Raw genomic sequence first — 57,817 nt, forward strand, 5'->3', positions numbered from 1 at the left:
TTGGTTCCATGAAGCCCCTAATGCATAACAATGGAATCTTGGTCCCATGAGGTTCTGTACTGTCACAATGGTCTCCTTGGTTCTGGACTGTAACAATGGACCCTTGGTTCCACGAGGTTCCATGATGTCACAATGGTCTCCTTGGTTCCACAAGGTTCCATGATGTCACAATGGTCTCCTTGGTTCCACGAGGTTCCATGATGTCACAATGGTCTCCTTGGTTCCACAAGGTTTCATGAGGTTACAATGGTCTCCTTGGTTCCATGAGACCTTGCTTTGTCACAATGGACCCATGTCTCCATGAGCTTCCATGGTGTCACCATGGTCTCCTTGGTTCCACATTGTCACAATGGACAATCGGCTCCATGGGCCCTGCTGTGTCACAATAAACCCTCAGTGCCATGAGGTTCTGTGGTGTCACAATGGTCTGTCTGGTTCAACGAGGCCCTGGAGTGTCACAATGGCTGCTTGGTTCCGTGAGCTTCCATAGCATCAACAATGGTCTCCTTGTTTCTGCAGTGCCATAATGGACCCCGGTTCCATGAGGTCCCTAAATGTCACTGGTCTCCTGGGTTCCATGTGGCCCTGCTGTGTCACCACGGCCCCTTGGTTCCATGAGTTTCTGTACTGTCAGCAATGGTTCCTTTGTTCCAATGAGGCCCTGCTGTGTCCCAATGGACCCTGGGTTCCATGAAGTTCTTCAGTGTCACAATGGCCCCTTGGCTCCATGAGGTCCCACAGTGTCACCATGGTGTCCTTGGATCCACACTGCCATAATGGACCATTGTTGCAGCTGGAATAGCTGCTAATAAAGCCCAGGGTAGGAAAGCACAAAGGGCCTTTTCATGGGATCCACAGATGTTTAATTCAGCCGTGGAGTGAGATGTTCAGGGTCACAAGGCAGGACTCCTGGGGGGAGTCCAGGTTTCTGTATCTCCAGAGGAAGGGGCTGATCAGTGCCATGGGGGCAGTACAAAGATGGGGGCCAATGGGGGAATAGGGAGGGAGTGGCTGAGGGACACAGAACAAGGGGAAGGAGCCAATGGGGTTGAAAAGCTTTTGAGAGAAGATTCTTGTGTCTCCCTAACCCAGGGAAGCCTCTCAGGGTCTCCACAGCTGCAGAGTGTCAAAATGGCCCCTTGGTTCTTTTGGGCTCCTCAGGATCCCAGTGGTCCCTTAGCTGCATGAGGCCCAGCTGTGTCACACTGGCCCCTTGCTTCCATTGGGCCCCACAGTGTCACAATTGTCCCCCCTTAGTTCCATGAGGCCCCGCAATGTCACAATGGACCTTTGGTTCCATGTGTCCCACATTTTTCCATGAATCCTTAGTTCCATGGGGCCCTGTATTGTCACAATGGTCCCTTGGTTCCATGGGGACACAAAGTGCCACAATGGCCCTTTGGTTTCATCAGGCCTCAAAGTGTGAAAATGGCCTCCATGGTTCCATGAGACCCTCCTGTGTCAAAATGGATTTTGGTTCCATGATGCCCCAGTGTCACAGTGGTCTCCTTGGTCCTGCACTTTAAGAATCCCCCCTTGGTCCCATGGAGCCCCACAGTGTCACTACTGTGCCCTTGGTTCCATGAGGCCTTGCTGTGTCACAATGGCCTCCATGGTTCCATGATGTCCCATAGCAGAGCAATGGTCTCCTTGGTTCCACAGTGTCAGAATGGCCCCTTTGTCCCATGGAGACCCACAGTGTCACTGTGGTCCCCTTGATTCCACGAGGCCCTGCAGTGTCACAATGGTTCCTTGGTTCCAATGGGTTCTGAAGGGCCATAATGTTCTCCATGGTTCCATGAGGCCCTGCAATCTCCCAATGGACCCTTGGTTCCAAGGGCCCCGCAGTGTCACAAGGCTGCCTTAGTTCCACAAGGCCCTGCAGTGTCATGGTGGCCCCTTGGCTCCATGAGGCAAAGCAGAATCAGAATGGCTCCTTGGTTCCATGGAGCACCACAGTGTCACCATGGTCCCATTGGTTCCACAGTGTAACAATGGACCTTTGGTTCCATGAGGTTCCTCAGGGTCTCAGTGGCCCCTTGGCTCCGTGTGGCCCCGCTGTGTCACAGTGCCAGGTGGTTCCATGAGGCCCCACAGTGTCCAAATGGTCTCCTTGGTTCTGGGAAGCCCCAGAGAGTCACAAGGGACCCTTGGTTCCACGAGGCCTTGCTGTGTCACAATGGACTTTGGTTCCAGGAGCTTTCGCACTGTCAACAATGCTCTGAGCACTGCAGTGTCACCATGGATCCTTTGTTCCATGAGGTTCCAGATCATAACATGATCCCCATGATTCCAGAAGGTTCTGCAGTGTCCCAATGGACCATTGGTTCCATGGAGCCCCACACTGTCACAATGACCCCATGGCTCCAGGAGCTTTCACACTGTCAGCAATGGTCTCCTTGGTTCCCTGAGGCCTTGCTCTGATACAATGGACTTTTGGTTCCATGGGGTTCCACTGCATCACAATGGACCCTTTGTTCCATGGGGTTCCACAGTGTCACAGCTGACTCCTTGGCTGTCAGCCTCTGCTGTCACCAAATTTTTGAAATATCAGAATAAGGCTCCATAACACTAATTTGGTGTTTGAGAAGGTATCATTTATTCAGGACTGAGGTCCAACAGGGGATAACTCCTAACATTAGGAAATGTAATTCTACCAGTGTGTTGCTTATACACAGTCACTAAATGCCAATTAGAATTTCCCCATTTCCATAAAACCCACGCCAAGTTCCCAGATTCAGTCCTTGTTTTCTCTATCCCTGCACCCTTGAGCCAGATGTCTTCTTCTCTTCCAACCATTTTGCTGGGAAAGCAGCCCCTGCATGCCTTGTTCCTGTGCTGAAAGTTCCCAGGCAGGGTGTGGTAGGTAAGGGACAGGCGTTCGGAAGATTTCGGGCTGTGACGGAAAATTACAGGAATCCTTCTGCCCCTCTCTCCAGAGGTAAGGATCACCCTTGGAATGTAGCCAAACAGGTAGCCCCCCCCCAACCTATAGATGCCAGTAACTTTCCACTCCATACTAACCCTAGAAAGTATAGCCAAACCCCTTTCTGACGTAGAGAAACCCCTTAGTCCATAAATGCCCCTGAGACCCCTCAATAAATGCCATTTGCTGTCCACCACATTGGTGTATGTAGCATTGGACGGAGTGACCCTGGGCCTTGGCTCACCGTGCCGGACCTCCCGAACCAGGTCGCCACACCGTAACGGCAACATCTGGTGCCGAAACCCCGGGAAAATCACAGCGCCCGGAGTTCGGGATTTCGCCTGGACAGGGGACCGGCGGCTGCACAGCAGGCCTAGTGCAGCGGGGGGGACGCCCCCGGACCAGCGTGGACCATGGAGGCCATAGCGAAGGTCGTAACTCAGATGCATGCTCAATGGGGGACTGATTGTAAGCTAAAAGATTTATGTCTTGCTATACTGAGACTTATTAAGCTGGGGGCGATAGACAGCCCGGTGGATATTCTCCATTCGGAGATATGGGATACTTGTACAAAGGTTTTAGCTGAGGAAACTATGTCCTCAGGCTCAGGGAAAGCTCTAAAGTCATGGGGCAGAGTCGTGCAGGCTCTGCAGAAAGCTAGAGAAGAGCAGGAGATCTGGAAAGCTGCGCAGGCTTGGTTATTAGCCACGCCGCAGTTGGGGGTGGGCGCGGCAACGCAGACCGCAGAGGGCTTCGATCAGATCGGCGCCGCGGAACCGCGAGCGCCGGATTCCCCCGAGCAGACTGCTTCACCATCGGGGGGGGGGGACACGTGCGGGCGTTTTGGCGGGGGTTAACGGAGGAAGCGCGGGAGGCGGCGAAATTGCCGGACCCCGAAGGGGTGGATAAAAGCGCACCCCCTCCGTATGCGTGTAAAATGGCACCGAACCGCGTGTTCAGGGCGGAAAGGGAAACACGGGGGGCAGAAATGCAGTCAGCCTGCTTAACAACGCATGCACGGGCGAGTGGGAGGACCCCAGGGGGAGGGAACGGCCCGACCCCCGCAAGAAGGGGCGGGGTCGGAGCCCGAGAAAAAGGCAGAGCAGCCCGGAAACGTCCGGGCAGTCGACTTCCGGCTCGGACTCGGACTCGAGCTCCGAGCTCGAGAGGGGATCGGGGAGTTCTGACTCGGATTCAGGTTTTAACAGAAGGAGAGCAGCGGCATACAAGGTCACTAGCCACAGCGCTCCTGCATGGGTGAAGGGGATATCGGAGAAAGATCGAACTCCGCTTACAGACTGGCGGAAAATAAAAATAGCGTGTGCTGAATGGACTCCGTCGGCGAAACTGGTGTTCCCCGTTCAGGTGGGGGGAGCCAGCGGGAATCAAAGGACCTATTCCCCGGTAACCCCGAAAGACGTGCAGGCAATTATTAAAGCAATTGCAGATAGGGCAATTAATTCTGCCATGGTTTCCACACTCATTGACAGCCTTTTTGGAGGGGATGACATGTTACCTTTTGATATTAAGCAGACTTGCAGAATGATTTTTGATGGGGCAGGGATGATCGTTTTTAAGCAGGAATGGGAGGATAACTGTATTAAGCAGCTGGCCCTGGTAACAGGGGCAGACCATCCACTGCACGGCTCCAGCATACAGAGGCTAATGGGCACAGACCCTACAATGATCACCCCTCAGGCACAGGCTGAGGGCTTGCGGGTACATGAGGTTATGACAACAACCCGTGCTGCCCGAGAAGCCATCCGTGTTGCTTCCAAAGTAATAGCCAAACTGTCGCCTTGGTCCACAATAAAGCAGAGTGAGAGTGAAAGCTTCACTCAGTTTGTGGATCGTTTACAGGCTGCCTTGGACTCCTCAACATTACCCTCAGAGGCAAAGGGTCCTTTGCTGGCAGAGTGCCTACGCCAGCAATGCAACTCAGCCACCAAAGACATTTTAAGATCACTGCCGCAAGGGTCTAATCTAGCTGCCATGATCAGACACGTTGCAAAGGAAGAACACCTAGCTCCCATTCAAGCAGCAGTTCACACTGCAATAACGAGTGTCATGGCATGCTTTAAGTGTGGCCAAGCTGGGGACGTGGCAACAAACTGCCCCCAGTCAGGGTGCCCACCAGCAGCTGCTCCACCACACCAGGGGAGACGTAGCGGACCATGCTGGGCATGTGGAAAGAAAGGGCATTTAGCTAAGGAATGCAGATCCAGGCATCAGGGAAACGGGAGAGGGAGGGGGCAGCCGGGCCGTATCCAGCCTCCTCCCACCTGGAACATGCAGCGGCCCAGCTACAGCAACCCCCAATGGGGCACAGGGCTTTCATGCCCACCACCTCCACCCCCTCAGGGAATGACCAGCTTTGTCGCCCAGCCAATGGCTCAATTGAACCCATCTGCACCTCAGGAATACCAAGAACCGCTCCCTGGGGCCGAGGCCCCTGGGTGGCTTTGGCCATGAAAGCATGGGAACGGGACCCATGGGTGGCCTTCGCTGCGAAGGTGGGGAAACACCCACTGATCGTGTGGGCAGTGTGTCGTCTCCACAACAGCTCCGACGACTCGGCCATCTGCCTTCCCTTTTGGGTGGACACAGGGTCAGATGTCACCGTCATCCCAGACATACATTGGCCTTGACCATGGAAGCTAGAAGTAGCCCCCATGGTGGGCGGAGTTGGAGGGCTGTCCCGAGCCTACAAGAGCACCCAACCAGTGGCAATAACCCTCTGCACCAAGAGAGGACTGGGAAGAACTATCACCCTCACTGTATATGTGATGTCGGACTGCCCACCCTTGCTAGGGAGGGATGCCCTAGCCCTGCTGGATGTTAGGGTGACAAATTTATTCTAAGGGCCACTGTCGCGTACCCGCCATTGCCCATCAAGCTGACTTGGAAATCAGCCGACCCAGTGTGGGTCGAATAGTGGCCCTTGTCAGCGCCTCGAATGACTGCTCTCATGGAGTTATTTAGCCGTGAATTACACAAGAATCATATAGAACCCTCCACGAGTCCATGGAACACTCCGATCTTTGTAATACCTAAGCGGTCTGGTGAAGGCTTTCGACTCCTGCACGACTTGTGAGAAGTGAACAAGAGAATCCAGCCTATGGGCCCAGTGCAAACTTCACTGCCCATGAACTCTGTGATACCGAAAGGACAACCCTGTGCAGTGCTCGACATCAAAGACTGCTTCTTTTCTATTCCCCTGCATGAAGACAACAAGGAGCGTTTCGCCTTCTCCATCGTCTTCCCAAACAGCCAGCGGCCCAACCTACGCTTCCAATGGAGGATGCTTCCAAAAGGAATGCTCAACTCCCCGACTATCTGCCAGATCACCGTGGACCGAGTGCTAGCACCAGTCTGGCATAGCAATCCGACTGTAACCATCGTGCAGTACATGGACGACATCCTGATCGCCGCACCATCCACGAGACAAGTGGACCAGCTGGTGTCTACCATCTCCGAGACCTTAAGGACAAATGGCTTTGAGGTAGTGAGTGCAAAAATAAAAAAGGGACCGTGTGTGACCTTCCTAGGAGTGGGAATCACAAGCTCCTACATAACTCCTCCCCAGATGAAAATCCGCCGAGACATCAAGACGCTCCACGACATGCAACAGCTGGTAGGGTCCTTACAGTGGCTCCGCAACATCGTCCTGATTCCTCCCGAGGTCATGGACCCTCTGAATGACCTCTTGAAAGGGAAGAACCCATGGGAGCAAAAAACCCTGACACCAGAAGCGGTATGTTCGCTCAACTTCATTGAACGTCAGATGTCAGAGAGCATGCTCACCAGATGGGACTCAAGTGCTTCAGTCGATCTGTATGTTCACTTTACAAAAAAGGGGGGAGTGGGAGCCTTAGCCCAAGGACCCCCCAACAAGGCCCAACCAATACTATGGGTGGTCTTGGGGAAACCGTTGCGTGCCTTTTCCCCGGGAGTCGAGTGCCTCTGCAGCCTCATCATGAAAGGCAGGAAACTCACCCTAAGACATCTGGGCATCGAACCTTCCAGGATAAGCTTGCCTCTCCGCAAACAGCTCTCTGCGCAGTCAACAACAATATCGGAATATCTAGCCATGGCCCTTACAGGCTTTGGAGGAGAGATTCGCTACGTGGAAAAACCCCCTTGGACTCGGCTGCTCACGGTCATCGATATTGACCTCCCACCAAAAGTACTTGACCGACCATGGGCGGGACCAACCATCTTCACGGACACATCATCGCAGACCTCCACCGCGGTGGCAGTATGGCAGTCAGGAGAACAGTGGCAATGTGTCAAGGCAACCGACCCCACGCTTTCGGTCCAACAGCTTGAAGCAGCAGCTGTAGTGCTAGCGTGCGGACTGTTCCCAGAAGAACACCTTAACATTGTGACTGATTCCATATTTGTGGCCAAGCTCTGCCTAGCCATGTTCGGACCAGGTGTGTCAGTGTCCACAGTGGCAACGATGCTGGAGGAAGCACTCTATTCACGGAAAGGCACCATATCAGTCATCCATGTCAACAGCCATGACCTGGTCAAAGGATTCTACCAAATAGGCAATGACATGGCTGATGCCGCCACAAAGGGCGTATGGACACTGAAAGAAGCTCGTCAGTTGCACGAATCCCTTCACATCAGAGCTAAAGTGCTTGCGAAAAGGTGTGGGATTTCTACCGTGGATGCAAAGCACGTCGTCGCTACGTGCCCCCACTGCCAGAAGTCGCCACTGTGGTCGAGTGGTGTCAACCCCAGAGGCCTCAAAGACTCAGAAATATGGCAAACAGACTTTACACAATGCCAGCTGTTGAAACCCCGAGCGTGGCTCGCGGTTACCGTAGATACGTACAGCGGCATGATCGTGGCCACACAGCATCTCAAGACCGATTCCAAAGCAACCATCCAACATTGGCTAACTGCCATGGCATGGCTTGGAGTTCCAAAACAGATCAAAACAGATAACGGCCCAAACTTCATCTCAAAGGTAGTCCAAGCATTCGCCTCGAAATGGAACATCGCCTTGGTGCATGGCATCCCATAAAACAGCACCGGGCAAGCCATCGTCGAAAGAACAAACCAGACTCTGAAAACTAAGCTGGAAGTGCTAGCAAAGGCAGAAGGCTTCACCAATGCCATTGCCCCGGGTGACCAGGCACGCATACTAGCAACCGCTCTGCTAGCACTGAATCAATTTCCTAGGGGGGATGAAACAAACAGCCCCGTCCAAAAACACTGGGCCACCAGAGCGCTAGAGGAAGGCCCGCAGGTTGTAATTAGAAATGAGCTAGGCGAATGGGAACAGGGCTGGAGGTTGATGCTCACGGGGCGAGGGCACGCAGCTGTCAAAAAGGACGGCAAAATTAGGTGGTGTCCACTTAGGTCAATCAAGCCCGACCTTCACAGTGGGCGGGACGGGGCTGATGAGAATTGTGAGTTTCTATTTACAGGACATGCTTATGGGTCGTCCCCGGGATGCGTACATTCCCCTTCCAGAGGAAAGTGACAGTCCACCAAACCGCCGGACAGCGCCCGAGAGACCCGCACGGGTGAGACCCAAGCAACAACAGTGTTTCTGCGTGATTATGCTGTTGGGGCTTGTCGCCAGAGGGCAAGCCAGCCCAGACTACTACCCTCATCAGCCCTTCAGGTGGGTCATGCAACATCTTGCTGGAGACAAGATGCTCAGAGACATCACCATGCCAAACGCCCCGTCCTTCGTGCTTCGCGTCACCAACCTGTTTCTGGGACAACCAAAAGTAGACCCTTATTCTTCACACGCCACACACATGTACCTATCCTACTGGTGCCCAGCCTCAAACCCAGGAAAAAGTTATTGCAATCGCCCAGGGTGGGGATACTGTGGGCACTGGGGCTGTGAAACAATAGTTACAGACGCCAGGCCGTCAGGACCTGGGTGGGACCCACAAGAGCCCGACAGATTCCTACAGTTCACGTGGGCACCCGCAGGCTGCAAAACACCCGTCTTCCTTCAGGGAAGTTTCTACCGAAACCAACATAAAGTCCCCAAATTCCGGAAATGCACTCACTATAACATGACAGTTTTGCAGCCGAATCATCCCAGATGGGCAGCTGGGCCGTGGGCAAAGCATGGACATTAGTCCTTCAAGGGTCAGAAAAGTGGGTGAATGTGCGAATTACCAGACTCCAACCGTCAGCACCCAGAGCAGTTGGGCCCAACAAAGTGATCAAAAGCACACAGAAAGGGAGAAACATGACCTACCCCAAAGCCCTGCCCACAAGGGTCACCGACGTCCCGACTGGCGATGAGGAAGCCTTCCAGATAGGCCAATCGGCCAGGTCAGGCTCGAACCCAATCCTTCGCATGTTAGAAGCTACCTTTCTATCCCTGAATGAATCTAACCCTAACCTAACCGATTCCTGCTGGCTTTGCTATGATGTTAAACCTCCCTTTTACGAAGGAGTCGCTTTAGATACCCCCTTCAGCTATTCCACAGCCGATGCCCCTCGCCAGTGCAGATGGGACACACCCCGCAAAGGAATTACCCTGAGTCAAGTCACAGGTCAGGGCAGATGCTTTGGCAATGCAACCCTAGCTAAGCGGAAAGGCGACGTCTGCACCGAAGTAGTTGAGCCCGACAGGAAGAATAATAAGTGGGTAGTCCCATCCACATCTGGGATGTGGGTTTGCCAGAGATCTGGAGTGAGTCCCTGCGTGTTCCTTGCCAAATTCGATAACTCTAACGACTTTTGTGTTCAAGTTCTGATCGTCCCTAGGGTCCTGTACCACTCAGATGAAGAGGTGTACCACCTCTTCGAAGATAACAGCCGGCTCCACAAGAGAGAAATATTAACAGGTATAACTATCGCAATGCTGCTCGGCCTAGGGGCGGCTGGAACGGCAACAGGTGTCTCAGCCCTAGCAACTCAACACCAAGGACTGTCCCAGCTGCAGATGACCATCGATGAGGACCTGCAGAGGATCGAGAAATCCATTTCCTTTCTAGAAAAGTCAGTCTCCTCACTCTCAGAAGTGGTCCTGCAGAACAGGCGAGGACTGGATCTCCTGTTCATGCAGCAAGGGGGCCTGTGTGCCGCCTTGAAAGAAGAATGCTGTTTCTACGCTGACCACACAGGAGTCGTTAGAGACTCCATGGCAGAACTCCGAAACAGACTGGCTCAGAGACAGAAAGACAGGGAAGCCCAACAGGGCTGGTTCGAATCCTGGTTCAATCAATCACCATGGCTAACCACCCTAATTTCTACCCTAATAGGTCCATTGGCAATGCTGCTTTTAGCTATTACCTTCGGGCCATGCCTGCTGAACAAGCTAGTCTCATTCGTTCAGGCCCGCCTAGAACGGGCTAGCATCCTGTTCGTGGGACAGCAACAATTACTGTGAATTCAACAGGGAACACTGCCAGTCACAAGAGACTTGCCTGGCAGAAACTTACTCAGGTTTCCCAAGACCCTTTTCCCTAGTCAGATCTCAACCTCCTACCTCATTTCAGTGCCTATGTATAGGACCACCTCGTTCATTTGTGAAAGAGGGGGGGGAAGTGTGGTAGGCCAGGGACAGGCGTTCGGAAGATTTCGGGCTGTGACGGAAAATTACAGGAATCCTTCTGCCCCTCTCTCCAGAGGTAAGGATCACCCTTGGAATGTAGCCAAACAGGTAGCCCCCCCCCAACCTATAGATGCCAGTAACTTTCCACTCCATACTAACCCTAGAAAGTATAGCCAAACCCCTTTCTGACGTAGAGAAACCCCTTAGTCCATAAATACCCCTGAGACCCCTCAATAAATGCCATTTGCTGTCCACCACATTGGTGTATGTAGCATTGGACGGAGTGACCCTGGGCCTTGGCTCACCGTGCCGGACCTCCCGAACCAGGTCGCCACGCCGTAACGGCAACACATAGCTCACAAACACAGCTGTGGGAAGGCTGTGAAAAAATGGGAGGGACTTCACAATTGCAGTCCTGGGCAGCTGCTGTTTGTGGAAATTAAAAGCAATGAGAGAACTGTTTTCTTGTGGAGAAGTCTCCATAAAATGACAAGAGAGACTCCTCTCCCTAAGTGAACTGAAGAAAGACTATTCTAGAGGTGACAAACTGAATTGTTTCTGTACATTCTTAGTGGGAAAGAAAAGGTTGTAGGAGCTAGAAGAAATGTTTTAAATGTTTTATTCAAATTCTAATTTTTTACATTTAGTTACTATTAATAAAGTTTCCCTTATACCCTTTTAAAGTCTTAAACCTGCTTTGCTTTCCATCTAATCCTATCTCACAGTAGAAAATTAGTAAGTATATTCTAGTGGGGGCACTGGCATTTAGCCAGCACTGAACCCACCACGCCTTGGTTCCACCAGTCCCTGCAGTGTTACAATGGCCCCTTGGTTCCATTGGGCCCCAGGCTCTCACAAGGGTCTCCTTGGTTCCATAGTGTCTCAATGGCCCCTCGGTTCAATAAGGCCCTGCAGAGTCACAGTGGCCTCCATGGTTCCACGAGGACCCAGAGTATCCCTCTGGACTCCTTGCTTCCATTCAGCCCCACAGTGTCACAATGAGGTCTTGGTTCTGTGGTGCCTTCAGTACCCAGTGTCACTGTGATCCTCTTAGTTCCATGAGGCTCTGCAGTGTCACAATGGCCCCTTGCTTCCCCAGGGCCCTGCAGTGTCACAATCATCACAGAATCACAGAATTTACCAGGTTGGAAAAGACCTTGGAGATCAGCAACTCCAACCTGTGACCCAACACCACCTTGTCACCCAGACCATGGCAGTGAGTGCCACATCCAGTCTTTGCTTAAACATCTCCAGGGACGGTGATTCCACCACCTCCCTGGGCAGCTTCCTCCAATGCCCAATCACCCTTCTGTGAAGAATATTTCCTCATGTCCAGCCTAAATCTCCCCTGGTGCAGCTTAAGGCTGTTTCCTTTTGTCCTGTTGTGGTTCCCTGGGAGAAGAGCCCGACCCCCCTGCTGCACCCTCCTGTCAGGGAGTTGCAGAGAGTGATGAGGTCTCCCCTGAGCTTCCTCTTCTCCAGGATAAACAACCCCAGCTCCCTCAGCTGCTCCTCACTGGACTTGTGTTCCAGACCCCTCACCAGCCTTGTTGCCTCTCTCTGGACACGCTCCAGCCCCTCTAGGCCCTCCCTTAACTGGGGGCACTCAGAAGTGAACACAGCACTCGCGGTGTGGCCTCACCAGTGCCAAGGGCAGGGGAAGAATCCCTGCCCTGCTCCTGCTGGCCACACCATTCCTAATCCAGGCCAGGAGCCATTGGCCTTCTTGCCCACCTGGGCACACTGCTGCCTCATGTCCAGCCTGCTGTCCATCAGTGCCCCCAGGTCCCTTTCTGCCTGGCCGCTCTCCAGCCACTCTGTCCCCAGCCTGTAGCGCTGCAGGGGTTGTTGTGGCCAAAGTGCAGGAGCCAGCACTTGGTCTTGTTCAACCTCACCTTGTTGGATTTGGGCCCTGGATCCAGCCTGTCCAGGTCCCTCTGCAGAGCCCTCCTACCCTCCAGCAGATCCACACTCACACCCAGCTTGGTGTCATCTGCAAATTTGCTGATGCTGGACTCAGTCCCCTCATGCAGATCATCAGTGCAGATATTGAAATCCACGCTGGCTGGCTCTGATCCCTGGGCCATCCTGTGGGTGCCCTGTGATGGCACTCAAGGTGATCTGTTCCATAACCTTGCCGGGCACCCAGGTCAGGCTGACAGGCCTGGAGTTCCCCAGCTCCTCCTTCCAGCCCTTCTTGGGGATGGGCTCACATTGGCACCTCCAGTGCTCTGGGACCTCCCTGCTGAGCCAGCACTGATGGTAAATGATGGAGAGCAGCTTGGGGAGCTCATCCACAGCTCCCTCATCCCCCTGGGATGGATCCCATCTGCTCCCAGAGACACCTGTGAGCATCTGAGTGGCTCAGCAGGTCCCCAGCTGCTTCCTCCTGGATCACAGGGGGGCTGTTCTGCTCCCTGTGCCCATCTACAGCTCAGGAGAACACTTGTCCTGAGGATAACCTGTCTTATTGTTGAAAATTGAGATACACAAGCTGTTAAGCAGCTCAGCCTTTTCCTTATCTTTAGTTACTCTATTCCCACTGCATCCATTATCGAGTAGAGGTTCTCCTTATTCCTCCTTTTGCTATTAGTTTATTTATAAAAACTTTTCTTTATTACTTTTTACAGAAGTGGCCAGGTGAAGCTCTAATTGAGCTTTCATCTCTCTACTTTTCTTTCTGCGTGACCCAACAACATCCTTAAACACTTCCTGAGCTGCCTGACCTATTTTTTCTGAGTTCCCACAAAAAGCTCATGCCCAGCCAGGACAGTCATTTTCCTCTCTGGTTAAAGTTTGGCACAGAGGCACAGGCTGCTCCTTCCCCTTTAAGATTCCTTTCTTGAGGTGTGTCCATCCTTCATGGACACCTTTGTTTTTAAAGGCTGTTTCCCTTTAAAAAATCAGTACCTGATTCAGTACTCTCCAAATCTGCATCCTGAATAGGCCAAGGTCTGCCCTTCCTGATTCCAGGGTAGACGTTTTGTTGATGCTCTTCCTTCATTCACAGGATATTGAAAACTCGATTATTTCATGGTGGCTCTGCCCCAGGCAGCCTCCAACCACCACATCTCCCACCAGCCCTTCTCTGTTTGTGAACAGCAGCAGACAGAGCTTTCCTTGGGAGTGGGATTGTTACCAAAAATGCAGTAAAATAAAAACTCCTTAACACCAATGTAGCATTAAGAAGCAGCATTCTTTATTTGGCCAGATGCACAGGGGGATAGCTCCTCCCAAAGCTGTGCATGCTGAGTACAGGAAAGTTTCTGTTTACATTCTGTATTTTGCATACATATTCATTGATTGTCCTGGACTAAACATACATATGTGTGGAGTTGGCCCAGCTGCGACTCAGAGTCAGCTGGTATTGGAATGAAATACCAATATAGCTGGATGGAACGTGCCTTGGCTCGTCTGACCCTTGCTGCTTGACCAAGGGCGGCAGCTGTGGTGGTTTCACCTCAGAGACACCTTTGGCTGGCTGGATATTGCAGCTGGGTGCTTGGGACAAGTCCAGGCAAGCAGGAACTCAGGTTTACCTCTGGTGGCAAGGCTTTAGGCGATGGTGAAGGAAAAGGAGACGAGTCCTGCTGGAGGGTTTCGATCCAGAGCTTTATTCCTGGCACACAGGCTTCTGAATGCAGCAACAGCTCCAACAGAACAAAGAACCGTGTGGCTGCAGTGCTTTTTAACCCTGGGGAGAGGGGGAGGGAAGGGGTAGGGGTCCCACCAACCAGGTAAGGGAGGGGAAGTCTCAAGGGACAAATGACACCTGAATAGCCCAATGTCCCCAGGGCTGAGAGGCATCTTTTGAAGTTTGCCAATCACTCAACGCCCTTGCTGGCATACCGAGATTGACGGACAGCTCTCAGCAGGAGGCAAGGGGAGGGGAAGGGAGAGGGTTATTGGGACACCTGGGTAAAGAACCAGGATACTGAGACAGGCTAATATATCGCACTGCAACAAGCTGGATTTTACCCCAAAAGAACCGAGCATGAGCTTCAAGCCCTGAGAATCATTTGTTTAACTTGGGGTGAGCTTGAGAGTTCCCCCAGAAGCCTTTGGTGTTGTTATGCTAAGTTGTCCGAGTTCTGCTCCCCTATTGGTTACCTGTTTGCCCTAGATGGTTGTTGTTCTAGAGTGTTCCACCCCCAAGTGTATATATTGTTGTTTCCCCTTTGTCTCAGGTCTTTGGATCCTGTCCCTCCTACTGTGGTCATCTTCTCCACATTTGTTGTTTTACACCCTCTTATAAAAGTTCTTTTTGGACACCTCCATCCGCTCCTTTTCATTTTCGCCACCCTCGCCCTGAAGTCAGGGAACCAGAGAGGTTTGTCATGGCTGCACTCACCACGATGCATATGATAACAATTTCCCTGAAATCATTAACTCATTTCCCCTCCCCTTTACCCATGCGTTCGTCTGTCCTGGGGGTCTCTGGTGGTCCCTGGTGCTTGTGGACCCCAATGTTCCAGTGGGTCTGGCTGAGCTGGCAGGACACTGAGGCTGGTGAATTTCAGTTCCCCTTCTCACACAATGGGCATTGTGTGGTTTCCATAGGCCTGGGGTTTTGGAGAACAAGCTTCAGGTGTCAGCTCACCTGGTGTAGGCAATTTATCATCTGGTAACATGAGGTCACAGAGTGGGCTATGACACCACAGAGTGGGTTATGTGAGGTCACTGAGCAGCTATGACATCAAAGGCTGTCTCTGTGACATCACAGAGCCAGGTGTGACATCACAGGGCAGAGGTCTGACATCACAGAGCAGACTATGACATCACAGAGTTGGCTGTGGCATCAGAGACCAGCTGTGTGACATTAGATAATGGGTTGTGACATCACAGAGCAGGCTGTGACATCACGGTGGGGGGGTGGCTGTGTGACATCACAGGAGGGCTGTGTGACTTCACAGAGTGGGTTGTGGCATCAAAGACCAGCATAGCGATATCAGAGAATAAGCTATGACATCACAGAGCAGGCTGTGACATCACAGGAGGGCTGTGTGAGGTCACTGGGTTGGTCACTCCGCCCCTGACCCCCCTCACAGATTTCCCCCGAGAAGTCCAAAGCTGTTCATGCCCAGCAGGGTCCCTGTCCCCTGGTATCCCCCTGGTCCACCTGGAGCTGCAGCCTCCCCCAAGGATGTTCCACAGGATCCACCCCAAAACCTGACTCAGGGACAAGGGGCTGGGCTGTGTGACCAGGACAGCAAGAACGGGGATTATCCAGGTCACTGTGGCCTGGGTTGGGTTCCCCAGGGCAGGAAAGATGTCTGGCAGCTGGAGCAGGGTCTGGGAAGGGCCTCCAAGGTGGGGCTGGAGCCCTTGGGCTGTGAGCAGAGGCTGAGGGAGCTGGGCTTGCCCAGCCCAGAGCAGGGAAGGCTGAGGGGCTCCTCATCCCAGCCTGGCAGTGCCAGCGAGGAGGGGATGGAGAACTCAGAGCCAGGCTCTTCACTGGGGGGCCTGGGGGGAGACAAAAAACAATGGGTGGAAAGGGAAAAAGAGGGGAGATCAGCCAGGACAGGAGGAGATGAAATGAGTCAGGCTGGTTTCAGCATTTCCTCAACACCAAAAGCAGCCTGACCCCCTTCTCTGTCCACCACTAACAGCTTAAAAAAATGGGAATTGTTCAGGCTGTTTTATCCCCACTCGAGGATGGGCATCCTGATACAAGAGTTTAAGTGTGTTTATATCTATCACAGAACCATATTTTTCTAAAATTAATTTTAGTATGGAAATCACTTGTGGATGGTGGACATGTCAGAGGCTGCTGGGACATTGCACATGGCTCAGGGAAGAGCGTGATTGTTACTGAATTGTTTCCTGTTCAACCATGGTCTGTTGGCCATGAAGAGAAACTTCCTGTGCCTCTGAGTCCCACCAGTTCCTGACCCCCAAAGGACACAAACCTGGTGAGTTCTGGTTTCCACTCCAGTGGTGGCACCTGCACCTCCCTCCGTACCCAGAGCAGAGCTCCCTTGTCCCAGAGAGTCCCTGGCAGTGCAGGGATGAAGGAAACAGGGCAGGCTGTGGGGATCAGGGGCAGGGTACAGCCAGGGATTTGGGGTGGTTGTGAGCCCAGGGCAGGACGTGGCCCCTGGCCTTGGTGAACCTCATCCCATTGTCCTGGGCCCATGGCTCCAGCCTGGCCAGATCCCTCTGCAGAGCTTCCCGCCCTCCAGCACAGCCACACTGCCACCCAGCTTGGGCTCACCTGGGAACTGACTGAGGGTGCCCTCCATGGCCTCGTCCAGATCAGCAATAAAGAGATTTCACTGACCTGGCCCCAGTCCTGAGCCCTGGGGGCACCCCTGGATGTGACTCCATTCCTCAGCTGCTCTGAGTGCCAGGGGTTGGATGAGGGAAATGGTGGGGAGGGGGTAGGAACAAAGTGGGATTGATTGGCAGCCATGAAGGGTCTTGATTTTCATATCTGTTCAGACTGAATTAGGAGGTGCTGGGGATCAATATCAACTGGAGATTGTTGATATCAATCTATAAACAGGGAAAGAAAATTAAACAGGACAAAGCAATTCTCTCTTCATTCTTTTCAATTTAGTAGATTCAGTTTGAATACACTTCTGAAATATCTCTACTTAACCACAAAAGAATTCAAGACTTGAATTATTCCCATGGGCTTGTCTTGTTGGGGTGTTTTGAATAAATGTTTATGAGCCTTTGTCACTGAATTCCTGAACTGAAGAGCTCAAGAAAGAAGAGGCCTCTGGAAAAGTAAAATTCATCACCAACCTCTAAGGTGCTGAGGATCCATCCTGATCAGAGCAGCAATGAACAGAAATGGGCACAGCTTTGTGGCTGGCCCAGCTTTGGGATGGGCCCTGGGCCTGGAGCAGGAGCAGCTCTTGAGGGCCCCAAGGCCGGGGCTCTGGTGCTGCCCTGGGCAGATGGGATGGCAGCAGGGGCTGCAGAGCTCTCAGCATCTCCTGCAGAGGAGAGCAGGGCAGCCAGGGAGCCTCCTTTCCCTTGGCCAGGCACCTTCCCCCATGGTGGGGCTGAGTCCTGTGGCAGCTGCAGCTGCTGCTGTGCCCTTGCCAGGGGCTGAGGCCGTGGGGCAGTGCCCAGAGCAGCCTGGCCTGAGCAGAGCTGTGGGGCCAGAGCCGGCTGGGCTGGGCTGGGCTCAGAGAGGCCCTTGGTGCTGCCCAGAGCTCAGGGCAGCTGGCAGAGCTTGCATGGAGCTGGGCTGGGCTCAGAGAGCCTGGCCCAGAAACCATCAGTGTCCATCTCAGCCTGGCTGAGCGTGCAGGGGCCAAGAAGAGCAGCCCAGGGTCTGCAAGTTCTCTGGGTGGGAGCTGAGCTTGTGAGCCCCTGAGCCCTGCCCAGTGCTGGGGCTGCACCTCCAGCTCCAGAGGAGATGGGACAGACGGGAGCAGAGACAAATCATTCCTGCTGCGTTCTTTCTTGTGTTTGCTTGTACAGGTGACCTGGATCCATATGTAGAGGAGGTGCTTGGTGACTGATAACACTGGTAGAATGAGAAGAACAATATTGTCTGGCAGAAAATATTATTTCATGCATAAAACACAATGAGAAAAAAAAGACAAATACATGATCAGAAGAGCATCTGAGTTTTTCAGAGGAGGAGAGACTCATTGATGTTCCAGTGGTCAAAGCTGTTCAAATACTTTCCTCAGGGCTTCCTTGAGATGAGAGGTGACCACCAGAAGCCAAGGCCAGCCAGAGCTCTCTGTCCTGGCAGCTTTTGTCTGGGAGAATCTTGCATACAGGGAATTTTTCAGTGGGAGTATCAATTTTGGCTGTGGGAACCTGGAAAGGTGGATGGTTCTTTTCCATAGTGCTGCTTCACACTGGCCCCTTGGAACCATGCAGCCCAACAGTGCCACAATGATTGCCTTGATTCCATGGGGTCCCCACAGTGTCACAATGCCCCCTTGGTTCCTTGATACCCTGATTTTTTTTTGTTACCACGATCTCCACATGAAGGAAAGCACAGAGCCCCAGTGTTTCAGGGGCTGATGAACAGCAGCCACCAGAGGCCAAGGCCAGCCTGAGCTGTCTGTTCTGGCAGATTTAATCTAGGAGCAACCAAATAAATATCTTGGATTCTGTATCTCAGATTTACGGAATTTTGGGAACAGAATCCTGATTTTAGACATGAGCACCTGGAGGAGAAGGCCAGTTCATTCCCACAGGAAGGAAAGCCCAGAGCCCCAGTGTTTCAGGGGCACACGGGAACAGACCCTCAACATGCCAAGGGCAGTTCAGCCAGTCAGGCCAAGCCAACCAGACATGTTCCCTGTTCCCTTGGATCCACAGAGCCCCACAGTTTCAAAATGCTGGTGTCACATTAGATCCTTGGCTACATGAGGCTCTGCTGTGTCACACTGGCCTCTTGCTTCCATTGGGCTCTGCAGCATCACACTGGCCCCTTGCTTCCCATGGGGCCTTGCAGTGTCAAAATGGTTTCCTTGGTTCCATGGAGCTGCACAATGGCACAATGGCCTCCTTGGTTTCATGAGGCTGCAGAGTGTCACAATGGCCTCTTGGTTCTTTTGGGTTCCTCAGGATCCCAGTGGCCCCTTGGCTGCATGAGGCCCAGCTGTGTTACACTGGCCCCTTGCTTCCATTGGGCCCTGTAGCATCACAATTGTCCCCCCTTAGTTCCATGAGGCCCAGCAGCGTCACAGTGCTCCCCTTGGTACCGCTGTATCACAATAGAGCCTTGTTCAATGAAGCCCTGCCATGTCAAAATGGTGTCCTGTATTTCATGGGTTGTTACAACCTCACAATGGACCATTGGTTCCATGAGTCCCACATTGTTCCATGAATCCTTAGTTCCATGTGGCCCTGTAGGGTCACAATGGTCCCTTGGTTCCATGGTGCCACACAGTGCCACAATTGCCCTTTGGCCCAACAGGGCCTCATAGTGTCACAATGGACGCCTTGATTCCATGGAGACACAAAGTGCCACAGTGGCCCTTTGGTTTCACCAGGCCTCAAAGTGTGAAAATGGCCTCCATGGTTTCACGCAGTCATGCTGTGTCAAAATGGACCTGTGGTTCCATGATGCCCCATAGTGTCACAATGGTCTCCTTGGTTCCACAGTGTCAGAATGCCCCCTTTGTCCCATGGAGCCCCACAGTGTCACTGTGGTCCCCTTGATTTCATGACACCCTCTAGAGTCACAATGGTTCCTCGGGTCCAATGGGTTCTGAAGGTCAGAATGTTCTCCATGGTTCCATGAGGCCCTGCAATCTCCCAATGGACCCTTGGTTCCAAGGGCCCCGCTGTGTCACAAGGCTGCCTTAGTTCCACAAGGCCCTGCAGTGTCATGGTGGCCCCTTGGCTCCATGAGGCAAAGCAGAATCAGAATGGCCCCTTGGTTCCATGGAGCACCAGGGTGTCACCATGGTCCCACTGGTTCCACAGGGCCCCTCAGTGTAACAATGGACCTTTGGTTCCATGAGGTTCCTCAGTGTCTCAGTGGCCCCTTGGCTCCATGTGGCCCCGCTGTGTCACAGTGCCAGGTGGTTCCATGAGGCCCCACAGTGTCCAAATGGTCTCCTTGGTTCTGGGAAGCCCCAGAGAGCCACAAGGGACCCTTGGTTCCAGGAGGCCTTGCTGTTTCACAGTGGACTTTTGGTTCCAGGAGCTTTCACACTGTCAACAATGGTCTGAGCACTGCAGTGTCACCATGGATCCTTTGTTCCATGAGGTTCCAGAGCATAACATGATTCCCTTGATTCCAGAAGGTTCTGCAGTGTCCCAATGGACCATTGGTTCCATGCAGCCCCACACTGTCGCAATGACCCCATGGCTCCAGGAGCTTCCACACTGTCAGCAATGCTCTCCTTGGTTCCATGAGGCCTTGCTCTGATACAATGGACTTTTGGTTCCATGGGGTTCCACTGCATCACCAGGGACCCTTTGTTCCATGGGGTTCCACAGCGTCACAGCTGACTCCTTGCTTCTGCCAGCCTCTGCTGTCACCAAATGTCCAAAATATCAGAATAAGGCTCCATAACACTTATTTGGTGTTTGAGAAGGTATCATTTATTAAGACGTGAGTTCCAACATGGGATAACTCCTAACCTTATTAGGACATGTAATTCTACCAGTGTGTTGCTAATACACAGTCACTAAATGCAAATTACAATTTATCCGTTTCCATACAACCCACGCCAAGTTCCCAGATTCACTCCTTGTTTTCTCTATCCCTGCACCCTTGAGCCAGATGTCTTCTTCTTCTCTTCCAACCATCCTTGCTGGGAAAGCAGCCCCTGCATGCCTTGTTCCTGTGGTGAAAGTTGCCAGGCAGGGTAAAAATGGAATGAACCCTTTTGGTATCAGCCCCAGGCTCTGTGTGGGCAGGCAGAGGCAGGCAGGAGGCAGAGCTGTCAGCAAAGGAAGGGCCCAGCCAGGTGGGGCAGGCGGGGGATGCCGACAGCCTGCAGGGACAGAGGCGCAGGGCAGGGACACCGTAGGACAGCCTGGGCTGCACAGGGCACAGGCATGGGCAGCAGCTGCAAGACAGCCCTGCCAGAGCCAACTTGGGCAGCACTTTGGCCATGGCTGCTGGGCCTGGGCCTGAGCCGTGAGGAGGGGACAAGTGACCCTTGCAGGCCTGGGGCCTCATGGCCTCCTTGTCCCTGCTCAGCAGCCTGGCAGGGGCCGCCCCATGCTCCTGCCCTTGGCATTGCACATCCCCACATGCCAGTGCCCATCCCGGCAAGAGCCCTGAGCAAGGAGGGAGGGACAGCATCTGCCTGGCCAGGCCCTGGGGCTCAGGCCTTGGCCCTTTGCATTCCTCAAACACATCCAGCTTTGCTCAGCACCAGAGACACCTTGGCCTTGTTTGTCCCCAGCTGTCATCACTGCCTCCAGTGCTCTGCTCTACCTGGAACCTGGGGACTCTTTCTCAGTCATGTCCCTCAGTGGGACCCATTAAAACTTCAAGGAACTTTGGAGTCTAAATTTATCTTTGAGTTCTTGAGATGTTTTTTAAACAGGATCTCAGGGACTGAGTCTGATGTAAACAACACCAAAGCCCTGAGAGGGTCATTAGAGTTTTCCTAGTCCAGTGATGGAAAAAGATTTCAAAGAACTTTTCAGAAACTGACATTCCTATTTTAAATGATGTATTTTTATTTTATTTCTTTTTAGACCAGAAGTAGTTTCAGCATTCTGTGATTGATATTGACCCAGGGTCTCTCCTCAGCAGCTCTGGCCTGCTCACAGAAGCTGTGCCTGGAGCTCTGACCCAATGTGGACAACCTTGCTCCACAGTGCCCAGCCCCATCCTGTCTGTCCTCACTCCCCTGGGACCTGCTGTGCTTGGAGAGCTGGCTGCACCCAGCCTAAGAGGGGTTTTCACTTTTTGTATTTTTTGAAGCAATCTGAAACTCCTGAGTTTCTGCACTGAAAACAGACACACTGCTCAGGTGTGTGCCAGCCCAAGGGGCCACCAAAGCCACTGCAGAGCTGCCCTGGGCCAGCTGTGAGGGTGGATCATCAGCCCAAGCTGCACTGGGCCACTGCAAGGGGCTGTGGCCATGGGCACTGCACTGACCTCACTGCTGGGTTTGGCTGCCATGGCCACCGTGAGAAATTAAACTGTCCTTGGAAACACTGGGGAGGATTGGGACATACTGGGGAACACTGGGAACACTGTGGGAGACACTGGGACATACTGGGAGTGATACTGGGCACTACTGGTGCAAAGTGGGGAGACTGGGCACATTGTGGGGAAGACTTGGAGACACTGGGGCATCCTGTAGATGACATTGGGGAGGAACTGGGAGGGACTGGGAATGGACTCAGGTGTATTGGGAGGGACTGGGCTGTACTGGGAGGGATTGGAGGGACACTGGGGTTGTACTGGGTTCTACTTGGGATGAACGGGGTTGTACTGGGGATGAACTGGTCTGTACTGGGAGGGACTGGAGAGGTTGAATGGGCTCTTCCCGTATCCATTTTTGAGTCTCCCGCCTGTCACTGCCCGCAGCCAATCAGCACCGGGATGGGTGTCTCGGGGGCGGTGCCTGGTGGGGCCGCCATTTTTCTTTTTGCCTACAACTCCCATCATGCCCCGCGGCCCAATCGATCCCCATTGGAGCCGGGACTGCAACGCCCGTCATGCCCCGCGCTCCACAGAACCCCGGGATCCGCCCCCATCTCTCCCATAAGTGTCCCCCAGACCCTGAAGGATCCCTCAGCGCCCCCTCAGCGCCCATTCGGGACGAACCAAAAGCGTCCCCGTACCCCCTGAGTGCTCCCAACCGCACAGATGCCCGGTACAGCCACTTCTGGAAATTCATCTCCTCTTATTCCCCGCGGCCCCAGAGCCCCTCAGAACACAGTCCCGCGCCTAAAACTCCTGCCGTTCCCGTGCCCTAAAGAGCCCGGTTAGAACTCTCCGAACTCCCCCCAAGGGCTCCCGAACCGTTTACGTTCCCCCGAGGACCTCAAGTCGCGGCTCGGACGCAAAAGTGTCCCCCAAGAGCCTTCCCGGACCCCCAAACATCGCGTTCCAACCACTTCCGGGACTACAGCTCCCATCATGCTCCGCGGCGCACGTCCAGCGCCATTCCAGCCGGTACTTCATCTCCCGTCATGCCCCGCGCCCCTCCGAGAGCCATTGCAGCTGCGCCAAGAACTCCCGTGATGCTCCGCGGCACTGTTAAACCGTATGATACCCGCGCCTACAACTCCCATCACCCCCCGCGGCCCAGAGAGCCCCGTTCGAGCCCCCCAAGGGCCCGCCCGGACCCCAAAGGGCCCCAAATTCCCCTCCCTGACCTCCAAGGGCCCCCCTGGACTCCGAACTGTCCCTCAGAATCCCTCAGTGCCCCGTCCAAGTGCCCACCCGGCTCCCCCAAGTGTCCTCTAGACCCTCAAGTTCTCTCTGAATTCCCTCCCCAGACCCAAAACTGCCCCAAATGAGCCCCAGAAATGTCTCCATGGACCCCAAAGTTCCCCCTCTTGACTATATCGAAGAAAAATATGATAAAAAAGATGACAAAGAGACTACAAATATAACTAGTTAGCATAAAGAGGAAGAAATAAATAGCCTATAGATATTAATTAATTAATGAAGGGAATTGTGAAAAGTGCCTATTATATGGCTCTACACAGATATTTACCATCTGTATTTTGATGTATTGATTAGTAGTGATGAATATATATTTTGATGTATTGATTAGTATTGGCATTTTAATAATAAATGTAGTTTTGCAATTAGAAGGTATCTTTGGCATTTAAAATAAGAACTATGTTAGTGGTTTTATTTAAGAAAGGAATGAGGCACTCACACCAGACAGCAGCCACAGGACACCTAAATCTTTCAAGGAAAAGAATTTATTGCCTTCTTATCAGAAGAAATGAACTTCCCACCTTGAAGGCGCTGTTGGGATTAGAAGGAAGAAGTTGACAATGACCAGACAGAATCCTGTATTTGAATGGAATTTATGCATCATGTATGAAGTGTATGAATATGCAACGGGCTATTGTTCTTAAGGGTTAATCCTTTGTTAACTTTATTACCTTTTCTGGTTTCTTCAGGTTAATTTCTTCAGAGATCCCTAGGTTGGTCTGCATGGCAGATATTACCATTTTTAATTAAGCAGGGAAGTAAGCATGATAAAAAGAGCAAACCAGCAAGTGTACACACAGTGAAGAAAGCTACCTTTTTCCACCAATCTCCTTTGAAAGTCCATAGGTTGTCCCACCAAGTGGAATCAAGTGTAGGAGTCTGTTCTTGGTTACTTACATATGCTAGTTTTTTTATTTCATTTGAGATGTTTCTAATGATTGCACTCTTCATCTCTGATACTGCCTGGAGCCTGATGATTCTGTTTTACATAGATATCAGGTTCCAATAAGCCCAGGACTCATCTTGAGCCCAGGTGGCTGGGCCATAAGTCTTGATAATTTTTCTTGGGGTCCGAACCTGGCTCTTACAATCTTGGATTCCCCCAATTTCTATTGCACTTTGCCTCCTCCTTTTGGTTTTTCTTAAATCATCATATATATGAACTCCTAAACTTGATCCAGATTCTTTGGGTAATAAAAAGAAAGCTGGTTTTATCATTCCAATGGTGCAACTGCCAGACCAGTCTCCTGGCAATTTAGTGTATGCTGTAGTACCACAGATCCAAAACAGGTGTTTAGGGGCCCCCCCAAAATGTATGCTTAGGTTCTGTTGGACATTTCCAATATTTAGAAATGGCTTTCATTCCCCAAAAGGGGTTTATCCCTTCTTCAGTATACTCATAAAATTCATATGCTTCATGGTAGATATACACTTGTTCTTTTCTTTTCTTTCAACAGACCAAAATCTATTTGGATCTCTTGGGATCCACCGGGTAGCAGAGTTCTTTACTGCTAAATGCCTTTTACAGACCATTCTTTTTACTGGTGTACTGTACCCCTTAATACTAAATTAATACTAAATTCTGAGTTATTCTGTATCCAGTTACAGATTTCTAATAGCCTTAGATTAATCTTCTCCCATGGCCAAATTTCGGTCATCTGGGTACAAACTCGACAATCAATTAAATTTAGTTTGTGGCTAACTTTTTTCCCTGAATCTATGAATAGGTTCTTACCTCGGGGTATCTCTAAATGGTCTTGTTCTCTTATTGCTTTTACTGTCTCTTTCTCTTTGTCCTGATGTACCAGGCTTGCTTCAGTAGCATCACATTCAAGCACAACCAGGTTTCTCCTACAGGGCACTCTCCCAGGAGTTGCTGCCTAAAAGTGGTGGCATTCTGGAATATCCAATACATTGGGGGAGGTTAACACAATTCGGGTTAGAATTGGTGTGGACTCTAGACAAGGATCTCACTTCTTCCTCCTCATAGAGGGGTTGGTAGCACTCACTGCATGGCTCTCTTGGGCTCCCCAGAGCACCACCAGCAATTAGAGCCATCATTACTGCTCTTCCCAAGAATCTGGTGTGGGTCATCTGGCACAACCGGCCCACCCGGCCTTGCCTCTTGGGGAACTTTACCAAGAAGAAGCTTCCAAGCTCTTTAGAGTCCCTTCTACCCACTTCTCTGGTTAAACTTCTCTTGGTCCGTTCCTTACTCATTTTGGTTTCTCTTAGGGGAGTGGTCTGTAGAGGATTAACCTGGAGTCTTTGGAAGTAAACTGGGGGAACTTAACCAGAATTACTTATTAACAGTCTTTAACTTTTTACAAACTTATTTTAAACACAGAACTGTCTTATAACACTTTAAGATAAGGTATGGTTTTGATACCAAACTCTTTTCTTATTCAGTTCATCAGTCTTTTGGGCTCTTCCTTTTGAGAGTCAACTTTAAGTCTTTTGGTCCTTTTGATAATGGTATACTCAGGTGAATTAACTCGTGATGTGGTTGACTCCTGTCCTGAGTTAGGGGGTGAGTCATGTGGAATCCAGTCCAATGCTAGGGGGTGAAACTGACATTGAATCCAACCCAATGCCAGAGGGAGAGTGGTGTGGAGTCTGGTCCAATCCCAGAGGGAGAGTGGTGTGGAGTCTGGTCCAATCCCAGAGGGAGAGTGGTGTGGAGTCTGGTCCAATGCCAGGGCATGAAACTGATGTTGAATCTTGGTCCAATGCCAGGGGGTGAGAGTGGTGTGGAATCTGATGATGTGGGTCCAACGTTTTCCTCTGGTCCGCACAGTCGAATTAGCAATGAGGAGTACCTGAAAGGGGCTTTCAAATATAGGCATTAATGGTCTACTATGATTTTATCAAAACCCAATTTCTTGGGTTAATGTTATGTATAATTTGTTAATTTCCCTTTTTCCATAGCTTGCATGTTTCTCTCATCAATTTCTGCCTACTCTGTATTTTGCAAGAAGTTGTATTTCTGTTAGCTAACTTAACTCCCAAAGGGCTGTCTTGGGGGTATCTTTTCTAGCATGCTTTTATTCTCCCATTTTTCTCGGCATCTAACTTACTGGTTTTCTGTTCAATTTTCAAGATCTTGTCTATTCATCCCCTGCCTCTGTTTTTCACTTTCACTAACAGCTTAAATACCACTTTTCTTTCAACCCCTTGCATCTAAAACAAACTTTTTCCCCACACTGCTTTTCAACACAATACACCTCCCTCCAAGGAGATGTGGTAAAACTTACAATGCACAATCCACATTACCTATACTTTCATTCGTCTACATTCACTCACTTTTATTTCTCATTCACCTTCACACATTCCTTCACACCCTCAAGACACAAAGTGGATCTTTATTGCCAGAAAATCACGGGTCCCTGTGGCCCCACCTGGCCTTGGGGTTGGCCTCCAGCTCTCAGTATCTCCGGGCCTTCTGGAAGGGCCCTGGCTCTGCTGCCTCCGGTGCCCGTTCACCTGTGAGGCTGCCTGCGTGTCACTCACGCTCTTACAGCTACGGCCCCCTCACACACCGGGGAACACTGGTCTGGTTTGCAGGTCACACACACTCTTTCTACTGCCCCCCTTCCTACCTGCCCGGGAAGTTGAGGCTGACTTTGTTTGTGACTCACTCTCACACACACAAGACAACAATAAGGTACCTTTTACTTTCACATCACTTATTACAAGCTTAGTGCTACTGTCCAGTCCTAGTGCTATTGGATATCCTTCTACCTAGCTGTTTTTGTCTAACCTCAGATGTTTTTGGGTATTTTACTATACTTTTTGGTACTTTGTTGAGAACAGGATTTATCTGCTCCTGTATCCAACCAAAAATCCAAATCCTTTAGGGGTCCCATCTCAGTGTTTACCAAGGGCTTTTCTAGATGTTGCATTGGGTCCCCTAAAGTGTAAAGCCCCTGACACCTTTAATCATCACCTCTAAGAACCCTCTCCAAGGCTTCTTGTTCCCTGGCTATTGCCTCATCGAGACTGAGCTTTCTACAAAACTTCCTGACGTCTCCTGCCTCTCCACAATAATAGCAGTGTCATTCACTCAAAGGGACTTGAGGTCTCTCTATCTCTCTTGTACCTGACAATCCTGGCCTATCTTTGCCTCCTCCTGGTGGTGGACCCACCCACCCCAGACTTTCTTTAGCTACGGCAACCATGATCTTGGCCTTGGCCTTTGCTTTTTCTTCGTCTCTCCTTAAATACACTTTCAATGCTTCTCTTAACAACTTCTTTCTGTCCTTCTCTTGCAGATCTTTGATTTTTTCTAGTTTTCTCCATATATCTGGCCAAGATTTGGTAACAAATTGGACTTTTAGTAGCACTTGACCTTCTGTGGTGTCTGGGTCTATTCTAGAGTACAATTGGAAGTTCTGCTTTGGGCGATTAAGCAAAGCAGCAGGAGCTTCATCCTTCTCTTGTGCCCCCTCAAATGCCAATTTGGTATTAGTTCCTTTGGGAATTGACTCTTTGATCCCTGAATTATCAAAGACCTATATTCCATCATGGCCTTCCTCCCTTCCTCCTGGTTAGGGTTCCAGCTGGGATCTGTCAGTGGCAATTTCTGTTCACCTGATGGCACTTGGGGTCCTGGACAGTTCTCTTTCTGCCAAATTCTTATGCCAGCTGCCCTAATCATCTGGACCTCTTCTGGGGAAAAGAATATATTTAGAATGGAATTCATCTCCCCCCAAGTGTAGATATTTGGGCGTAAGAATTGATCCACTTGGTTGGCTATGCCCACTGGGTCCTCAACTAAATGCCCTAACTCTTTCTTGAATCCTCTCACCTCAGAAGCTGTTAGAGGAGCATCCACAAAGCCAACACCTCCCACTACTCCTCCTATAGGAACTTCTCTAAGGGGAAAAAGTCTCTCTGCCTTGGAGGTCTTGGATCTGGTACTGCAGCACGGCCCATCTTCAGGCACCATGCTACCAGTTTGAGGGAAATCAGGGTTACCCTGAACTTTCTGCAGATCAGCAGGTGTATTTGGTGATAGCTGTTTACTGGGCAAGGAGACATTTGTGTCCCAGCTAGGAGGAGGTAAAGGGACAGCAATAGGAGGGGGAGAAGAGCTTGGGTATGTATTAAGTGGAGCTGGAGAAGGGGTGGAGAATGCAGCAGGTGGGGTAGGCAGGCACTTGTGGTGGTGCAGAAGGAACTGGAGGAGCCAAAGGGGGTGGTGAGGGAGTGGTTACTAGGGGAGATACTGGGTCTACCATAGGGGAAGCCTAAGAGGTAGAGGGAGGAATTTGAGCAGGCGGTAATGAGATGGCAGCCGGGGGAAGAACCGGACCTGCCATTTGAGGTGCCCGAGGAAGAGGATTATAAGGTGGAGGGGCAGAAGGAGGCAAATAATCCAGGGGGTCCCATCTTTTACCAATTCCAGCATCCTCTCCTTCATTCCCCTCTTTCTTCTTCTGTACCTTACAAATTCGCACCCCTTCATCCCCAATAGCGTTCTTTAACCAGGAAGCTACATACAATAATTGCTCAGGATCAGTATCTCCTCGAGCTGTCAGACAATGACTCAGTTGTTGGCTCATCCACTTGTCCCTTGTCCCACACCAAGGCCATCCTCCTTGCACCTCTAATTCTGGCCAGACTTCTACACAATAGTGGATCATCTTCACCTTATCTAATCCCTCTGTGGCCTCTATAGAATGCCATTTCTCTAACAGTTCCCCCAAGGGGCTATTGGGAGGTATATTCCTCAGTCTCTTGCCTGTCTTTTTACTATTACACCCTCCCATTTTTCGGGTCTCAACAGAAAAAAATCCCAAAGGTGCCTCTACTGAGAGGTAATCTCAAGAAAAATTAATTTGCCTGATGCTCAGGACTTTACACTGAAACAACCGCCTGATCTCTTGATTGCCTAACTTTACTAATGTCAGGCCTCACTGTATCAGGACTTAAAAACAAACCCCAGCTTCCTTCGCTGGGATTTGTGCCTGACCCCTTTGTCAGGACTGAATTTGCCTGCAGGGCTTGTGAGCTTGCCCGAACCCTCCTTGGGACTTGCAATCTGCCTGACTTCCCTCTGTCAGGCCTTTTGGGGGTGCGTGGCACTCATACAACTATTTCCTCCGCACGCCCGGAGGGGGGGCCCTCTCTCCCCCTTAGGAGACGACTCACTCACGCTGATTCCATGCGCTTCCCCTGTTCCCGGCCGGGCCCTTCGCAGGAGTCCGGAAACGCGGCACTGAGGGGTCCACTCTCGCTCCGAGGGTCCGGCCCTCGTCTCACTCACACACACACTCGCTCCTCTCCTACTCCCGCCACCGGATTTCTCACCAGTCCGGAGCTCCTCAGCGTCACTGGTCCCAAGCCGATCTCTCTGGTCCTGATGGCCAGCTGTCCTCGAGGTCCAAGATGGCAACTCCCGGTGTCCTCTTCTGGCGTGGCTATCCCGGACAAACCCCCAGCTGAAATAAACAGGGCAGGAGACTTTTTCTGCTTTTAATGCCTTTATTAAAAGTGATCAGCTCAAGATTGGGAAGCTCAACAGGTCTGCAGTCTCCATTATCTCTCCCAGGGTGACTCAGAGGAGGAGGATCTGCGCAGCTTTGTCCATTAGGGGCAGAGCTGGGGGTCCAGCCCCTGTGGGAGCCTTTTGGGCATGACCCAGATGTTGAACTCTACAGCATTTTTCTCTCTCTCTGGGTCCTGGTTTCAGAGGATTTTCTGCTCAGGGTGAGGGGCAATGAAGGTTTTCAGCATCTCTGCAGGCCCAGCACTCTGTTCCTCACGTCCAGACATCACTCCAATTTCCCAACTTTATATTGGCTCGTTGTTTTGGGGTTTTTTTCAGTAAGTTTGGAGTAGTAGCTTCTCATGGCATGCTGGTCCTGAGGTTGTTTTGCATGGCCCCTTCCTACCTCTCGTCCCTTCTCCTCACTGTCTGGGGAGGTCCTCTCCCTTCACTGTCTCGGGAGTAGCCCTAGCCAGGGCCTTTACTGATACAGAAAAAAGAACCATTAATGACAATGACTCATAATTATCATAACAAACAGGTAGCACTTTAGCAGCAACACTGCTCTGACTAGTTTTTGTAACTTTTTTCTCACAAAAAAATTGGCAGATTTTTTGCTTATAAACACTCCTGAGCCTCTTCTCCAGTATGAACAAACCCAGCTCCCTCAGCTACTCCTCATGGGCCATGTTTTCTAGAGCCTTTGTGAGCCTTGCTGCCCTTCTCTGGCCACACTCAGCCCCTCAATGTCCTTTTTCCCGAGGGGCCCCGAGCTGGACACAGCACTCGAGGTGTGGCCTCAGCAGTGCCCAGCACAGAGGGGCAGGCGCTGCCTGCTCCTGCTGCCCACACTGCTGCTGATCCAGGCCAGGTGCCATTGGCCTCTTGCCCCCTTGGGCACACTTTGGCTCACCCTGAGGCGGCTGGTGACCTGCAGGATGTGCCACTTGGCCTTGTGGAACCTCACGCCCCTGTCCTTGGCCCATTGATCGAGTCTGTCCAAGTCTCACTGCAGAGCCTTCCCGTCCTCCAGCAGATCCACACTCCCACCCAACTGGGCATCTGCAAATTTACTGAGGGTGCTCTCAATGCCCTCCTCCAGATCAATAAAGATGTTAACCAGGACCAGCCCCAAAACGGAGCCCTGGAGAACACATTTCAATGCAGCTCAGGTTGCACAGTCTGCAGCTGGAGGCTGCAATGCCCCCACAACAGAAAGAGCTGCCATCCCTTGGCATTGGCCACACACACAGGTGCAGGAAAAAAAACTTTTACCAGGTGAATATGGCTGACAGAACTGAGCTCTCAGGCACACCCTCCCTTTCCCTACTGACCCTGAACTCAAGAAAAGGGATTTCACCTTCCAGCTCTTGGCACCATTGGATCCTCACACCATCAGAGCTGCACCAGCCTCTCTCATCCTTTTGCACCTTCTCCCCACTCAAGCTGATGAGCAGCTTTGATAAGAAAAAATGCAGTTCTGCTGCCAACAAGGTGAGCCAATTTGCAAATGCAACTTACCCTGCCAAAAACAGCTACTGCCTTTTTCTTTCAGAGGTGAGTCATCAGAAGGAATGAAAATGTGTTGCATTTTAAACCAAAAGGAAAAGAAACGAAAGCACTCAGAGAGGATTTGGCAAAGCCAAGAGATGCCAGTGTGGCTTATCCTGTTGGCTGCTCAGTTATTGCAGCCCTTTGCTACTTTACCATTTGTCTTGTTTGGAGATTGTGCTCAGACCATTCAGTTATGGGTGCAGGAGAAATTTAAAAAATCATAGCTGATTGCTGCAGCAGTGTGACTCAGTTGTCAGCGTCCGGCTAGCTCCAGCACTGCTAGCAGCACGAGGGGGCACTTCTCCTGAGAGCTGGCTTCGGGATAGCGCCTAAGGCAGTGCCCAGCTTCCGGCTGTAGGCACACCTTGTGCAGGACGGAGTCTAGTAAAGGCTGCAACCAGCGGAAAGAAGACGGCGGACACCAACTGTGGCTTAATCCAGGCTTTAATGAATCCTGGAGGGACCGACAGGAGAAGACGGGGGGAAGGGGTGACAGCAAGTTTTAACGCGTAGGGAGGTGCCAGGCATTGGGCCAATGGGGGTGTAGTGGGGAGTGGGGTCCAAGGGATTGACACGTGGGCAACACCAACGGGAAACATTCGGGGGAGGGGCCCCGGTTCCTCAGCCAACCATCGAACTCCCCTGCTGGAACATTCTAGCAGTAAGGGCGGGCAGTGAGAGTGATTGGCAGGGTACTGGGGAGGGATCAGAAGAAAAGATCCAAGGGTTTCCAGGGAAACCAGGGCGGAGTTTAGGGGATACATTGTTGGCTGGGGTGGAACCAGGAAGACAGACAGCTCCAAAGGCGGGAAGGGAGAACTGGGGCAGAACCATTTTCAGACAGAAGGGCATTGGAACAAACCAACCTAATAACTTAACAAAACACACTGCAACAGATTGCAAAATAATACAACCTAGGAAAATTTAAATAGATTGTGAAGTATTTACATCAGGGTGATGGCAGTTACCACATAGAGACCAAAATAAGCCCTTTTAACAAAACTTCATTTCTATCCTTGTTCCTCAAGCCCTACTATCCATTTCTTCGGCTGATGTAGTATAATGTCAAAATACTCTTCAATATCTTGTATTGTTTATACTTTGCAACACTTCTGTTGTGTTTTCTAAAAGTTCCGAGTATTTTTTAGTTTGAAAAAAAAGATCTATTATTTTGGTAGCAACATTGCAGTTCTGTGTTTCCTTTTGGTACTCAGCTGAAGAAATAAAGAAAAAAAAAGAGCAGAAAAAATTGCAGAAGTGGATAGTAGATCACCAGGAGCAAAGTTACAGGAGATGAGTACATTACTGCTGCCACTGCTTAAGAGCATCTCTCACAAAAAGCAGACTGGCTACACTGTCCCAACTCCATCATTTCAATTCTCCATGACTTGTTTCTTGCTTTGCAAAGCTGAGCTGATCCATTTTTACCTAATATGAATAACAACTAGTAATCCTCACTTACAGTTCTCTTGTATTACTGCAACAGCACTAGGTCCCCTTCGAATTTTTTAGGGCAATTGTAATGCCATCCCTGAATTTAAACAGGTTCAAGATATTATTTGTAGCTTACTCTTGAAGGTAATTTGTAGCAAAAGTCAAAAAATTATTGCAGATGGTCAGTAACTGGACTGTTATGTGTCTGGGATGCACACGATGATTTAAGTACTGCTTCATTCTGTGTGACTCCAGGCTTTGAGAAAGAGTAATCCCACTTGGCATTTGGACTCCCTTTGGTCTCAGGAATTATGGATCCAGAGTAACTTGTTAGAAGCTTGTGAAAAAATGTCTCTGAAGTTTACAGCAGAGCTGAAGTGTACAGAAGGATGAGAATTCAATGAATAATTCAATGAATACTAAGTTTGAAAAGCATATCCAGTTATCCTACTGGCTATGTTCAGTTACTATCCACTGTTACAGTACAGTGCACAATATCACCAGGAAAATTGTGAATGTCATCTTCAGACCGATCTATTAACACATTTTATTTTTGATCCAAGTTACTTTCTACAAATTACCAAGCTGTTTTGCCTTTTTGAGGCTCTTGCTTTTTTTGTGTTAAGTATTTACATGTATAACACAGGTGGCTCCTCTGTCTTGGTTTGGAAAGACAGGTGTTTGCTAAGGAAGGCAGGAGCCTTTCTTGAAATGGAAAAATGTAAATCCATTCCTTCTGAATTGTCATGAATTTTAAATTAAGGGGGGCTCTCAGGTAAAAATCAAAAAAACCAGTTCTTTATTACGGAAGAAAATAAAAAGATAAAATAAAGAATGCAGTAAACCAAAACAGCACTGACAGAGTCAGAATACAACCTGACACCCTGTGGGTCAGGGTGTTGGTAGCAGTCCAATTGGAATTGTGGCTGCAGCCCTCCTGGAGTGTCAGGTGTGGTTCTCTTGGAGCGGGGATCCTGTAGAAAGGTGTAGTCTTCCTCTGAAGATCCAGTGGAAGAGGCAGCTGCTGTTCTTCTGGGAAATCCAGTGGAGAAGCTGTGCTGGTGTTCCAGAATTTCAAGATGATATCCAGGTAGGAATGCTTGGCTCCTCCCTCTGGGCAGAGCATCTCCCAATGGGATGCTGTAGTTCTTATCAGCCATGCAGTGACATTCAATAGCCCATTATCAGCAGATGTCTCCCCTGGAGGGAGGATTGGCTATGGAAGAGAGAAGGAAAACTGCCCAATTAACAGAAGACAACTGGCATACAGGTGGCAAATAGAATCCATACTGCTTGGCAATCTAGTATATCCTGAACCTGATCAAGGAACCGAAAAGGAGCTTTTAGATTTTCTAAGCTGAGGTCTGTTTTGCCTGTTTCTGAAGCTGCAGTCCAAGAGCAGTGACAGAAAGGTTGCTGATCTGGGAGCATGCTTCTAGCTTGAATTTAGGCCTGAAGGCATTGTACCAATTTACAGCTCTTACAAGAGTTCTGTCACTGCACAGAATTTCCATAGGCATTACAACACAAAGAACTCCCTTTCCCCCCACAAGCTCTTGGTGCAGCTTTCTGTATCACCCTGGTTATGTCCTCGGTGAGGGGCCTTTCTGCAAAAGGAGAAGGAGACTCTTTAGCATAATTGTGTTTTCTGTGGAGTGTTTTATCATAGTCTATTAATATTCCCTTTCCCTCAGTTCCATAGCTGCTTACTGCTTTCTAACTCATTGATTTTAATAAACCAACTAAGCATGCTGCTGTATTCTATTCTACTCTCCCTGTATTCTTTTCTACTCTCCCTATGGAGGAAAAAAAATTGCCCATAAAACCTATATGCAACAACTGCCTCAATCCAATGAAATGCAAGAGGAAACAAATGCCCAAAGAGCAGAAATCCCCAAACGGGTCACATCCAGTCACGGAGAAGCTGATGGGACAGAGCCATGTGGCTGGAGTATGTGTATTGCACTCTGTATTGTTAATTGACTGATGCTGAGTATTTCAGCAGGTAACTTCCAGGGCTTCCAGGACTGTCCTGGTGGCTGTGATCCCAAATTACTCATCAGTAGCAAGTGAACAAGAACAGCCTCTAGGAACAAGGGCATTGCTGAGGCTCTTGCTTGCTGTGGCGGCAGGGTGGCCGTGGTAAGGGTGCCACAACCTTCCTGAAGAGCCTCCTAAGAAGGACAGCTCAGGGGCACAGGCACATCCTCCTCCCAGACCAGCGTGTGATGTTCAGCTTCCTTCTTCAGGTGACACGGAGAAAAAAGGCTGGAGCTCTGCATGGCATTCCACAGAGAAGAAGCCTTTATTAAGAGCAGGGCACTCTGCATAGGGAGCCAGGGACAGAAACTCTCAGAACCAGGGAAAAACGGGATTCTATAGGGAAGGCAAGGGGCGGGACAAAACTGGTAACCAATGGGATAAGGGCTCAGGGGCAGAACACAAAGGGAAGGACCAATGAGTACTGGGGGATCAACATAAAGTTGCAAAGGCAGCTGGGGGTCATATTTGCTCGCCCTGACTAAAAAGTCAGTGGGTCAGGAGTTGGCCCTCCAGGGGAGCACAGCAAACTCTTCTCTGGCTGGATCTCTGGCCCCCACAACTCCCCCTTCTTTATTTAATAAAAAATCTTCTCCTAGAGACCTTGCAAGTAACTTCTTAGAACAGCTGAACATATATAAGAAAATAACAACATTTAAAAGGACCCAAAAAATATTTCTTAGGGGATCTTCGGATCTCTAGCTGGTCAGAGTGACCCTGATATACGTTAGAAAGTCTCTTTTCCCAGCCCAGCGCTCAAAGAAGGAGTCAGAGCTCTTCCATTCTTGGTCTCAAGGTTGTTTCTTGTATCTTATCTATAAAATTCTTTCTCCTGTCCTGACGATGTCCGCTCAGCAAGACAGTCAGAGGCATTCTGCCTGCCCCGAGGCGGTGTTATCTTTTTATACTAAAAACTACATGTACGATATTTACAATTATTTTCCAATACCTATCACCTATGTTAGACAGTGAGCTTCTACTCTAGACCAATCTAAAAGTGCCAACATCACAGCAGAAGATGGAGGCCAAGAAGAAGAAGGAGAAAGGCTGGACACGCCCCGATTGCTCCATCTTGCCCCCTGAATCCCCATTCTAGAAACCCCAAAAATCTATTTTTCATCCCCTGATAAATTCACTATCATTCTACTTAAACTTTCATGGCTCGCAATTCTTCATATAAGGTTGGTAATCGTTTTATCCAAGGGCTAAATCAAAGGCACAGGGGTCTTGGGCTCTGTGCCAAGGACTCTGAGCCCCCTGGACAGGGGCTCGAGTCCTGCAGGGCAGCCAGAGGAATTTCCTGGGTTCTGACAAGTAGCCCTGTTGCAGTCCCTGCATACAAGAGTTTACTTGATCACTTTGATGCCAGGGAGCACCAAGAACTTGAACCTTCCTGGAGTGCAGCCCTGCCTGCCTATCACGGAGCAGAGGGAAAAGATGAAGAACCTGGGTGGTGGTTGAGCCAAATTGGCATTTTGCCATTTCTGATTTCCTCCCAGCTTTTGCAGCAGGGTGACAACCCCACGGCTGCAAAGCACTTCCTTTTGCAAGGCACATGCAGACCTCACTGGAAGGGGCTCTTGAAGGAGCTGCTGCAGTTGGCAACAGGAGCTGTTGATGAATTTTTCACGTTGCTTAACCCCCCCTGCCAAATGCCATCAAGAGGCTGAGGAAGGACACAAAAAGATTACCCTGGAGAAAGGGAGGCCAAAAGCTTGGAAAAGGAGGAAAGAAACGCTCTGATGATGACGATGACAAAAAAAACCCAAACAAATTTATTTTGACAGCAAATGAACACCGGCTGCCCTCCAGCCCTCCCAGGCTGGCAGGCCGAGCGGTGCCGTTCCCATGGCATGAGGTGCTGGCAGCCTGCGGAGAGAAACCAGAGAGCCACGGTCAGTGGCAGCAGGCTCCTGTCCCCCTGTCCCGCCATGGCCTGTGCCCGGGCCAGGCTGCTGCCTCTGCTCAGAGCCCAAACCTCCCGACCCATTCTCTGTTTTTAGAGAAGGGCAGCGGGGCAGGCCACGTTCCACCTCCTCTGCTTAATCATGGCACAGCAACCTCCTCAGCAGCTGCAAGAGCGGGATGCCCGTGTGCCCACTGCCGTCTGCCCGGAGCTCTTCTGCCAGCCGAGCTGTGGAGCCGGGTGCCCACCTCTGGGGAGCTGCTGCCAGGAGAGGAGCCGATCCCAAACCAGGTCCTCGTCCTTCTGGAAGGGGCTGTCCCTGCAGACCGTGGCCCCTGGGACAGCGCTGGCACTGGACGCGCTCCACGGACGCTGCAGGTGCTTCCCTGTCCCGTCTGGACACCAGGTGTAATCCTCCTGGGAAAACAAAAGAACAATTGCATGAAAGTCAATTCAAAACAAGACCTGGAAACAAGAAAAAGCACAAAGCCTGTCACCGTTTCACAGGCCTGAGGAGGGTCTGACCACTCCATGTGAGAATTAAACCTGTCCAGGGGTGGGGAAAATCCCCACCTTTCCTGCCCGTAAACGCACCCCTTCCTCAAGGGCCTACAGAGCAGACCAGCTGGGGCATGGCTTCAGAACCCGTCCCCCCTTCTGCCACCCCCATCCACATGGATGGATGCTTTTGTCAGGCTGGCTGCCCCCGCCTCAGCCTGTGCCAGGCTGGCTGGCAGAAGCTGTCAGCAAGGCCAGGAGCCGGGTCCCCTTCCAGAATATCCATCCCCTGTCCCGCCAAAAAGCAGCTCAGTGGCCGGCAGAAAAATTAATATTCCCCAGCGCCGCCGAGCAGGGAACCTCCGGCACGTGGCCAGGCCGAGCCCTGCCATGCCTGGAAGCACCAGCATCCCCCCGCCCCTGTGCGGGCTGGGGACTCATCTTGATTTCATCGGAGTGCAGAGCGTGTCCTTCAGGCAGGGGCCGCAGCCAAAACCAATTGGCTCTGCCCCACCAGCGGCCAGGTCCAGTATGGTGTTCCAAGCTCCACGTCGTGCTCCAGAAGAACACGCCAGCTGTGCCTCGGCTTGCGGGGACATCACGATGCCATTGAGCTGCAGGGGGATGTTTCCTCTGTCCCAATCCGTGTCACCTTCACTGCACTGCCACCACTTCTCCAATAGGACGGGCAGCACGGAGCCGCTCCCTCCACAGCTCGTGGGGACCAGCGGAAGCAGCATCTCCTCGGCTGCGCTCTCTCCTCCGCGCTGCGGCCGCAGGGAAACGCTCCGGGGTTTTCTTCCAGTGCCACGAGACGCGTGCCGCTGCTGCTTGCTGGGCTCCTGGATCCTACTGTGCTCAGGGATGCATCTCTGCTGTCGCCTGGGCCAGGCAGGGCTCCTGCAGCCAAGAATGCTCAAAAAGGTCCTCCAAGCATGGCCTGTGTGTGGGGTCCATGGATAAACACCACCTGATGAGGTGCTGGCACTCTGCAGAGAGAAACCAGAAGGCTCCTGTCCATGCTCTCCCACATTCCACAGTGCCCAGGCAACACCAGCAGTGCTCAGAGCTGCACCCAAAAGCTTCCTATTGATCCTCTCTTGCGGAGGACACCAGCACAGAGGCACTGGTGCCACCTCCTCCAGCTAAGCCCAGGAGATCCACCTCCTCACCAGCTGCAAGAGCAGGATGCTTATGTGCCAGCTGCCCCTCCCAACCCCATTCTTCCCCTCGTGCCTTGAAGGCGCATCCCCACCTTGAGACACCCAGGGTGGGAAGACGAGCTGGCCCCGGACGATGTCCTTGTTGGTGTGGAAAGGAAGGTGCCCGCAGACCAGCTCATAGAGCAGGATGCCCAGGGACCAGATAGTGGCTGGCTGGCCATGGTAGCAGCCAAAGAGGATCCACTCCGGTGGGCTGTACTCCGGCGTTCCTATGGGACACGGGCACAGCTCATCAGGCCCATGCTGCTCCCTCCCGCCCTCCTTCCCTCCCTCCCAGCCAGCTCCCGTTCCACAGCAGCCAGCCCCTGCCCTGCCAAAAAGCAACTTGGCTGCAGCTGGCTGAAGAAGGATTCCCCCTCCTTCCTTCCCCCCTCTTCCCCCTCTGCCAGCAAAGCGGGGAACTCAGCTGCCCGGCTGGGCCTCGGCTTGGGCTCACCTGACATCCGGGTGTAGATCGTGTCCTGGAGGATCGCGCCGCAGCCGAAGTCGATGAGCTTCGCCTCGCCCGTGGCCAGGTCGACGAGGACGTTCTCGGCCTTGATGTCGCGGTGCAGGACGCCGCGGCTGCTGCAGTGCCGCACGGCCTCCAGCACCTGGCGGAACAGCCCCCGCGCCACGGGCTCCGTCAGGAACCGCCGCTGGTGCAGGAAGTACCAGAGGTCCTGACAGCGCTGCGGACGCTCCATGACCAGCGCGAAGCCCTCGGGCACCTCGAACCAGTCCAGGAGCTGCACGACGCCGCGGAAGCCAGGCCGCGACACCATCCACAGCAGCGCCAGCTCCAGGGGCACAAGGGCGCCGTTGCGCTGCGGGGGGACCGCGATGCCGTCAGCGGGGCCGATGCTGCGCCGCGCCTCGGGCAGCCCCTGCCCGGCCCCGCCGCGGCTCGCCATGGCCCGGCCCGGGGCGCTGCGTGGCCCCCGCTCAGTCCACACTCGCTGCCCTCGCAGCGTTCCGGCTGCCGCCCTGCCGGGCCTCGCCTCAGCCCCGCCTGGCCCGCCCCGCCGGCTCCTCCCGCTGGCCCCGCTCACTCACCAGCCGCGCCCACTCCGAGATGCGCTCCCGGGACACTCGCTTGATGGCCACCTGCGAACCAAGGCGAGCGGCGGGCTGAGCTCGTCGCCCGCCGCCCGCCGCCCGCCGCCGCCCTCCGAGCCGGCCCCGTCTCTTACCGGGGCGCCGTCGGCGAGCCGGGTCCCGGAGTAAACGCTGCCGCAGCCGCCGCTGCCCAGCAGCGGGCCCTGCCGGTAGAGCTGCTCCAGGGGAGGCTTCTCCGCCCGTGCGGGCGGCACCGCGCTGCCGCTCTTCTGCCCGGGGCACCCGCCCGCCCGGCGCGCTGCTGCTTGCCGAGCCGCCCCGGGCTGCGGCGGCTCCGGACCGGCGGCCGAGCTGGCGAGCGGCGGAGCTCGGAGCGGGGAAGCTGCCGGCCACGCTCTCGGCCACGCGGCGGGCGCCGGGCGGCAGCGGAGCGGCTGCGGGCGGAACCGCGGCAGGGGCTTCGTTCGGGGCCGGGGCCTCGGCCGGGGCTGGGCCAGAGCCCGCGCCAGGCCGAGCCAAAAGACCGCGATGCTCCGCCAGCACCAGAGCAAGCGGCTCTTCCAGCGGCGCCACAGCCGGTACGCAGAGAGCCCGGCCGAGGCGGAACCACGGCGGGCCGGGCAGGGGCGGGCACGGGGCGGCCCCGCCGAGGGGCGCCTTGCGGGACGCGGCATCAGCCGGGCTGGGAGAGGCGGAACACGGACGGCACGGCCCGGCACGGAATGGGACGGGAATACAGTGAGTGGGAGGGAAAAGGCGATGCGGAGCGAGGGAAAAGTCGATCGGAAAATCGATTGAGAAAAGCGCTGCTGCTGCTGCTGCTGCTGCTGCTGCTGCTGCTGCTGCTGCTGCTGCTGCTGCTGCTGCTGTGGAGCCGCCGGAGCTCGCGGCCGTTCCTCCGTTGCCCCGCGAACCCAACGGAGGAGCCGCCGCGCGCCCCAAGGAACGAAAGAGAGAAACAAACAAATCACACCCCAAAGTCATTCCTATTAGAGAAGTAACCGAAGAAAACAGTGTAGCAATAAAGAAGAGTGTTGGCTTGTGGCTTCTTTCTTCTTTGCGTGAGACGCAACATTTCATGGGTGTGATAAACGAGTTCACTGGATTTAAGGATCATACAATTTTTATTTTTATTATTATTATTATGCAAGCAAGAATAAGCAAAGTTCAGCGCTGGGCGGCCGGGAGTCTCCGCTCCTCTAGGCTCGCACCGTTCCTATCCCCAAGGTTCACCTTTTATTGCCTTCTTCTCCCGGGTTCAGGGATGACGTGGTCTGTCTTTTGCTCTTGCTCGTTCAGTTGCTAGGGGGTCTTTTTCTGCCTTCTGGTGGTCGTGGGATGAAGGCTCCAAGTCTTCCTCTTTAAGCGCTGAGTGAACTTTCCCTTATAAGGCATATCTATACAGTGGAATTTTCAGAACACTATACGATTCCTGCAAGCCTAAGCAATTCTTGTGAGTTTAAGGATTGTTGTTACAGCCTTCCTCTGTGACCTCTGGGTGAACTTTTCCTTATAAGGTATATCTTTACCATGGAATTCCCAAAGCACTATACGATTCCTGCAAGCCAAGCAACCATATGTGGCTGCGCATTTAAGAATCAAGCGGTTTTAGCTATTTAGTTATTGCTTTGATATTGTATAATTATTTAGCTATTGATTTCATTAATGAACAAACGTATTGCTACTTATTACAATCCCCCATTTTTTTTTTACCAATTTTGATCATTAAATCTTTTTAGTTCCTTCCTAGTGTGAAAAATGCATGTATTTTATGATTGCCTTTTCTCAAATATTAAAATGAATATTCTAAGTGTTGTGTTAGAAAGTAATGCTGTATTAGTTTTCTTAAGTACTGTGTTAAATATAGTTTTAGGTTATAAAAATTGTTCAAATAGAAACGATGCTATGTAGGATACTTTTTTAAAAAGAAAGGACTCGCAGCGAGATAGCAGCCACAGGACACCTAAAGCTTTCAGAGAAGAAGAATTTATGGCCCTCTTATCAGAAGAAACCAACTTCTTCCTGCCTCGAAGGCGCTGTTAGGACTTGGAGGAAGAAGTTGACGATGACCAGACAGAATCCTGTATTTGAATGGAATTGATGCATCATGTATGAAGTGTATGAATATGCAACAGGGGATTGTTTTTAAGGGTTAATCCTTTGTTAACAGGGGTCCTTTTTCGGGCTCGTGCTGCCCAGAAAAAGGTACCCGGATGTCCGTAACTCTTTGTCTTTATTGTCTCATATTGTCCTAATTCAGTTTGTCCAAATTATTATTACTCTAATTGCATTACTATTTTTATAACCATTTTATTATTATTAAACTTTTAAAATTTTAGAAACAAGTGATTGGCGTTTTTAACACTAGCAAGCGTTAACTGAGTTTCCTCATCAGTTAAGCTATGTGCACTAATTATAGATGCCAATTTCCTTAGCTTTTTCATCAGATTCCAATTCAGAACGAATAGAACTGCTGACAAAATAAAACCAAGCACAATCAGAATCAAAAGAACAGCAATGGGATGGCATATACTGTTTAGGACACTGTGGTAGTAGGAGCCCACCCGAACAGGGTATCCCACCACCTGTGCTCGCCATCTTGCTTTACCCTCTCTATAACCCGGTGTATTTTTCCTACCTCATGGTGAACAGTCACCAGGGTTTTCTGTCCGCTTTCCTTGATTTTCTCGAGGATTTGGATCAGGTCTTGATGGAGCATCTGTTGTCTCATTAGAGTGAAATTCATCCCAATCAGGGTGGGCATTAGCTTGTGAAGCAGTGTGTAGTTGGATTGTAATAGGTGGTGAGAGGTGACTTTAGCTTCATGAGTGATATCACACCCTGTAATCTTAGTGAAGTTACAAGCACAGAAGTTTGAGTGATTCTTTGTATCCACCACAATATCATCTACAAGCACAGAATCACAAATAGTTCTAAAACACGCACATCCATTGCCTATGGATGTAAGAACTGTTTTAGAAGTCTCATTAGGACAAATCTCAAAATGACAGATGTTTTGCTCCGTGTCTAAACAGATATCTTGAGCTATAATTACATTGCCTTCACAGCTGAACCCCAGTTGTTCTCGGATAATACAAGATTCCAAATCAACAGTTTGCCATGTGTCATCAAACTGACATAGGGCCCATCCCCTATGTTGTCTAGGATAGAGAACAGCTCCGTCATGGTTTATTCCTAATGCAGTAACAGGAAAAACTAGATGTACAGAGGCATTGTGTATGGTCAAGACAAAAGCAGTAGCTGTATTTGAAATAGCATTATAGGTAAAATTCACCAGTTTCCACCAGGACTGGAATTCTCTTTCAAAATCGTTGGCATTGTCCCAGATTATTTTCCGAATTTCTGTGGGGAAAGTGCCTTCCTCGCCTTCTCTTATAATCGAGGCAGAAACTGACTGCATCCACAATTGTGCTTGGATACAGCTGAGGGCTGAGGAAACATTATTTTGTGCAGCACTGAGTGCATCAATCACCAATTTGTGATTGTTCACATTTACTCTTTCCCAATTTGGCAAAATGTTTGACAGCATCCACTGGTGTGTCCCCAAGGCTAACAGAGATGACTTCAGTGGTTGCTGTAATTTGGACAGATCTCTAGTCCTAGCAGCCAATTTGTTCATTAGTACTTCCGAATCAATGCTATTCAGAATTTCCAATCCTGTGCCTAGAACACCGGTCACATCTCTAGGTTTCCTTGTTTTAAAAGAGCTGCGTTTCCGGAGCCAAATGGTCCAGCCTTCAAAGGATGTTTGCAAAAACGGAGAACAAGCTGGCTGGATGTCTGAAACATTGGTCTGCATCAGCAGTTCGACCTGTTTGAGAGACCATGCTGGATTGAATAATATTTGTTGTTGACCAGTTTTCCTGATTATATAAGGTCCAGATTTGAAAATGTTTGGGGTGAGTATAACTGGTGGTGCAGGTGGAGTGGTGATATTGTGAGGTTCAGCAGTGGTAGAGTGTGTTTTAGTATCTATTATAAATTTAAAAGAAAGGCCCTGTGTATCTTTCGACCAGAGTCAGACTACCTCTGCAGTGTGAGTTAATGTGAAGTTTTGCCAGCAGTCTCGTGTTATTGGGTATGCAGGGCAGGGTCCTAGCAACAAATTTCTTTCTCCTTTCGTACTCATATCTCTTTTACCTGGGGCTTTCCTGTGCTCCGTTCCTGTTCCTGTGCTCCGTTGCTCTCCCCCACTACTCCTCACCTCTCTGCCTCGCCTGCCAGCCTGGGTGCCTCGCTCTGCAGGGATCATTATCTTCTCGGCAGCAGGGGGAGTCTTCAGGGGGTGCATTATTTGGGCTTTCTCCTTAACTCCTGCCCCCACTCCTAAGGAGGGCAGGCTGTCAGGCCTCCAGGCAAAGGGTCTCTTGCAAAGGATTTCTTTGATTTTACGACAGACTCTCTGCCGTCCCTAGCGAGCTTTACAGGGCCTGAGTCCCACACCTACTTAGGGTTCACCCTCTGCCTTTTATTCCCTTTCTCCTGCCTTCCTAGAGTTGCGTCATTCTTCACTACGTTCTCTACATTTTTGTTGTTGATAGACTCGGGAATAGCGGCGAATCGTGCTATTCCACTCGTCAGGCCTCACTTGCCACCCCAGAGGAACGTGGATTCCCTTCTTACACAAGGTAGTTAATATGACTGTCTGGTTTTGGCGTGTGATCCTCTGCAATTGGTGTTGGAATTCCCATGCCCGGGCCCAATCTCTTCTCTGTTCTACATTTTCAACTAGTGACGCTGCTTCTCTGTCAGGGATCTCCCGCTCTCCAGGGATCCTTATAAATTCTCTTAAGGCTCTTAATGGATTTGCTCTTCTCCAATCCCAATCACAAGTAAGACACCATGCACTCCTCACCAAATGTGACTGGAGAATCCACCATTTGTCTCTACAGCCCCCACAAAAGATTTTTACCCATGCCCGACAAGAAGATTCCCAACATTTAAGACACTCGGTGTAATTGAATAATTCTCGCCTCACTTCAGCCACTACTGAAAGAGCAAGCATCAGTTCATTCCAGGTTTTCCACGGCAGAGGGCACTTGAACTCCTGTTCCAGTTCCTGTAGGGGTTTTCTTACCAAGAGTCTCAGTCGGTATAGCTCTCTGTCCCCTAATTCAGTCATTCACGTTCCCAGCTGGCGCAGGTCCCTGTGCCTTCCGAAGGGTTGGCCGTAGATCTCCAGGGCGACTGGTCACCTCCCAGGGGGTGTCTGCAGTGATGGGTCCTTTCACTCGACTGGCATGTGTCCAGCCTTTTTCAGCAGTTGGGATGGCTGTTTCTGTGGTAAACAGGACAACATAGGGACCTTCCCATTGGGGTGTTAAGGATGTCTCTTTCCAAGTCTTAATTAGGAGCCTATCTCCGGGTTTAAGCTTATGCATTATTATATCCAAAGGGAGTCTTTGTCCCAATAGCCCTTTTTGTTTTAATTCCTGCCTCCATTTCATTAACTGTTGTATGTAACCCTGAATTTGACTATCTTGCATTCAAGGATGGTTCCCCGGGAGTTCTAAGTCGTAAGGCATTCCATAAAGCATTTCAAAGGGAGAGATTCCCACATCCGTCCTAGGCTGGGTTCTAATGTTTAGCAATGCCATGGGTAAACATCTGACCCAAGACATTTTAGTTTCTACCATGAGCTTGGTGAGTTGCTTCTTGATTTCTCCATTTGCCCTTTCCACCCTCCCTGAGCTTTGAGGGTGCCGTAAGGGGTGTGATATTGCCATTTAGTGCCTAAGGCCATGGTTACCTCTCTCAGTACTTTCTTTGCAAAATGGGGACCTCTATCAGAGTCTAATATTTCTACTAGTCCATACCTAGGGATTATTTCTTCCAGCAGGGTTTTAATCACCACATTTGCAGTAGCCCGCGATGTAGGATATGCTTCTACAAAGTGGGTTAGATGATCTACCAGTACCAATAAGTACTTGTATCTCCCTACTTTCGGTAGCTCGGTGAAATCTATTTGTACACATGAAAAAGGTCGGTGTGCTAATTCCCTTCCTCCTGGAATCCTTTCTCGAGCCTGATGTCTGTTAACTCTTTGGCATGTTATACATCCCCTAACTACTTGTTTTGCTATGTTGTAAATTCCTATACACATGTACTTAATAGTAAACTGATCTACTAAGGCTTGGGTTCCCCAATGAGTCTGGTCATGCAGCTGCTGCACTTTTCTTGGGCCATAGATTTTGGCAGTACCTCCCTATCATCTGGCAATTTTCGAATACCCCCATTCTCTTTTATTCCCATTTTGTCTAATTTCTCCTTTTCCTGGGCTGTGAAGCTCAGGACTCGAACTTTCTCATCATCTCCCATTCTCCTTATCCCCTGATCCTGGAATTTTCTGAGAGCAGCTTCCTTTGCCTCTCTGTCTGCTGTGTTGTTTCCTCTGATCAAATGGGAGAGACCCTTTTGATGTCCTTTAACATGTACGATTGCTATTTTCTTTGGGCCGCTTAAAGCTTGTAGTACCTGAGTAATTAGTTCCTGATGTATTAATTCTCTTCCTTGGGAGTTTATTAACCCTCTTTCTTCCCAAATTTTCCCAAAAGTGTGTACCACTCCAAAGGCGTATTTTGAGTCTGTGTAGATGGCCCCAACCTTAGCTTCCAAGAATTTTAGGGCCTGCAATACTGCATACAGCTCACAGGCCTGGGCTGACCAACTAGGACTCAAAGGTCCAGATTCCATTATTTCCAAATTTTCACCTCCCACAATCGCATATCCAGAGATTCGCTTTCCTCAAGAACTCTAGAGGACCGATCCACAAATAACCTTTCTCCCCCTTCTAGTTCTTCCTCTTCGAGGTCCAACCTAATTTTTGTTTGTTTTTCTATGCTATGTAGGCAGTCATGAGTTAAATTCTCCTGTGGATCCCCAAACAAGAATTCAGCGGGGTTTTGCAGAGAGGTGGTTTCAAGTATCAACCAAGGGAATGACAGTAAAATGCTCTGGTATTTCAAAAGTCTTGAGTCTGTTATCCATTTTTCTGCCTTTTGTTGCAATACTGCCCCTATGTTATGGGGGATAAAGACTTTCAGTTCTCCTCCATAGGTAATTTTGAGAGCTTCTTCCACTAAGAGGGCTGTTGCCACTATAATCTGCAAACATGTTGGCCATCCTCTACTTACAGGATCTAGTATTTTAGAAATAAATGCTACTGGTTTTCGACTGCCAGCCCAGTCCTGAGCCAGTACCCCAAATGCTGCTCCTGCCTCAGTGTTAACAAACAAATAAAAGGGTCTCCTAACATCCAGGAGGCTTAGCACTGGGGCATTAGCCAATTCCTCTTTTAATTGTTCAAATAATTCATCATCCTTCTCAGTTCATTTCATCAAACCTTCAGCAGTTAGTTTTTCATACAAAAATTTTACTTTACCACTAAAGTTTTCAATCCATTGTCTGAGGTATCCTACAAGACCCAATAGCTGCCTGATTTGTCTCTTATTTCTTGGGGGAGGAAGGGAGAGGATTCCCTTAACCCTCCCTGGGTCTAGTGTTTTAGTTCCTTTACTAAGTTGGTGTCCTAGGTACTTCACTTCTTCTTCTACGAATTGCAATTTACTTTTGGACACCTTCAGCCCCTGGATGCTTAAAAAGTTCAGAAGCTTAATGCTTTCTTCTCTAACAGATTCCTCGGTTTTTCCAGCAATTAAAAGGTCATCTACATATTGAACAATGGTTATTCCTTGGTTTGGGGTATAGGATTTCATTATTTGCTCTAGTGCCTGCCCAAACAAATTCGGGAATTCTGTGAATCCCTGTGGGAGCACTGTCCCCCTTAGTTGTTGCTTTCGGTGGGTATCGGGATCTTCCCATTCAAATGCAAAATAATCTCTACATTCTTCTTTCAAGGGGCACGTCCAAAAGGCATCTTTCAAATCTATAACACTATACCAGTGATCATCTGGTTTCAATTGACTGAGCATGTATGGGGGTTTGCTACTACAGGGAACCGGGCAATGGTTCTCTTATTTATTTCCCTTAGATCATGTATTAATTGGTATTTTCCATCTGATTTCTTTACAGGTAAGATGGGGGTGTTGAAGGGAGACATGCAAGGTTCCAAGAGCCCTTGTTGTATTAACTGTTCTACCTCTGGTTTTAGTCCCCTTCGCCCCTCCTCTGACATGGGATATTGTTTTATCCTTACTGGGGTTTCTGGGTTTTGAATGTTGACTGTGAAGGGCTCTATATTCAATCTTCCTGCTGTATCAGGGGTATACCAGACTTCTGGGTTGATTTTCTTTTTGTCAGTGACCCGTAAGGGGCACAACATGGCTTTCAGCTGTTTTTCTTCAATATTTATATTTTTCCCTAATTCCACCATTAAATCTCTTCCTAATAAATTGTAATCAGCTTCGGGGATAAGTAGCAGTGATCCTACCGCTATTTTCTTCTCTGATTCTATTATGACATCTTTAATTACAGGAACCTTGAAGGGTTCTCCTTTTGCCCCAATAACCTGCACTGTGGAAGGTGAAATCTTACATCCCAGGGGCAAAGATTGAACTGTTGATCTCTCAGCCCCTGTATCTACAAGGAAGGTTATGGGGGTTTGCTGGAGACCCACCTTAAGTTTTACCAAGGGCTCCGATGACATTTGGGTCCCCAATAGATAGAGCCCTTGACCCCCCTCATCCTCTTTGAACATTTTCTCATCCCTAAGCCTCTTTCAGGATTCACTCTTCATGTGTCCTTTTCCACCACAATAGTAGCACACTGTTCCTTCTCTCCCTCCAGTTGGAGGTCCTCCTAAATCCCAGGGACCTCTCCTCATGCCATTTCTTTCTTGTGGTGGAGGGTTGTTTCGCTGTCCCTCCCTGACTGCCGCCACCATCATCCGAACTTGTCTTTTGTGTGCCTCATCCTCCCGTCTAACATATACCTTCTGAGCCTCCCTGAGCAATTCATCAAGTCCTCTGCCCTGCCAATCCTCTAACTTTTCTAATTTCTTTCAAACATCCTCCCATGATTTGGCTACAAACTGTGTTTTAAAGAGCGCTTGCCCCATTGGCATCTCTGGGTCCACCCCTGAGTAGAACTGAAAACTCTTCCTTAATCTTTCCAACCATTCAGTGGGGGTCTCATCTTTCCCTTGGCACTCTTTGAATGCCTTGCTTATATTTTGTCCCCGGGGCACAGCCTCTCGTATGCCCTGGATTATGATGGTTCTTAAGTCCTGCATATGACCACGATGGTTGGGGTCCTGATTGTTCCAGTTGGGATTTTGCAAGGGCCAATTCACATCAGCCGCGGAACCTTGAACATGTTGGGTGTCCCAAATCCTCATTCCTGCCCTTCTAATCATCCCTCTCTCCTCTGTTGTAAATAGGATGCCTAGAATGGATTGCATCTCTACCCAAGTATATATGTTTGGCCCTAGGAACTGATCCACTCTTTCTGCTACTCCTATAGGGTCTTCTAATAATTTTCCCATCTCTTGCTTAAACTCACGGACATCTCCCGAGTTCAAGGGAACAGTGACAAACCCCATCCCAGCTTGAGGTCCTCCTAATGCTATTTCTCTGAGAGGGAACAACCCACTGCTCTCTCCTTCCTCAATTACTGTCCTCATCTGACTCCGAGTATGGCCCCTGCAATCCGGGGAGTCCGTGACCTGCTGTCTATTAGGGGACGATGCCGGGGGTGCGTTTGGAGGGGGTTCAGGGGGAGCTGGTGGTATATACGGGGGAGGATAAATAGGAACATATTCCTCCGGTCGAGACTTTTTCTCTTTGTCTTCCTCCCCTTGACTTCCCTTAAGGGGGAACAGCCTAGCTGTTTGCTCATTACTTCCTACCAACCATAATTTAGCATGTGCACTCTCCTCCGGGTTCACCGGCTCTTTAGAATTCACATAAATGTTCAGGGCTTGACAGACCCAATCTTCGAAGGATCCGAAAACGGGCCAGTATATACTTCCTGAATCCAGATTATTACCTCCCCATACTACCATGCAATAATTTATCATTTTTGCCTTATCCTTCCCCTTTCTGGAGGGAAAGTCATCCCAATACTTGATCATTAATCCTAACGGACTGTCCTTAGGTATTGGGGGTAACTGGGGACCCTCCCCCATGGGATCAGAAGGCTTGCTCTTCTTCTGCCCCATCTTCCAAGGCACCTCCACACACACACACACACACAAAACCCTTCGGCTGTGGCTCACTCCCTCACGGGCTACGAGAACCGCACTACTAGAGGGTCCCTCTCACGTCGTCCGCAGGTGGACGTCTCATTCACCGTGCCCTGGGATCCCAACCCCAACCGAGCGGTTCACCTCGTATACTCACGCGTCCTGTGTCGTCGCTCGGATCTTCATGCACAAAGTTTACAGTGTTACCGGTGTTTTCCTTGCTTATTCCCGAATTTAGGTTTGTCAGCCCAGATGAGGGGTCAGGTGAGAAGGCCAGGGCCACCAGGTGGTGGGGCACCCCCACAGGATTCTCGAACCAACCCCGATTTCTGGATCCGAGTCACGGCACCAAATTGTGATAAACGAGTCCACTGGATTTAAAGATCATACAATTATAATTTTTTTATTATTATTATGCAATTGAGAATAAGCAAAGTTCAGCGCTGGGTGGCCGGGAGTCTCCGCTCCTCTAGGGTCGAGCCGTTCCTATCCCCAAAGTTCACCTTTTATTGCCTTCTTCTCCTGGGTTCAGGGATGACGTGGTCTGTCTTTTGTGCTTGCTCGTTCAGTTGCTAGGGGATCTTTTCTGCCTTCTGGTGGTTGTGGGATAAAGGCTCCAAGTCTTCCTCTTTTAACCGCTGAGTGAACTTTATAAGGCATATACATACAGTGAAATTTTCAGAACACTATACGATTCCTGCAGGCCTAAGCAATCCTTGCGAGTTTAGGGATTGTTGTTACAGCTCTCCTCTGTGAGCTCTAGGTGAACTTTTCTTTACCATGGAATTCCCAAAGCACTATACGATTCCTGCAAGCCAAGCAACCATATGTGGCTACACATTTAAGAATCAAGTGGTATTAGCTATTTAGTTATTGCTTTGATATTGTATAATTAATTAGCTATTGATTTATTAATAACCGAACGTATTGCTACTTATTAAAGCTCTGTCCCTCTCTCTTTCATCCCTTCAAAACCTGGCAGAGGAAACCAGCAGTGCCGTGTCTGTCTGCTGGGACCACCTGAGGCAGCGGGAATTTTCCATTTCTTTCAGATTGTCCTTTTCTTCCTTTTGTTTTTTCTTTAGTATATGAATATAGAGTTTGTTAGAATACACAGACTCCCAGGAGCTTTCTTTTGCTACCCAGGCTCTGCAGGGCTTAGGGGAAGAGGGGGACAAGGGTGCCTGGGCTCGGCCAGCTGCCCAGGCGTGCAGTGTTGCAGGGAAAATGGCCAGAAGCCCCTTGGCCTTTGGTGGTTCTGCGGAATCTTTTGTGCTGGTGACAGAGCGGCTGGGCAGGGGCCGGAGCTGCGGGGATCCCTGTGAGAGCGGTGCCTGGAGATGGCCACAAGCCCTGTGCCAGGCAGGAAGCGCCCTCTGTGTCCTCCTGCCCGTGTGCTGCTGGCTGGATTGCTGAGGGCTCCCGGCTGCCTCTGGATGGGGCTCCTCTGGAGCTGCTGTGGGGCTGCGGCGCTGCTGCCGGGCAGCTTGGCCAGGCTGGGGCAGCCCCTGAGGGGCTGGGGCCATGAAGGGATGAGGGGCTTGGAAGCCCTGACAGGACACGGCAGTGGGAAGGCACGAGGGGGATGTGTGAGGGAGTGGGTGTCTGTAACGTTGGCTGGAGGGGGGAGTGGGTTGGAGACAGAGAGAGCACTCACCCCGATGTTCATGTGGCAAACAGAGAGCGTTTATTCTCAAGCCCTTCCTTCTAAAGGGCCTTTGAGAAACCCAGTCTGGATATTTTCATTGCTCTGATCTCTATGCCTTGTCAGATTCTGGCCAGTGAAATGCTGCAGCCCTGGGAGAGATGTGACTGGGCGAGGCCCCTGGCAGTCCAACCAGGGCTGGTGCATTCACACAGCATGAGCCAGCCTGCACTGTGACACACGGCAACAGAGTGCAAGGCACAGCTCCAGGTGCTCCCCAGGAACCTCAGCTCTGGGAGCACTGTCTGCCCCAAGCTCCAGGGGCTGCAGTGGGAGCCCGGCTGGGCTCTGCCCTGGGGCCATCCTGCAGGGACAGCTGGACACAGGGAGCATTCCCTTGCCACGAACAGCCAGGCCAGGGCTTAGGGGCAGCTGCTGCAGCCCGGACTGCACTGTTGTGTGCTGTGCTCTGGGGCTGGGGTCCCCGCACAGGGCACTGGGCTGGTGTGCCACAGGAGACAGAGAAGCTTCAGCTTCAGCCTAACTGAGGTGGGTGCGTGGGCTGGGAAGAGTGGGGAGGCTCAAGGGAATGCACAGAGCTCATCCTGCTGCAAGGACGAGGAAAAGGGAGAGGGAGCTCAGCAGTGAGGAGAGCTGAGGGCTGGAGAGCAGCTCTGAATGACACTAAAATCCCACTGGACCTCTTGAGACATTGCTGCTCCTCAGCCAGTGACAGGATGAGTCCCTAAAGCTGGGGCTCTGCCTTCCTCATGGTGAGGGGCACCAAGGAAGGCAACAGTGTGATGGAGACTGCAATGGGCTGGGAACTCACTGGGGGAAAAGAGGGAGCAGTTGGGAAGTAAAAGGCAGGTGGAGGAGAGAACTATTCAGAGAAGGGCTGAGCTACAACTTGAGCAAGATGAAAAATGTCATTTGGGCTCATCCTAGATTGATTTCATTTCCAAAGTTACTGAACAAGTTTATTTTCTGGGGGGTGTCATGTTTTCCCTTGGAGCTGTACACTCTGCAAACTTGAGCTGTGCTGCCAAAATGCTCAAGCAAGTCTGTGCTGCAGGTCACACCATTTCTTCTTTGGCTGATTCCGGCCCGGTGCTGAGCTCCAGCAGAGCCCTGGAAGAGCCCAGAGCAGCCCCAGCACCCGCAGAGCCCGGCTGCAAGGAGAGAAAGCAGAAACCGCCGGGCAGTTGGAGAAGGCTCCTGTTGGCTTTGCCCCACTATTCCCATGCCCAGGCCTTGCTGGATGTGCTCAGAGCTGGGCCTAAACTTTCCCATCAATTCCCTGTTTTGGAGGAGAGCAGGAGAGCAGGACATGTGCCACCTCCTCAGCAGCTGCCAGAGCGGGATGCCCACGAGCCCGCTGCTGTCTCCCAGCACTGGGATTCCCCCCGTGCCCAGAGATGAGGATCCACCTCGAGAGAGCCCTTGTGGCAGCGAGAGCTGATGGTCCCAGCTGATGTTCTGGCCCCTCCTGAAAGGGTGCTCCCCGCAGACCATCTGCTGCAGCAGGATGCCCAGGGACCAGATGGGAGCTGGCTTGCCATAGTACCAGCCAAAGTGGCTCCATTCCGGGGGGCTGTATGACCGTGTTCCTATGGAATACATATGGAGTTCAGCAGGGGGATGCTGCTGCTCCCAGAGCCTGGCCCCAGCATCCCTGGGTGTGTGGGGGCTGCCCCAATGGCACACGGGTGACCACTGCCCTCTCGCCAGCACCTGGGACTTGTGTACAGACTTGGGGCTGGGAAAGAAGCCACTGGTGCTGGAAGAGGGCAGCGAAAGCCCTGGCAAGGCCCAACCATAATAAGGAAGAACCCACTCAGTGCTGGGAAAAACCATGCCATCATTATCCCCGCCTGCATTGCCACAAAAAACCCAAAACAGACCAGGTGAGTGGAGCAGTCCAAGGCCTTTCTCACCTGCACACCAAACTGGCTGGGGCTCAGGTTCTAGCCCCCCTCTCTGCTACCCCCACCCACGGGTGTTTTTGTTGGCATGGCTGCCCCAGCCCCAGTCCTGAGCAGAGTGGTGGGCAAAAGCTGCCAGCAGGGCTGGAAGCTGGCTTCCCACTCAGCCCTGCTCCAAAGCAACTCAGCTGAAGACTCAGTGCCATGAAGGACAGCAAAAGAGAGAATCCCTGCTGCCACACCCAGCTTGGGCTGTGAGATGTTGGGCCTTGAGACACCGGTACCAGGAGCACACCCCTGCGTGGGTTCACCTGCAAAGTGAGTGTAGGCTGTGTCTTGCAGGTAGGTGCCACAGCCAAAGTCAATCAATTTGGCCTGCACGATGTGCAGGTCAAGCAGGATGGTCTCTGGTTTGATGTCCCTGTGCAGGACCCTGCAGCTGGTGCAGTGCCGCACGCCATCCAGCACCTGGCGGAACAGCTCCCGCGCCACCTCCTTGGGCAGGAACCCCCGTGCCCCAATGAAACGCTGCTGGTCCTGACACCACTCCGGGCGCTCCAGCACCATCAAGATGTCATTGGGGAGCTCAAGGTACTCCAGCAGCTGCACCACACCAGGGAAGCCAGTGAACACCTTGGCCAGCAGCACCATCTCCAGGGGTGGTGCCGTCGGGCTGCAGGAGGAGCACGATGCCGTCAGTGGGGCTGATGCCGTGCCGGGGCTCGGGGAGCCCTCAGGCAGCCCGGGATGCTCTGCGCCCTGCGCTGGACCCACGCCCACTCTCCCTCGGGGCGTCCTGGCGGCTTCCATCGTGCCGGGCCTCGGCTCATCCCCGCCTGGCACGGCCCGGCTGCTGCCGCTGGCCCTGCTCACTCACCAGCTCGCCCCAGTGCCGGACGCGGTTCCGTGGCACCCTTTTGATGGCCACCTGCAAGCCAAGGGCAGCAGCGGGCTCAGCTCGCCGCCCGCCCTGCCCAGACCCATCCTCCGCCCTCCTCCTCGTCCGCCCCCTCTCCTGCACCTGCCGCCGGCCCCGCCGCTCACCGGGGCGCCGTCCGAGAGCCGCGTGGCCGTGAAGACGCTGCCGAAGCCGCCGCGCCCCAGCAGCGAGCCCAGCCTGTCCTGCTCCTTCAGACCCTGCTGCGCCGTCCCTGCCGGCGGGACGCGGCTGTCAGCGCTCGGCCCGGGGCCAGCAAGGGCCCCCGAGCGCCCCTCAAGCGCCCCGGGCCGGCCATGCCCAGGCGTTGGCTCCTGGGAACGGGACAGCGGCGGCTCAGGGCCGGCGGCCGCGCTGCCGAGTGGCGGAGCTTGGGCCGGGGAAGCCGCAGCGGAGGCGGCGGGAGCGGCCGTGATGCCTGTGTCCTCTGCGGGCCCCGGGAGGAGCCGGGGCCGGGGCCGGGGCCGGGCTCGGGCCAGGCGGAGCCAAAGGGAGGCGATGCCGCCCCAGCCCCAGGCACTGATGCCCGCCCGGCAGCGCCACTGCCAGCACGGCCAGAGCCGGCCGGAGGCGAGACCGCGGCGGGACGCCCGGGGCCGGGCACGGGGCAGCCCCACTTGGGGCCGGGGGCAGGCCGGGGGCATGGCCCGGCCGAGCATGGAGAGAGAGACTGGGAGAGGAGGGGACACCAGGAAAGGGAGAGCGGGACAGGGTGCGGGACTGCAGGAGTGGTGAAGTGAGAGGGAGTCGACAAAGTCGCTTCTTTCGCTGTTTCGCTGCTGCTGCTGCCGCGGCAACTGAAGCTCTGGGGCCGTTTGTCCCCGTGTCCGTTTGTCCGCTGCCCGCTCGCCCCCGCACCGAGCCCCGCGCTCCCCAGGGGCAGCCCCTGAGCCTGTCCAAACACGGGAACTTTGCCACGTTCAGCCAAGACCCAGAGTCTGGACTCCTGCACAGCGGCACAGGAATCCCCTCGGTCTCTGCTGTGCATTGTCCCTGCTGAGGGTCAAACACTATCGGAGTGCATTCCCTGAATGCAGAATTTGTACCTGAACCAAGCACTACACTTACCTCTCCAGCATTGCTTTCAAAAAAAAAAAAAAAAATGGGAAGGCAAACTGGATGCAGCTCATGGCATTTGACAGTGTCTTAAACATGCCAAGTCATGGATCTTAGAGGTGAGATGCATTTGGAATGAATGGGATGGAGAAGCAGTGCAACATGGAAATTGGGAGCATAAAAATAAATACAGTAAAACATCTTGGTTTGTTTCTTTCTGTTTTCATTTCATTTCTTAAAAGCTCTTTCAGTTCTTCCAGAATCTTGTCCACAGTCCTGTTTGCTCTTTCCAAGAACCTTTCCTGGAGAACCAGGTGCAGCTTCTGTCACAAGATGTGCCACCAGCTGCAGCTTCTCTTGGCTTTTCACACCGTGCATGCAGCAGGACTCTTGCTGCAAAGCAGGACAAATGTTTGAAGAACTTTACAGCTTGTTCTTTCTTTTCCTTGTGGCCTGGGGACTTGTGCCATTGGTGAGGTTTTCATTGTTACTGTTCTACACCAAGAAAACATGATGGGCTCCCAGGAATTGTTAGGGAATGCAAGCCTGACTGAATGCAGAGAAAGAATCTCCAGAGCCTGCAGCCAGAAAGGGAGAGCTGTGTGATAATCATTCCAACATCCCCATGGACATCTTGAAAGTGATGTAGAAGATGAAAATGGGTTGACAGAGGGAGTTTGTTTCAGTGTTCAGTTCAGGTGCTTCTACATCTCCTGCATTGATATAAACCAAGAGTACAATCAGTTCATGAAAGGCAGCAGAACAAGCTGGACGTCTCAGGAGATGATGAAAGAATGTGAAAAGGAGAAATGCAGGGAATGACTTAGTGAGCTTTGGCTGTACAAAGGATCATTTTTCCTAATACTTTCCAATCCATTCCCTCTGCTTTTGTCCTTCCTAATTAGGCCATTTTCATCCCAGTTTCCCCATGAAATGGGAACCCTGAGCTTGTGGAAGTGCCTGAAAGATGCCCTGTTCCTGTGCAGGGACACTGAGGCTGGAGCAGGAGCCTGGGCCCTCTCTGGGGCAGCCTCCTCGGAGCTGGAATTTGTGCCGTGCTGGGAGAGGAGGAGGAGGGGGAGAGCGCTGGCGCTGTGTGGCAGGAGCAGGAGGTTTGGGCCGCAGGACATTCCGTCTGCGCCGCTGCCCCGCAATGGGCGGCCGTGCCCGGGGCTCTGGGCCTGGCCCCGCATGCGCTGAGCTCCCGACACTGCGGGAGCTGCCCGGGCTGGGCTCAGCTTCCCGCTGGGCCTGGGCAGCAGGCTGGGCTCCAGCTGGGACCAGCAGCAGCTGGAAATACCTCTGGGAATCTCCATTTGCTGCTGCTGCTCAGAAGAAGAAACAATGGAGGGAGTCAAGAAGTTCTGGTTTCTCTTGCTCCTGGTGGATTCTTTCATTTGATTTGACACTTGAGAGGCAATTTCTGTCATGGCCTCTGTCAGTTGATTCTATTTCAGCAGCAGCAGCAGACACAGGGCTGTGTTTGAGCACTGCAAATATGGCCTGTGTGGCTGCTTTAATTCTCCTTGACTTTGTGCTCAGGGACTTGAGAGCATTTCAAGATCTGCTAATCATAATGCCTGTGACCAAAAGCCTGAGTTCACCTATTGCCGGGGCTATGTACAAATCACAAATGGGACGGGGCTGCTGAGGAACGTGTCTCGAGCTGTTCATTTTCCAGCATCAGTCTCATTACATGGTTATGACAATGGGAAGATGCCAGCAGCTCGTGTCCTTGGCAGCAGACAAAGAACTCAATGTTACAACTTACTTTAAAAGTTTTTTGACCAATCCCACAAAGCAAAAGCATATTGACAGTAGTTCTATCCAGCCACGATAAACACATGTACCTTCGGTTAAAATAATGCTTGCCTATTTTGAATACAATACCTGCTTGTAAGCCTTAAACACAATGCACAGAGCTCAAGCTTAGAACTTCCTAATATCTCAGTAGATATAATTTTGTGTAGCTTAGGGAATTATTCTACCAAGCGTTAATACAAAAACCATTGTTCTATTTGTCCTTACTTTCTACTTCTATTATAACTTTTCTGCTGACAAATCTTATGGCTACCGCTTAGCTCTAATTGCAGTTCTGCTGTCTCTGAGGCCTGCCTTTTGCAGCTTTCTCAAACCCCTCTGATTTTAAGGATTCCTAAATTCACTGTCATGAAAGTACTCTGATCAAAAAAGGCAATTGCAAGTTTTACAGATAAATTTCAAGTGGCAAGCAGAAGAGGGACAAGAGCAGCCAGGTTCTCCAATTCCCAAGGCAAAGGCAGCAGCAGCCTCCTGCTGTCACCTCAGGGTGAGTAAAACAGTGCTGAAAACAGCGCTGGAACCCGATCCTTTCTTCCTCTGAGGGCTGGCTCAGGGCAGCACAGGCGGGCCCTGAGGAGTCAGGGCTGTGTGTGGGTGATTGCTGCTCTAGTCCAGAATTGAGCTGGAAAAAGCCCTTGGGAGCCGAGGCAGGAGCAGGTGGGAAGGGGCCGGCGCTGCTGCTGCTCCTGGCCGGGAGCCCCGGCTGGGCCGGGCCGGCACCCCCTGCGCTGCGGCTGCTGCTGCTGCCAGAGCCGGGCGGGACTCGGGGACA

At 51.4% G+C, this 57,817-nt stretch overlaps 2 protein-coding genes and 1 long non-coding RNA gene across 3 annotated transcripts; all 3 read right to left on the minus strand.

Moving 5' to 3' along the window:
• Positions 1–36,580: 36,580 nt before the first annotated feature.
• LOC143696332 (uncharacterized) lies at positions 36,581–37,067 on the minus strand. The gene is made up of 2 exons (XR_013185741.1): positions 36,989–37,067; positions 36,581–36,703 (listed from the first exon to the last, which is right to left on the minus strand). It is a non-coding gene; the product is annotated as an uncharacterized LOC143696332 (long non-coding RNA).
• Positions 37,068–37,785: 718 nt separating this feature from the next.
• Positions 37,786–40,173, minus strand: LOC129131910 (serine/threonine-protein kinase pim-1-like). Its single transcript, XM_054650895.2, has 5 exons — positions 39,634–40,173; positions 39,497–39,547; positions 38,898–39,267; positions 38,494–38,670; positions 37,786–38,227 (listed from the first exon to the last, which is right to left on the minus strand). The coding sequence occupies exons 1-5, from the start codon at positions 40,171–40,173 to the stop codon at positions 38,097–38,099; spliced, it is 1,269 nt and encodes a 422-aa protein (XP_054506870.2). The 3' UTR covers positions 37,786–38,096.
• Positions 40,174–52,051: 11,878 nt separating this feature from the next.
• LOC129131887 (serine/threonine-protein kinase pim-1-like) lies at positions 52,052–54,827 on the minus strand. Its single transcript, XM_077192436.1, is given in 6 exon segments — positions 52,052–52,137; positions 52,737–52,916; positions 53,543–53,892; positions 53,894–53,904; positions 54,109–54,159; positions 54,276–54,827. Coding segments are annotated over 6 exon segments (1,230 nt in total).
• Positions 54,828–57,817: the final 2,990 nt, after the last annotated feature.

The sequence above is a fragment of the Agelaius phoeniceus genome, chromosome 33, assembly GCF_051311805.1.
Source record: "Agelaius phoeniceus isolate bAgePho1 chromosome 33, bAgePho1.hap1, whole genome shotgun sequence".
Classification (NCBI taxonomy): domain Eukaryota; kingdom Metazoa; phylum Chordata; class Aves; order Passeriformes; family Icteridae; genus Agelaius; species Agelaius phoeniceus.

Excerpts from the sequence above, each read along its gene's own strand:
- LOC129131910 (XM_054650895.2), bottom strand. The coding sequence starts at position 40,173 with ATGCCGCGTCCCGCAAGGCGCCCCTCGGCGGGGCCGCCCCGTGCCCGC. Across the intron at positions 39,548-39,633 it reads GGCTCGCCGACGGCGCCCCG|GTGGCCATCAAGCGAGTGTC; the intron begins GTAAGAGACGGG and ends CTTGGTTCGCAG. Across the intron at positions 39,268-39,496 it reads TCTCGGAGTGGGCGCGGCTG|CGCAACGGCGCCCTTGTGCC; the intron begins GTGAGTGAGCGG and ends GTCCCCCCGCAG.